Source organism: Hyaena hyaena, unplaced genomic scaffold (genome assembly GCF_003009895.1).
Source record: "Hyaena hyaena isolate Hyena2069 unplaced genomic scaffold, ASM300989v1 scaffold_510, whole genome shotgun sequence".
Taxonomy (NCBI): Eukaryota; Metazoa; Chordata; class Mammalia; order Carnivora; family Hyaenidae; genus Hyaena; species Hyaena hyaena.
Genome location: NW_024081141.1, coordinates 811,624 through 879,380, shown reverse-complemented (window position 1 = coordinate 879,380; position 67,757 = coordinate 811,624). Strand labels below are relative to the sequence as shown.

The 67,757-nt window shown below is 52.6% G+C and overlaps 4 protein-coding genes across 12 annotated transcripts in view; 1 reads left to right on the top strand and 3 right to left on the bottom strand.

Moving 5' to 3' along the window:
* CSAD (cysteine sulfinic acid decarboxylase) overlaps positions 1–8,119 on the bottom strand; it is a 20,549-nt gene extending 12,430 nt beyond the window's left edge. The window contains exons 1-4 of one of the 2 annotated variants that reach the window (XM_039255026.1): positions 7,987–8,119; positions 571–707; positions 182–308; positions 8–98 (exon numbers count right to left, since the gene is read on the bottom strand). In XM_039255026.1, the coding sequence (XP_039110957.1) occupies positions 8–98; positions 182–308; positions 571–707; positions 7,987–8,038 (407 nt within the window). In that variant the 5' untranslated portion in view covers positions 8,039–8,119. Of the gene's footprint in view, positions 1–7; positions 99–181; positions 309–570; positions 708–956; positions 1,012–7,986 lie in introns of those variants that run through there. The other variant, XM_039255029.1, reaches the window with a different exon arrangement.
* Positions 8,120–16,715: 8,596 nt separating this feature from the next.
* On the top strand, positions 16,716–26,865 carry ZNF740 (zinc finger protein 740). Of its 3 annotated transcripts, XM_039255045.1 has the most exons (7): positions 16,716–16,997; positions 17,867–18,180; positions 20,986–21,135; positions 21,480–21,569; positions 22,014–22,137; positions 22,443–22,561; positions 23,532–26,865. In XM_039255045.1, the coding sequence occupies exons 2-7, from the start codon at positions 18,172–18,174 to the stop codon at positions 23,619–23,621; spliced, it is 582 nt and encodes a 193-aa protein (XP_039110976.1). In that variant the 5' UTR covers positions 16,716–16,997; positions 17,867–18,171; the 3' UTR covers positions 23,622–26,865. The 3 variants fall into 3 exon arrangements, with proteins under 3 accessions (XP_039110976.1, XP_039110974.1, XP_039110975.1); XM_039255043.1 differs by lacking the exon at positions 23,532–26,865 and having other exon boundaries at positions 22,443–23,255; XM_039255044.1 differs by lacking the exon at positions 23,532–26,865 and having other exon boundaries at positions 17,867–18,380; positions 22,443–23,255.
* Positions 26,866–27,307: 442 nt separating this feature from the next.
* On the bottom strand, positions 27,308–42,717 carry ITGB7 (integrin subunit beta 7). 3 transcript variants are annotated; one of them, XM_039255041.1, is made up of 16 exons: positions 42,657–42,694; positions 36,535–36,611; positions 35,637–35,840; positions 33,748–33,949; positions 33,480–33,650; positions 32,494–32,735; positions 31,957–32,115; positions 31,550–31,645; positions 31,339–31,428; positions 30,171–30,317; positions 29,670–29,863; positions 29,077–29,300; positions 28,623–28,842; positions 28,285–28,493; positions 27,797–27,957; positions 27,308–27,591 (listed from the first exon to the last, which is right to left on the bottom strand). In XM_039255041.1, exons 3-16 carry the CDS (start codon positions 35,835–35,837, stop codon positions 27,511–27,513), a joined length of 2,397 nt encoding a protein of 798 aa, XP_039110972.1. In that variant the 5' UTR covers positions 35,838–35,840; positions 36,535–36,611; positions 42,657–42,694; the 3' UTR covers positions 27,308–27,510. The 3 variants fall into 3 exon arrangements, with proteins under 3 accessions (XP_039110972.1, XP_039110973.1, XP_039110971.1); XM_039255042.1 differs by having other exon boundaries at positions 36,564–36,611; XM_039255040.1 differs by lacking the exon at positions 36,535–36,611 and having other exon boundaries at positions 42,657–42,717.
* Positions 42,718–44,886: 2,169 nt separating this feature from the next.
* RARG (retinoic acid receptor gamma) lies at positions 44,887–65,346 on the bottom strand. Of its 4 annotated transcripts, none has more exons than XM_039255120.1 (9): positions 65,184–65,346; positions 60,532–60,866; positions 49,715–49,863; positions 49,354–49,495; positions 48,519–48,679; positions 48,160–48,336; positions 47,581–47,785; positions 46,978–47,136; positions 45,997–46,196 (listed from the first exon to the last, which is right to left on the bottom strand). In XM_039255120.1, the coding sequence occupies exons 2-9, from the start codon at positions 60,716–60,718 to the stop codon at positions 45,997–45,999; spliced, it is 1,380 nt and encodes a 459-aa protein (XP_039111051.1). In that variant the 5' UTR covers positions 60,719–60,866; positions 65,184–65,346. The 4 variants fall into 4 exon arrangements, with proteins under 4 accessions (XP_039111054.1, XP_039111051.1, XP_039111053.1 ...); XM_039255122.1 differs by lacking the exon at positions 65,184–65,346 and adding an exon at positions 64,351–64,403; XM_039255123.1 differs by lacking the exon at positions 65,184–65,346 and having other exon boundaries at positions 44,887–46,196; positions 60,532–60,718.
* Positions 65,347–67,757: the final 2,411 nt, after the last annotated feature.

The window sequence follows — 67,757 nt, the reverse complement described above, 5'->3', positions numbered from 1 at the left end:
GACTCACTGGCTGGTGTTGAGGCTCTCAGTAACAATGCGCCCGGCCAGAGCATGGGGATCCAACCCTGAGAAGAGCTGGTTGAAGAAGCGCGGGTGACCTGGAGAAGGGGGTGGGGAGCTCAGAGTGGAGCTGAGGAGCAAACAACTCCGGCCACTCCTCCCACCACAGCCCAGGACCCACAGGTCTTCACGCTATAGCGGATCACCGCCCGGCACCGCTCCAGGATCTGCCCCGACGCCTCGCCCTGGCTGCGCAACTCCAGATCCAGAAGCCGTTTCAGCTCCTCCGGCTCCTTCCACTCGCAGACCTAGCAAGAGAAGCAGGGGATTCTGGGGGGCTTGTGGACACTCCACCAATGGGCTGCCCGAGCCACATCTCAACTTGCACTGAAAACGAGTTGGGAATATTTCCAAAGCAACTCATGAACAAGGGTAAAGACGGTGTGACCCAGTATAGAATCCCTGAGGCACACAGTGAGACAGTGATGAACTCTGGGGAGAAGCCTGGTGGGAGGAGGACAGCTCTGAGCCAGGTGGGATGCACGGGAGAAGGAGGGGAAAAGGACCCACCTTCTCTGAAGCGCTGGTCCCTTTCCGAATGACCTCATCCACAACAATCCCAAACACATCCCGGAGCAAGGCTTCTGCAGCCACAGGGTCCCCATCAGGGGAGCAGAGTGGTTTAGAGTCAGCCATCAGGATGAAATCTGTGAGCAAAGCAGGAGTTATTATTCCCTACTCAGCCTGGGTACCCCACCTGGACCTAACCAGCAAGAATCCCAACCCCCATAACAGACCTACGGCCCCAGTCCTACGGCCCAGTCCCAGCCTTCACTGTACAGACAAGGGCAAGCGAGGGCTCAGGGAGAAAGTCAGTAGCAACAGGAGGAAAGTTAGTAGTGAGCAGGTAGAAACTCACGGCCGCTGCCCATCTAAAACAAAGACGGGAGGCTTACCTTTCCACTCAGGTCTCTCTGTTCAAGTGAGCCAGAGGCAAGGCACACAACTGACTTTTGAGAGTGTTAGGACCAGGACAGCAGAGGGGGTGAGGTATTGGCAGTAGTCATATGATCATGAGATCACTCCGTGACCTTTGCCCTAAAGAGAACTTACAGATTTCGGATAAGGACAGCTGGTTAATTCCCTGAATAATCATTAGCCGACATGAAGAGGGGGAGATGCGATGAAAGGCAAAAATATTAACATCAGGGTTAAGAGAACAGCCAGCAGGACTAGAGAATCAGAGGGCTGAAGAGGGACCTGGCAGCAACCACAATGACCACAGCCAGGACATGAGGAATGTTTGGCAGGGAGGTGGGGGCAGAGGGGGCAGGAAACTGCTGCAGGGGACCCTGGAGGCTGAGGGGGAGGGAGCCTGAGAGAGACAGGTGGAGGTGAAACAGGCTTATCTCTTTGCATCCCAACCCCCAGAGGCTTTTCAGAACCATCCCAATTTCCAGAGTCCTCTCCTAGAGCAGGAAGAAAAAGGGATTATGTTGAGGACGCATTTTGTTCAACAAGTGTCATCCTGTGCCTTGCAGGCTGAGAGCGCTCAACACAGAAAGCAGCTGTTCGAAGTGAGCACCAACTGTGTTCGCAACAGGGTGCTGGGGACTGAGAAAGCCTCTCTGTCCTCTAGGAGGACATAGATGCACATGCAACAGCCACAGCCCCGGACAGGCTGGATGTGGATCCAGGACAGGCTGGATGTGGAGATTGAGGAAACGGAGCCGGATGGCGGCTGAAGGCTGGGAAAGATCTGCAGCTGGACTGGGGCTGGATCTTGAAAGTGAGCAGGAAAAACGGGATTGGCGAAAGCAGGGAAGAGAGGCATTCGGGGGTCGGGGGCTGCCATGGGCTAACATGGGAAAGAGTATGGAAGGTCAGTGAAGGCGCCAGGCTGGCTGGAGGGAGGTCTGCAAAGATGATATGGGAGCAAAGGCAGGGTGGGCAGGGTTGCATGAGATTACGGAGAGGCCTGAGTGCCAGCCAGACCCAAGGGTCTGGGTTTTACCCTGCAGAAAACAGGAGGTCATTGAAAGACTCTGTGGCAAGGGATAATGTTATGAAAATGACTCTCAGAAGACCAGTGTCTGGCACAGGGTGCAGAATTAACAGGGCTTTGCTGTACACCAGGCAAGAAGCGATCCACCTTTGAATAAGGGTGGTGTGGGTAGGAAAGGATAGAGGAATGAGGAGGTCAGCCCAAAGCTCTGATGAACTGCTAGAACAGAAAGCAGATTCAAGAGTCAGGGTACAGCTAAAGCCTTGGGATGGGCCCCCTTCCCCATGGGAGAGAACGTTCAGAGAGATGGCCAGGGAGAGACGGGAAAACCAAGGCTTAGGAACCCCCGCCCCAAATGGAGGGACGAGAGGATTAAGGAAACATGAAGAGGAACCTTCCTCAAAGTGGGCTGCTCTGATATAATCCACTGTCAATAGCCACTGGACCCCTGCCCTAGTTGAAAACACAGGTTCAAAGGACCACAGTGGTCCCACCCTTAAACTTTCCCTCAGCAGATTGGGTTTGGGAGAAATAGGAGAGCTGACCCAGGCCTTGTGAATGAAAGAGTTAATCCTTCATCAGTGTCACTTTAGCTCCCCTAAGGGTGGGGTGGCAGCGGTGGGATGTTAGGGTGGAGAAGCTTGAGGGAGAGAAGCAGAGAAAGACAGCACTTCCCATATGCCACACTCGGTACTTAATATGTATCATCATCATCTTTACAACTGTTTAGTGTAAGTTTATTACCCAGAGAGAGAGAAGGAGACACAGAATTCGAAGTAGGCTTCAGGCTCTGAGCTGTCAGTACAGAGCCTGACGCAGGGCTCGAACTCACGAGATCATGACCTGAGCCAAAGTCAGGCGCTTAACCGAATGAGACACCCAGGTGCCCCTATTGTCCACATTTAAAGGTGAGGAAGAGGGACCTCTAAGATTCCAGAGGTACTACGTATATCACTGGTTGAGATCATGAAGCCAGCATGTGGCCAAGTTGGTCTGAACCTACGTGTGTCAGACTCTGAAGCCCCAGCTCCTAACCATTGCCTCTCACGTGATTCTCTCAGGCACTGAGTTTGCTGTGGCGCAAAGACCACTGGGCCTGGAGTGAGGGCGCTTCAAGGCCTCAGTTTCTGTAAAACAAGGGGTTTTCAAGAGAGAACCCGCAAGGCATCTGCTGGTATTCACAGGTGTTCAGGCCGGTAGATAGAGCAAGCAGGCCAGGGAAGACTTTTCTGGCGCTCTGGATTGCAAGGGGTTTGTATGGAGGGAACAGCTGGTGAGCAACCAGAGACCCCTGGAAGGGCGGAGGCTTTTCCCAAAGCTCGGAAGAGAGGGTCTGCAGGGAAGGCTGTCTGCCTTCCCAGCACCCACTTCACCCATTCTACCTCATTCATCGCTCAGAAGGGAAATCTGGAGGTGAGGGCTCTTAACACTCCCAGTTTCCTCCAGGGATAAACGGGGAGGTGAGACATGACGACCCTTGTTCCCCATACACAATCCTGCCCCGGGTACCTGAGAGAGGGAAGGAACCCTGCCTGCAAAGAATTTTTCTTTTTAAAAGGAAGAAGGACAAAAGCAAAGAAACATGAATGGAGTTAGGGATAGGGCCTTAGCCCCTGGCTGAGGAGATGCTGGTAGGACCAAGTAGGATTTGTTAAAGAATTTACAAGTTTCTTCCAATTTCATGGGATCTCTAGTCCATCGACTCCTCCAAGCATCAACTCCCACATACCTTTATTCCTTTCACTTACGCAACCTAGATTGTATGTTCTGTCGTTTCAACCACTCTTTGTGCAAAATCCTCAACTCCCCGGCCCTTTGGTGTTTCCACCAAATCCACCCAGTGAAACCCCAATCCAACTGGCCAGTCCTTGTGTTACCAAATCTACCAGGACTACTGGATTCTGCTAGTAAAAGCCACCCAACCATTCAGGTTAATATCGCTATAAATTCATGGTCTCTGTGCTCATTCCAGTTACACACAGCAGATTAAACACCTACGTTTACCACTCTTCCTTCCTGAAACCCCAGTAAAATATCAGTGGAACTTTAAAGCCAGGAGAATAAAGCAAATGAGAAGAAAGACAAGAGGTGAGAGAGGTCAGTAATCATAGAAGATAGAAAGCAGATGAGAAGTGGTACCTGGTTTAGCAAATGCCAGAAAATCAAAAGCAATGTGTCCGCAGAAGGCCATGCCAATGGGAAACGAGCTGGTTCTCCAGGCAGAAGCCCAGTAGAGCTCAGGAACTGAAAACACCCACCAACTTAGAAGGCAGGAAGGAGTTGTGTATGTTTGTATAATGAACAGTTAGACCCTCACTCTTCTCCCCCAACCTATTCAGCCAGGCAACTCCCCTTCTTTCCCCCTGCTTCCAAAGAAAACAAGAGATTTGTTTTCAGGAGAAAATGAAACAGGTAGGTTGGGACCTAGGGAGACCAAGACTTAGAGCCTTGACGCACAGCAGGTAAGCATGAGGCACTGCACTGAATGCAGGAGGATTAGGAGGAAATTACTATCAAATCAACTCCTTTCTCCTAACCAGCATTCAGAACTAGTGGCCAGGGGTGAACCTTCCAGGGCCAGGAGACCAAAGGATTCCTCTCTGGAGAAACTGACCTCAATAGCCCCAGAGAAAAGACCTCCTGATGCTCTTATTTCAGTCTTCACCTGATCACCTGGTCAGTGGTGCCCACAAGTCAATATGGCCTATCCATGCACTTGGCCTTCTAATATGCCTGAGTGCCTCCCTCTTCTATGGGAGCAGCCAGCCAGCCAGAGTTACCAGACCCTCGAGAAATGCCCCTAACCTGAACCACAGAGGTGAAAAGACAAACTGGAAAAAGGCATTTGGTGGAAGAAGAGAAATGCAGGGGCAGAAGAAAGCCTCAAAATTTCAAGAAGATATTGCATTCATTAAAAAAAAAAATAGGTCGCCCTCAAAAAGGAGTACTCAGAGAATATGAAGAAGCTCTAGGATTTTAAACATATGACAGGGCGCCTGGGCAGCTCAGTCGGTTGGGCATCCGACTTCGGCTTGGGTCATGATCTCACGGTTCGTGGGTTCTGGCCCCACGTCGGGCTCTATGCTGACAGCTAGCTCAGAGCCTGGAGCCTGCTTCAGATTCTGTGTCTCCCTCTCTCTCTGACCCTCCCCTGCTTACGCTGTCTCTCTCTCTCTCAGAAATAAATTTAAAAAACATTAAAAAAATTTATGACAACCAAAATGAAAAATTAGAAATAAAAGGAAGCCAATAAAATCACACAGAAAAATAAAAATATAAAAAGATGGATAAAGAAAAGAACTTTAGGGGCGCCTGGGTGGCCCAGTTGGTTGAGTGTCCGACTTCGGCTCAGGTCATGATCTCACGGTTCGTGGGTTCGAGCCCCACGTTGGGCTCTGTGCTGACAGCTCAGAGCCTGGAGCCTGTTTCAGTTTCTGTTCCTCCCTCTCTCTCTGCCCCTCCCCTGCTCATGCTGTCTCTCTCTCTCTCTCTCTCTCTCTCAGAAATAAATAAAACATTAAAAAAGAAGAGAAAAGAAAAGAACTTCAGATCAATACAGAAAGCCCAATAGTCGAGTAATAGAAGTTTCAGAAATAGAAGGGGGAAAAGGAGGAAGGAAATCAAAGACAGCTGTAAAGAAAAGAAAGCTAGATTAAAAGGATTCACTGAATGACCAAAACAAAGACAGATTATATTATTTTAGAACAATGGAGGATCTAAAGACTTCCAGAGATACAATAAAACAAATAAACCGAAATCAGGTCATAGATAAAAGACAGAGAGTCAGACTAAATCAAATACCTCCAACACAGGAGAGAGGGGAAGGGAATCCCAGGGGCTGTAATGAAGGTACTAACCATATTCAGAGGTAAAAGCACTCAGTTTTGTGTTATCTGCCCTCTGGATTCCGCCCCCTCCCCCACTTCCTCCTTCTCTTCCTCCCTTCCTTCTTTCAGTATTTGTTCAGTATCTAGTATGTGCCAAGTACTTTGATGGCTGCTAGAGGTACAAGAGAGAGAAAGACCATAGCTCTAGGGACACCTGGCTGGCTCAGTCAGTGAGCTCAAGCCCCATGTTGAGCATAGCGCTTACTCAATTAAAAGAGAGAGAGGGGAAGAAAATGCCATAGCCCTGTCCTCATGAATCTCACAGTCTAAGCGAGGTCACAGGTGAGCCAACTCTCATGCACAGAGGTGGTTTTGTTTGGCTTGTATCGTATATTTTGTTTGTTTGTTTACATAATCTCTAGTTCCAGTGTGGGGCTCAAATTCAAAACCCCAAGATCAAGAGCCACATGCTCTGCCAACTGAGCCAGCCAGGTGCCCATGTTTTAAAACTTTTAAAAATGGGGGCGCCTGGGTGGCTTAGTCGGTTAAGCGTCCCACTTTCGCTTAGGTCATGATCTCGCGGTTCATGGGTTCGAGCCCCGTGTCGGGCTCTGTGCTGACTGCCAGCTCAGAGCCTGGAGCCTGTTTCAGTCTGTGACTCCCTCTCTCTCTGACCCTCCCCTGCTCACGCTGTCTCTCTCTCTCTCTCTCTCTCCTAGAAATAAATAAAAAACATTTTAAAAAAACTTTTAAAAATGATTGTCACTACTGAAAACTTCCAGCTTCTCGTGAAAAAACTCAGAAGGCCTGGCAACACTGGGCCTGAATTAATAGCAACAATCACCTGTAATGGGAGTTGCCCCTTTATTATTATTGCAGTTTTACATTCATTATGCTTTCTTTCCGATTTTTGGTTTGTTTGTTTGTTTGTTTTTTTGAGTAAGCACTACATTCAGGTAGTTCAAAAGTCAAAATATATAAAAATATTAATAGTGAAAAGTCTAATTCCCAACCCATTCCAAGTGCCCCATTCTCCCCTCCACTCCCACAGGTACCCCATTTTTAATAGTTTCCTGGGTAATCTTTGAGTTTTTACAGCAAATAGTAACAAATGTGAATATGTATTCTTACTTTTCTTTCACACAAAGGATAGCATATAATCATGGTTTGTACCTTGCTTTCTCTCAGTTAACAATATACAGAGGATCTTTTAACAGTATATATAGAACTTCTATATTCTTTTTTGAGGGGGTTATTTATTTATTCTGAGAGAGAGAGAAAGAGAGAGCGCAAGTGGGGTAGGGATAGAGAGAGGAGAAGAGAGGGAGAGAGGGATGATCCCAAGCAGGCTCTGCACTGTCCACACAGAGCCCAATGCAGGGATCGAACTCCCACATCGCAGGATCATGACCTGAGCCAAAATCAGATACTTAACCGACTGAGCCACCCAGGTGCCCCTATTCTTTTTTAAATAGAACAGCATTGTTGAGATATAATTTACATATCACAAAACAAACCCCTTTATTTTTTTTTAATTTTTTTAATGTTTTATTTATTTCTAGGAGAGAGAGAGAGACAGAGATAGCGTGAGCAGGGGAGGGTCAGAGAGAGAGGGAGTCACAGACTGAAACAGGCTCCAGGCTCTGAGCTGGCAGTCAGCACAGAGCCCGACGCGGGGCCTGAACCCATGAACCGCGAGATCATGACCTAAGCGAAAGTGGGACGCTTAACCGTCTAAGCCACCCAGGTGCCCCAAAACAAACCCCTTTAAATGGTACATTTCAGTGGGCTTTTTATATGGTAACAAAATGGTGCAACCATCATCGCTAATTCTACAACGTTTTCATCATCGCAAAAAGAAACTAATCAGTGGTCATGCCTCATTCTTCACTTCCCACCCCCTTATACCTCCAGCCACCACTACATATTTTCTGCCTCTCCATTTTTGCTTATTCTGGACCTTTCATATAAATAGAAACATACAATATCTGATCTTCTGTGACTGGCTTCTTTTACTGAACATAATGTTTTCAAGCTTCATTCATTTTTGTAGTATATATCAGCACTTCATTCCCTTTTACAGCCAAATAATATTCCATCCATCTAAAATGTAGATATACCACATTTTATTTATCTGTTCACCAACTTACGGACCTTTGGGTTGTGTCTCCTTCTTGACTGTTGTGAACAGTGCTGCTCTGAACATTAATGTACAAGTTTTTGTGTGGGCACGTTTTCAGTTCTCCTGGGTACGTGCCTGGTAGTGGAATTGCTGGGTCATATGGTAACTCTGTGCTTCACTTTTTTTTTTTAATGTTTTTGTTTATTTCTAGGAGAGAGAGAGACACAGCATGAGCAGGGGAGGGTCAGAGAGAGAGGGAGTCACAGACTGAAACAGGCTCCAGGCTCTGAGCTGGCAGTCAGCACAGAGCCCNAACTTGAGATAATTTGCATTTGCTAAACTTGGTATTGTCATATAACAGTTTATTGTACACAGTGGTATTAATTATTTAAAACTATACATACTGCAATGTCTGCCTCGTTCTTTTTCTAACTAATATTCGTGTTCCCATGACCTGAATCCCTAATAAATAGAAAATACTCAATGCATAATTTAAAAAAAAAATTTTAATGTTTTATTTATTAGAAGAGAGAGAGAGCGTGAGCAGGGGAGGGTCAGAGAGAGAGGGAGTCACAGACTGAAACAGGCTCCAGGCTCTGAGCTGGCAGTCAGCACAGAGCCCGACGCGGGGCCCGAACCCACAAACCGCGAGATCATGACCTAAGCGAAAGTCAGACGCTTAACCGACTAAGCCACCCCAGGAGCCCCTGTGCTTCACTTTTTGAGGAACTACCAAACTGTTTTCCAAAGCACCAGTACGATCTTACATTCCCATCGGTAATGTACAAAGGTTCCAATTTCTCCAAATCCTTGCCAGACTTATTATTACCTTTTTTATTACTGCCATCTGCATTTGTAATTTTGATAAGGATTGCCAACTTCTGCAGAGCACCAGTATATGAAAGTGCCTGTGTTCTCAGCCTTAGTGGCAAAGCACGCTGTTAAACTTCTGAATCTTTCTAATTTGAGGAGTAAAAAATGATAGCTTAGAATGGTTTTATTTTAGTTGAATATCTGCATTCGTCAGTTTTGCTGTGGTAACTAATGGCTTCAAAATCCCACTGGCTTGCAACAACAGAGTTTATTTCTCTTTCATGGTTTCCATTGGTGGTGGCGTTGGCTCTAGTTCTGATTCATGTGCCTTTATTCCATGACCCAAGCTGAAGGAACAGCCCCTATCTGGGACACAATGTTCTCATGGCAGAAGGAAAGGAACAAAAGGCAGAGAAAACCACACAACGACTCTTAAAAATTCTGCTGATACCTGACATGTGGCACATCTGCTCATATCCCATTGACCAAGGCAAACCCCAGGGCAGTGGGGTGAGGATATATATTCTTCTCACAGGAGGGTGAAGCTCACAGCAATGGGTGAAGATGTAAGCTCTCTCATCACAAGCTCATTGGACATAGGCCCTTAAAATGTTGCAGTCTGTGTCACCTTAGTTCACACTGGCCCACCTCACTCGTCTACATTACCTGCCTGGCCCTGTAGATATCCAAGTTGAAACCACTGGTCTAAAGGCTTCCTCTCCTTTTCCCTCAGGGATACCCTCTGGGGTATCCCCTCACTTCTTCAACTCTCCTTCCTATTACTTCTTTCTCACAGCATTTAAGTTGTTTAAACCAAGGGGAGCCTGGGTGGCTCAGTCGGTTACATGTCTGACTTTGGCTCAGGTCAACATCTCATGGTTCATGAGTTTGAATTTTTTTTTAATGTTTTATTTATTTCTGAGAGAGAGAGACAGAGAGAGACGGCATGAGTAGGGGAGAGTCAGAGAGAGAGGGAGACACAGAATCCGAAACAGTCTCCAGGTTCTGAGCTGGCAGTCACCACAGAGCCTGACGCGGGGCTAGAACCCACAAACTGTGAGATCATGACCTGAGTAGTAGTAGGACGCTTAACCGACTGAGCCACCCAGGCGCCTCTGCCTCCTCATCCTTGACTGGATTGTTTTTTTTCATTTAATCTTCAGATACTGTCACATCTTTCTCTCATTCAAAAACATCAGCATAACAATAAAACCTGGATAAAGTTTCACTTATAAAATTCCTTTCCTTAAAAAAACACTTTAGGGGCACCTGGGTGGTTCAGTCCGTTGAGCCTCGGACTTCGGCTCAGGTCATGATCTGGCGGTTCATGGGTTCGTGTCCCGCATTGGGCTCTGTGCTGACAGCTCAGAGCCCGGAGCCTGCTTCGGATTCTGTGTCTCCCTCTCTCTCTGCCTCTCCCATGCTCACGCTCTGTCTCTCTTTCTCTGTCAAAAATTAATAAAACATCAAAGATTTTAAAAAAACACTTTAAAGGGAAAATGGTGACTTTATAGTGGACACCGCCTTACCCAAGTGATCACCAATAATGGACAGACTGTCATAATGGCCCTCCTGATGTGAGGCATTGAGCAGCACTCAACATTTCTGCCAAAATGCATTACCTGAACTTAATGGTGAAGAAACAGGTATATCTAAATTGAGTGTAATTCTACGAAACCACTAACTTATTTTCTCTCTTTTTTAAATGTTTTTATTTTTGAGAGATACGGAACATGAGTGGGCAGACATGAGGAGGGTCAGAGAGAGAGAGGGAGACACAGAATCTGAAGCAGGCTCCAGGCTTTGAGCTGTTAGTACAGAGACCAATGTTGGGCTCACACCCACAGACTATGAGATCTGAGCCAAAGTTAGACACTTAGCCGACTGAGCCACCCAGGAACTCCAGTAACTTGTTACTTTCAAAAATGCCAACGTCGTGAAAATCAAAGAAAGACTGAGGAACTGTTCCAGAAATACAAACATTACAATCAAAAGGAATGTGCAAGGGGCAACTGGGTGGCTCAGTGGGTTAAGCGGTTAACCATCCAACTCTTGATTTCAGCTCAGGTCATGATCTCTTGGTTGTGAGATTGAGCCCCACTTTGGGCTTAGCGTAGAACTCAGAGCCTGCCTGGGATTCTCTCTCTCTCCCTCTCTCTCTGCTCCTCCCCCAATCCTACTCTCTCTCTTTCTCTCTCCCTCTCTTTCAAAAAAAAAAATTTTTTTTTAAGGAATGTGTGGACCTAAATTGGCTCCTGGATAAGAAGAAAAAACCTGCCATCAGGTTCCGACATCATTGGAACAACTGATGGAATCTAACTATGCATGGCATCATAAATATTAGTATTCGATCAGTGTTAAATTTCCTGAATTTGATCATTGGCTTGTGGTTATGTAAGAGAACATTCTCACATATGTGGAAACATTTAGCAGAAGAGAAGTATGAAATCCATAACCTTCTCTCAGGTCAGAAAAAGACAACACTGTATGTATCTACAAGCATTTTAAAAGAATAGCAGCTTTATTGAGATATGATTCACATACCAGAAAGTTCACCCTTTTAAAGCGTACAATTCAGTGTTGTTGTTGTTGTTTTAGGATATTCACAAAGTCGTACGTCATTCACACTTTTTAATTCCAGAACATTTTCATCATCCCAAAAAGAAACCCCTACCTATTAGCAGTCATTCCCCATGCATTTTTTAAAAGACCTTAAAAAGATGAGAAAAGCCTTCAAAATATTCATTAGTTATTCCTAGATATTGGAATTATAGATTATTTTCATTTTCTTAAATTTTTTCATGTTTATTTATTTTGAGAGAGAGAGAGAGAGACAATGCACGCACAATGGGGAAGGGGCAGAGAGAGAGAAACCCAAGCAGGCTCCACAATGTCAGCACAGAGCCTGACATGGAGCTCGATCTCACAAACTGTGTGATCATGACCTGAGCCAAAATCAAGAGTCAGACGCTTCAGACTGAGCCACCCACGTACCCCTATTTTGATTTTCTTATTTACATACCTATACTTTTAAAACTTTATATAACTTCAGTATTTTACTCATGTAATTAATAAAAAAGGTTATTTTAAATCAACAAGAAAGAATAAGGAATTTAAGGAGCAGTAAGAACTCCAAAATATAAAAAATCACCAGGTTCAAGAACGGCCCTAGTACATCACATGGTTTCCCAATTCCTTGATCCACTATCATTATAAAGGCTAGCTGGTGACAAAGGTAGCCAGCCATATAGTGCTCATTTCTATGACACAGCCCGAAAGGCTCTCAGAGAGAGGAACGGGTCCAGCTAGTTCAGCAAACATTGACTCAGCACCTGCCTGGGGGGCTGTGTCTGCCCTGTGAGCTCCAGCTGACAGACCAGTAGGGAGGTGGACAGGTAAAACAAAGGCTCACTTGCCACAATAGAGTGGAATGCTCACAAGGAAAGGCAGGGCTGGTTAATTCTGCTCAATTGGCCCAGGGCAGCCTTCAAAGGGAAACCGTTCAAGTCTTAAAGAAGTCGATAAAGAGCTGGTGCAGGAAAAGACTAGTCACTAATCTGTTATGATACTATTTGAATTACTGATAGGGGGGGCCCCAGGGAAGAGCAGTGTGAAAGATGTTAGGGAAGTCACACAGGAGGAGGCCTGCCTGGGGGCAAAAGAAGATCAGGGCAGTTTCTTAACACACTTTCAGCCAGGCTGATTGTTAGAAAGTGACAACATCAACCTCTGTACTGTCCACCTGCTAACAAATCCCATGGACTCAATACTCATATCCATAAAGGCACCAATTCTCCTTATACGTACAGTGATTTCTCTCCTTCTAGATTGTAAATTCCTGAGGGTTTAAGGTCTTATCTTTAAGGACAGCTCTCAATACAAAACAGGCGCTCAAAAAAAAAAAAAGGTAGTTTTCATCTTCTCAACTCTCCACTCCCTTCCCCCAAGGTCTTGCACAAAGGCACTCGATAAACATTTGGGTGAATCAACTATTTCCAGGTACTAAAAAATAATGCTGCATTCCACTTATACTTGATTTGCATAGACCAAAAATCTGTATTAATGGTAACTTAGAAAATTTGCAAAGGGTTTTCTTTTTTCTCAAAGCCTTCTCATCTGTGACCTCATTTGATCCTGGCAGTAGTGCCAGAAATTAGCCTGAAAAGTATTTATTTATTCACCCCAGTTTTCAAGATGAGGACTCTCAATCCAGAGTTAATTTGTCCAAGATTACAAAGGCGACACGACAGCAAACCTAGATCTCTGATTTTCTGAATTCTAGGCTAATACCTCTCCCACTACAGTATTGGTTACTTTTAAGTCGGACATTTCTAACTACCTCTTGCCATACACAAAAATAACTGCAGCAGAGAGAAAGACAACAGCTGAAAATATACAACTATAAGAATGTCAGAAGGAACTACAGGGAGAGATTCTTTTATTTTTTTAATTTATTTAATGTTTATTTTTGAGAGAGAGACAGAGTACAAGTAGAGAAGGGGCAGAGAGAGAGGGAGACGCAGAATCCAAAGCAGGCTGCAAGCTGTCAGCACAGAGCCTGATGCGGGGCTCACACCTACAGACCAAGAGATCATGACATGAGCCAAATCGGATGCTTAACCAACTGAGCCACCCAGGCACCCCATAGAGGCTCTTAATAGAGAACAAACTGAGGGCTGACAGAGTGAAGTGTATGGGGGATGGACTAGATGGATGTTGGGTATTAAGGAGGCCACTTCTTATGATGGGCACTAGGTGTTGTATGTAAGTGATGAATCACTGAGTTCTATTCCCGAAACCAATATTGCACTGTATGTTAACTGACCAAATTTTTAAAAAAAGAAAAAGAAGGGCGCCTGGGTGGCTCAGTTGGTTAAGCATCCGACTTTGGCTCAGGTCATGATCTCACGGTTTGTGGGTTCGAGCCCCGCGTTGGGCTCAGTGCTGACAGCTAGCTCAGAGCCTGAAGCCTGTTCAGATTCTGTATCTCCCTCTCTCTCTGACCCTCCCCTGCTCACCCTGTCTCTCTCTTCCTCAGAAAAAAAAATTTTTTTTTAATTTTTAAAGAAAAAGAAGGAGCTACAGGGAAATATTTTTATAATCTTGAGATAGCTTCAGAGAAATCCAAAAGCCACAGGCAGATCTGACTACATATAACTTCTAAAATTCTGTATACAGGGGCGCTTGGGTGGCTCAGTCAGTTAAGCGTCCGACTTCAGCTCAGGTCATGATCTCACAGTTTGTGGGTTCGAGCCCCACGTTGGGCTCTGTGCTGACTGACAGCCAGCTCAGAGGCTAGAGCCTGTTTCAGATTCCGTGTCTCCCTCTCTCTCTTACCCTCCCCTGTTCATGCTGTCTCTCTCAGAAATAAATAAAAATCATTTAAAAATTTTTTAATAAAATAAAATTCTGTATAGAGAAAGACACCATTAAAGTGGTTAAAGATAACTCACGGCTTTATCCCCTACCCTCATCATTTTACCCACTCTATGTTTTCCAAAATGAGTTTTGCACTCCTTGCAATTATTCTTTATCATGAAAATTTTAAAATCAGATTAAGTTCCACACAAAGTCCCGTTTTAATTAGAATTTAACTTAGTCTATAGCAAAAACTTATGCCGCTACACAAGTCTTTCTATTTACAGGCATGGTAAAGCTCTTCATTTAACTAAGATCTTTTTGTCTTTCACTAAGATAGTCTGATTTTCTTAATATATGATTCGTGGTTTCCTGTTAAATTTATTTCTAAAAATGTACTATTCTTGGGAGCACCAGGGTGGCTCAGTCAGTTAAGTATCTGACTTCGGCTCAGGTCATGATCTCACAGTTTGTGGGTTCAAGCCCTGTGTTGGGCCCTGTGCTGACAGCTCAGAGCCTGGAGCCTGCTTAGGATTCGGTGTCTCTCTGCCCCTCCCCCACTCATGCTCTATCTCCCTCTCTAATATAAACGCTTAAAAAATTAGAAATATAATATTCTTACTGTGAGATTATTTCATGACATGTTTATGATTAGTTATTGTTCTTATATTTAATATATACAATTTTTGTCTGTTAATCTCACATCTGGCCATGCTGCTAAATTCACTAGTTTTAGTTTTTTTTTGTCAACCAATTCGCTTTCTAGATGAATGTATCATATGAAAAAGAGACTTCTCAATAGCCAGGAGCTCCAGTAGAATATTAGCTTTGATGGTAAACATTCCTGTCTTATTCCTATTTTTGATTGGAAATTTCAAATAATTTCACATAAAGCATAACTTGCTCTAAAAAGGGGGGGGGGCTGAAAGATCATTGAAAAACTAAGAGAAAGTATTTTAAATGTATATAACAAGTAAAAAGTGAATATAACTTATAGAAGCAACAGAAGTTGTCACCTCCATTATTAGTGACCTACAAGTTTAAACAAAGAAATTACTATTTTTCACCTTTCAAATTGGCAACTGCACTAAAAATTCATAGCACCCAGGATTTCTATGTTGTAGGAGACGGGGACATTCACACATGGTTCTGAGTGAGCATGTAAACTGTTACAAACTTAAATTCAATTTTATAGGATTAAAAATTTAAATGCACATATCCTATATCCAAATCTGTTAAGTGCAAAAGTAGAACTATACAAGGATGTCCCTTATGGCACTGTTTATAAAAAAAAATAATGGGACTAACCTAAATGTTCATCAGGATGAGTCCAGACAAATCAAAGTACTAATATTAGTTGGTATATTATGCAACAACTGTTAAGATGTTAAAGAACTTAGACTTCTACAATGTAGCACTTGTGTCCTGCACCGTAGGCGCTCGATATACTCCGGATGAAAAAAAAATGTTTTTGTATGAACACAGAAAAAAGCCTGGAGGTGTATTTGCCGAACTGATAAAAAAGTGACTGTCTCCAGGAGCATAAGATAGTGGAAGAGAAACTTAACATTTGCCTTTTATTCTTTTGTGTGTGTGGACTTGTCAGAATAAGTATGAGCTAATTTTTTTAAATTAAAGACTGATTTCTGATGACGTTTCTCTATTTTATCTCAATGTTATTATATATCTAAGAGCACAAAGATTTGCTGCCAATGGCTCAAAACATGAAGCGCTCAGGGAAATGAAACCTGTCTACAAAGAGTAGTTGGGGATTCCTGTCTTCTTTCATAATTATTTTTTTCTTTTGATATCTCAATTAGTTCTTCTAAACTCACAATTTAGTAGAGCCTAGAGCAGAAGCTAGGACCTAAATGGAAATTGACATTTCCTTCCATTAAGTACACCTGACACAGTCTATCTTTAGCAGGACCTCTATCTTTAGCTAAAAGTTGGGAGATTTTGAAGAAAGGCTCAAGTTTCCATATTCCTAACGCTGGGCCCAGGCGCCACCCTGCATCGCTAAGTCTCTAATGTAACTACAGTCTTCTACTGAGGGGAGTCCTACGGCTTCTTCCTCCAGACAAGGAGACCAATGTCAGAAGTTGGAAAGTCTGGAATGAAGGAATAATTGGTATAACGTAACCAGAATGGCCTCGGGGTGCGCGGTGTGAGTACAAGGCAGAAACGTACAAAGTTAAGTCTTCTCCCAGCTGACTGGGCGGCCCCAAAATCTGCAGAGCTGGGCCTGATAGAAAACTCAGATAAGATCTCGGAGGTGGGCCTGATAGAAAACTCAAAGAGGATCTCGGCCAAGTTACGTGGAAAGGAGGAGTACAAACGACTCAGGCTCTATTTGGGGCTGCAGGCTGAGAATCAACACGGAAAACGTCCGCGAAGAAGGGAGACTGATGGCGTTTTTTCACGGAGCCTTAACCAGCCAACCCATCAAACGGCTCCCGGAGAACGTCACTTCACGGTGCTCGTTCCTGCCCTCAGCCAAGATGGCCGCCGAGGCGCGCCCGTACCATGGCGCACGCGCCGTTCCGCCGGTCTTCCCTCTTCCCGTCCTTCCGCGCGCCGGCAACGCCCACTCAACAGCTGCATTTCCCCCGCCTCCCAGCGTCCTCAGCCTCACCCCCTTTCTGGCTGCTCCCGCCGGTCCAGGCTCCGAGCCCGGAAGTGGATATTGCGGCTCGGCTGAGAGGACGAGGGGGAGGGGGAAGTACTTCCGGGGGAACGGGCCCCGGGTTGGTGTTTGTAAACTTGCCTCGGTCCCGGCAGGGCAGCGGCGGCCAAGGGGTTGGCACGGTGCGCTGGGACCTGGAGGAGGCGCCGCGCGGTGGGGGAGACTGCGGGAGGCCGCGCCTGGCAGGTAGAAGCACGCCTCAGGGAGCGCAGCGTCGTCCGGGCAGGCGGCAGCGCCTCAGCAGCTCGCAGGCCGTGGGGCGCCGCGCGGGAAGGGGGAGGGGAAGGGAGGAGGGGCGCGTGGCGAAGGGAGGGGGCTCGCCGGAGAGAGGAAGGGGCCCCGCGCGCGCGCGCGCACCGTTCTCCACCCGCCAGTCCGGCTGCGTCGCCGGCCCGGCGGAGGGGTTTGCTTGGCGGGGACGCGGGCGCGAGCACGCACCTCGCGCGCTCCTCGGCGCTCTCCTCCGGCTTCGTGCGGTGGGGCGCTGCGGCTGGGTGGCTGACTGGCAGGCTGGAGGAGGCGGAGGGAGGGGACGCGCAGCGCCGGCCTCCGTCTGCCTGCCCTCCACCTCCGCAGCGAGTTTCCGTACCTTCGGGCGGACTCGGAGAACGCGCACGTGTGGGCCGGCCCGGCGCACACTGCCAGTCCGGTTGCCGCCTGCCGCTGGAGCGTCCGGCGATAGCCGCCGTGCTTTCCTCCACCCTGGTTCTGGCCTCCTTAATAGAGTGCGAGGTTCGCGGGCCGGCCCACTGGGCACAAAAGCCCCGAGGGGCCTCCGCCCCCTTCTGTTCCTAAGATGGCAAATCCGAGCAGTTGGCCTGTTGCGGTTCCTCATGAGAGGCCCCAAATACTTTTACTCCTGTTGGCAGCTCCTCTTTGCCCAGGAGACCAGGTTCTACTCCTGACCTAGAAAGAAAACTCTGCTTGACTAATGGCCTCTTTCTGAGGTTCACAGAGAGCGCCCAACAAAAAAAAACGATAAAAGTTCACCCTACCCCAGGAGATACGGTCTGAGAATGTTGCACCTAACAGCCCCATTTCCTTTCTGGTTTCAGGTTTCTGAAACAGATTGTGGACGTCAGCGAGAGGATTCCGTTGGAAAACCAAGACTGGCAAGCTTTTTCTTCAGACCATAGGCAGGAGCCAGGCAGAGTCCAGGGATTCTCCGAACATCCATCTTCCCCTTGGAGGACACTAAATTCTGTTTGAAGACAAAGGCAGTTCAACATGGCAGCAGGACTGAAGGGACATGAAGGAGTTGTTACAGTGATTTGGTGACAGTTTCTTCAAACAACAGTGTCTTAGGCAAGGTGGATCGAGAAACTCCTGAACTTTTGGGTTGCATAAGTGAGAAATCAGCATGGCTCAGGTAAAAAGCTATAGAGTCCTCCTCCTTCAAGATCACTGGGAAGCGTGTTTGCAGTTTCACTCTTGAATGCTGCCTTAGTCAACATATTGACCAACCCAGTGAGCCAAGCTCTGTATTAAGCACCAGGGGGAGATCTAGAGGAAGGAAAGGAGACAGGCCACAGCCCCTGCCTTCAGGGAGCTTCCAGTCAAATGAAGGAGGTAGGCTATTCTGCATCACAGGCACCAATGGGACACTTGCAAAACAACTGAGCTTACACTTGGTACATTAAGCACTGAGGGGCATGAGGGAGTGAACAGTCTGGTGAATGCTTCATTTGTTTTTTCTTCCCAACAGGAATTAATTGAACTCCTGTTACATGCAAGGCATTGTGCGGGGGATACAAAGATGAATAAGATTGTCCCTGTCCCCAGCAAGCTTCCAGGCTAGTTGGGGCGGGGGGGAGGGGGGAAATGAAGAAACAGTTTATTATGTATCTTTATGTTCACAATACCTGGCGTCGTGGTTGGTTAGCTGTAGAGACTCAATGAATCTGTTGATTGAAGGAACGTGCAATAATAGAAGTATGTACACTGTAGAGAAGGGTACCTTTGGCTGGGTGGAAAAAAGCAGATGGAACTTGAAGGACACAGAGGATTTTGCTAGAAAAACAAGCAGAACAGGGCAGTCAGACAAGAACTGCGTGGTCAGAGACTTAGAAGCATGGGAGAATGAGACGTTAGGAGCACTACAGGTAGGTTAACCTGCCAGTTAAGCAGGAAAGGATTCAAATGGGCAAGGGGGGTGGGATAGGTAACGCTAGACGGAAAAGTTAGGGTGAGGGAGTTGTTTCCTGGAGAAGTAAGAGTATAATCCAAGGGCTTTTTATTCTCTGCTAAGGAATTAGACTGTATTCTGTAAGGAATGGGAAATCTCTGAAGAATGTTAAGCAGCAGAGTGATGTCAGGTCAGTGTATTTAGAAAGTACTTGTCGCTGTGAGGGTACAGGTTGGATTGGAGAGACAAGATGATGTGATAGGTTATCGTAAGCCTGGATGGCAAAGCCATGTACAGGCATCCCCAGAGTTTCTCCCAGCTTTCTTCCAAGGACCCTTCCCTCCCAGTCTCACCAGGATGGCAGCCTGATTACAGTATAATTGGCTTTCTTTCAGCTGCATGCATAGCTTCCTCCTTTCCATGCAGATTAGGAGCCCTTCAGTTTCTTCTTCCTTTGTTTGCAACCCACTTCACGGCATCATGTTCACTCTTGTTCTGAGAACATTGCCTTTCACTAATCACTAACTGGGCACCGCTAGACATTTATGCCTTAGTTTCATTCCCATCAACCCCATGAGAGTAGCTACTCTCATCAACATTTTGCATGTAAGGAAACAGGCCTAAAGAGGTAGAGTAATTTGCCCAAGATTATACAGTACAGATGTCAGAGCTAAGCTTTTCACCTGTAAACTTTTCTGTCCAAAGCCCTAGAAGAAAAGAGAAGGGGTCCTAGGATATACTAAAAGGAATTTTTTTTTTTTTAAGTTTGTTTATTTTTGAGAGACAGAGCACAAGCGGGGGAGGGGCAGAAAGAGAGAGATGGAGACACAGGATCCGAAACAGGCTGTCAGCACAGAGCCCAATGTCCAACGTGAGGCTTGAACTTGGGACTGGTGAGATCATGACCTGAGCTGAAGTCAGATGTTCAGTGGACTGAATGACCCAGGCACCCCTGAAAGGAATTTTTTTAAAAAACTTTTTTTTAATTTTTAAAAATTTATTTCGGAGAGAGAGAGACACAGCGTAAGCAGAGGAGGGGCAGAGAGAGAGGGAGACACAGAATTGGAAGCAGGCTCCAGGCTCTGAGCTAGCTGCCAGCAGAGCCCGACGCGGGGCTCAAACCCACGAACCATGAGATCATGACCTGAGCCGAAGTCGGACGTTCAACTGACTGAGCCACCCAGGCGCTCCTGAAAGGAATTTTTTAAATAAATCACTTGTGGAAGTTTGCTGACCAACTGTTTTTTTAAAGTGTTTCTTCCAGAAAAAAAAGCATTTCTTCAGTAAGAAAAGTAGATTCTCTAGTGCTGGCTAGACCAGGTCAGTTAGAAGAATGTAGCCATAAAAAGAGGAAATTTTCTTAACCATTCCTTGTTTAAGTATTGTTTAAACTGTATATAGAGCAGAGAATGAAAATCTATGGAGATGCACACAGATAAATGATTTTGGGAGTCAAGAGAAAGTGATATTCAACCCTAAAATTCTTCCAAATGATTTAATTTTTATATCTCTTAAAACTGACAACACTTAGTTTAAAATCTAAAGGGAGGAATGACCTAATTTTACTGATAAACATGTTTGTGGAACCTGATAGAATATGTATTTGGCCCCAGTGAGGTCTGCTGATCATAATTGGGCTCTGAAACGGCTGTTGAGAGAGGAAGGAGGAAAGTCTGCTAGAAATCTCCCATTTCAATAAGTCAGCTGGGCAGACCTTCATGCCCATTCACAAGGCCTAGAAATAACCCAGTAACGAGTAGACACGCCACACACCATACCTAGCACACTGCTGATGCTAAAAGTATCAATATTTGGTTATTCGCTTGATGTAGATCTAAATGCTGATGAATGACAAAATAAGTAATTTGTTCCTGGTGAGGTGAGTTAGGGAGGACTTTTGAAGGAAGCAGAGTTTCGCAGTAAGAGGGACACTCCCTAGAGAAGCAGTTTGTTTGTGGCTGGGTGTAAAAGGTAGTTCTGTCGAGGATGGCAACCTGTTTTTGCCCTGCCCTGCTAGGTGACCTGACACCTCATCTCCTTTCAACTTAGGCAAGTCTCCTGGCTTGTGAAGGCCTAGCAGGTGTGAGTTTGGTTCCCACTGCAGCCAGCAAGAAGATGATGCTGAGCCAGATTGCCAGCAAGCAGGCCGAGAACGGAGAGCGGGCAGGTAGCCCTGATGTGCTGAGGTGCTCAAGTCAGGTACCGCCTTTGAGTCCGTCGTGGCACCTGGGGATTGGGTGGCCCAAGCTCTGCCAGGAGGTGCTAAGCTCTGATTCTTCGGTGCTTCTGTGTAGGAAACTGGGGAAAAAGGACCCAGCTGGGGAGTGAATGAATGTGGGTATTTTACAGAGAGAAGGAAGGTCTTTTCTATACCTACAACCCTTAACACCATAGTACTTGGAGAGGAAATGGATGAGTACCTTCTCTAAACCTTTGGGGCAGGTGGTTATTCTGATTTATAACTTGCCTGAAAGCAGCATTTGGTTTCCAGTCTTTGTGTTCTGAGGTAGACTGTTGAGTTTAGATTTGATTTGTTTTCAAAGGGCCACCGAAAAGACAGCGATAAGTCCCGGAGTCGCAAAGATGATGACAGCTTGGCTGAAGCCTCTCATTCAAAGAAGACTGTTAAAAAGGCAGGTAATGGGGTAATCCCCAAATTGGTACCATTTTGTAATGGGGTAATCCTCCTCCTCTTCCCTCTGTGGTTCAACCTGGAGCTTTACCTAGATGTTTGGTCACTCATAGCCAGTGAGTGTGTCACTCAGAGTTCATCCATAGACCACTTTGGTATTTGATCTCTGCCCTCTCTGGAACATCCTTTGTAAGGGTAGGAGGGTCAAGGAAGCATGGGCTCCTGGGGCAAAAGGGCAGGCAGATCCCCTCTCAGGTCGAGTTTGATGGGGCCAGACAGCTTACCCATGCCCACCCCCTTCTTCAGAGGGTCTCTTCAAGCAATCTGGGAGATGGCAACACCAGAGAGATTACTTTGTCCAGCAACTGGAAATTGATCCAGATTAGAATGAGGGCAAAAAGGAGGCAGGGGATAGCCTTATGACATGCCCGATTATTGCCCCCAGGTGGTGGTAGTGGAACAAAATGGTTCTTTTCAAGTAAAGATTCCCAAAAATTTTATTTGTGAACACTGCTTTGGAGCCTTTAGGAGCAGTTACCACCTCAAGAGGCACATCCTTATTCATACTGGTAAGTCTTTTGCTCATATTTTCAGAGGCGAATAGTTTATGGTTTGTATTGTGCATGTGTATGTAGCTCTTGTTGGGTTTGTTTTAAAGGCTGAGTATTAGAAATAGAGGAAGAAGGTGAGTGAATGGGCTAGAGAAATTGCGTGATTCTGTTACAGTCTAGTGCCACTGAGACCAGCAGTTTTGAGGATCTTCCCCATTAGGTGTTAGTACATGGCTAAAAATTAAAATTTCTGGGAAAATACCTGGAATGAAGTCCCTGCCATGTGTACCTCCTGATACTAATTTTCTCTCCACCTCGGCCAGGTGAGAAGCCATTTGAGTGTGATATATGTGATATGCGCTTCATCCAGAAATACCACCTGGAGCGTCACAAGCGTGTGCACAGTGGTGAAAAGCCCTACCAGTGTGAACGGTGTCATCAGGTAAGCTCACATGTCATCCATCCACCCCACACATTGACTTTTCCTTCACCAGGAACCAGGGCCAGTTCCCATCCCCTACCCAACAAGGGACCACCTAGTATTCCTGGCCATGATAGAGTAAGTACCTCAGGGGAGGTATGTCCCTCTGGCCTTAGGCAGCTGATCATGGGGAGGGGCCATAAGAATAACTGTAGTAACAGTAGCATTTCTTGAGGATTTACTTTGTGCCGGGCACTGTGAGAGCATATTTGACGTAGACTATTTTATTTAATCTTCATGTTAACTCCATAAACTAGCTGTGTTGCTGTCATTTCACATATGGGGAATTTGAGATTTAAAGAGGTTTAGTTTCCTAAGGATACAGCAGATCAAGGGCAGAGCCAAGCTTCAGTCAAACTTTGGGGGTGGTGCTCCTGGAAGAAGAAATATAATCGCTGCCTTGGGGGTCAGTATCTGATCTGATGAGAATGTAAGAACTAGGACCAAAACAAGACAAGAACAAAAGATGAGAAATGATAACAACTAACATTTCCTGTTTGCTTTGTTCCGTCCTCTTAAACCGGATCTCAAAATACTAGAATAAAAGCTCCAGGAGGCAGAGATTTTGCCCCTCTGGTTCTCCACTCTATCCTCAGCCCCAAGAACTGTACCTGCCTTGAGACAGACATTCAATAAATATTGGATGAATAAAGCAGCCGTTCTGTGAGGAGGTACTTTTAGCCCCATTACAGAGGAGTGTACAGATTGAGCATTGCTGGCTACCTTGTCCAAGATTGCACCGCTCCTAAGTGGTAGAGCCAGGAATCAGACTTGAGAGCTTGCATGCTTAACCACCGTGTGCCCCTGCCATCTGTATCGTTGCTGAGGGCATGTGGAATGGGGCGTGTGCCTCCCGTGTGGGGAGGACAGAGCTAGCCAACAGGTAGCTGAGTTTCTCCTCTCCAGCACTTAATCCTTCCTTTCTTCTCAGTGTTTTTCTCGGACAGATCGATTACTCAGACACAAACGGATGTGCCAAGGGTGCCAGTCCAAGACTTCCGACGGGCAGTTTTCTCTATAGGCGCAAGGGGCCCTGGGTGGTGGGAGTGATCAGAAGAATTTACCGAAGAGCGCACCCCCTCTGGTCTGATGGTCCCACCACCACCCCGTCTGTACCTGTCCCCCCTCCTGGAGGAGTGGACCCAGGAGACCAGAAGAGTGCATCAGGGGACAGCAGCCTCAGAGCCTCAGCTCTGTAAATAATCTGAGACTATGAGTATCTCGGGGAAGTTCCTACAGCATTCCTGGGTAGGGAAGCTAGTCCCTGGACCCTTGGCTGAGGTTATAGGTGGGGACTCAAGGTACTGGACCAAGACTGGTGTGGCTCCCACAACCTTGGACTCCAGCTGGCAGCTGAAATGGAAAGGATTGGGGAGAGGGATTTGTTTGTTTGTCCTATTCTTGTTTTTGTTTATTCAAAAGCAATTTTAGCAGGTACACTGTGGATAAAGGTAAATTAGAGCCCTGGTCAAAGCAGGGACTATGGCTGGTCCAGTCCTCCCCAAAATTGAGTTTTTAGTTGCAGTTGATCCTCAGTGTTCCGCAGCCCTGCACCTCACTTCCTGTTTGAAGGAGAGTAGGATCAGGGATGGCAGCTGAGCTTACTTTGGCCTCCTTATACACTGTAGGGACAGAAGGAAGAATGGTGGGAGGAGCAGACGAGGGCTGGGTCCAACTGGCGTGGACGGGTACCTCTTATTTCCTTCAGGAAAGAGCAAGAATTGTGCCCAGGGCTGATGTAATGGCCCAGGCCACACTGGTACCTAATGGGGTCAGCTCAAGTGCCTTTTGGAGGAAACTTGGGTGAGAGTGGCCCATGAAGCCCTTTCGTGCCCTTTTTGGGCACTTGATCTTGGATATAGTTTGTGGCTACCTCGCTGCCATTGACTCCTGAGCCAGACAAAGGTGTTGAGCAGGTAGTCATGGATATCAAAGTGGGCTCTCTCTCCTTGTGCCCTCTTAGGAACCACCCGAGACTAGTCCCAAGTTGGGCAACAGCAGTTCAAGAAACAAAGGAGTTTGGTGTCCCCTGACATGAGTGTTGAGCAGTGTGAGCTGCTTTCCCTGCCCAAGTCCTATCACTGTATTCAGGTAAAGGAGATAGGGGTGTGGCTTTTGGTCCCAAAGAACAAGATCTTGGCTTCCTTCTTAATGGCCATCCCTACCCGACAAAGAATGCGGGGGAGGGAGGTGCTGCGGAGAAAGGACTCAGGAGGAAACCTTATGTGGGTTTTATTCTTAACTGTATTCTTTGCTCCTCTCTGCGCCAACACCACCACCTTATCTGCCCCCCAAAAAGTGATCAGGGGTGTATGTGTGCGCATGCGCACACTTGCGCATGAGTGTGTCCATTCACGTGTGTGCTTGTGTTTGTGTGCTTGGAGATGGCATATTATTGAGCCAAACCCTTTTCTGGCCCTCAGAGGAGGATGAGCATAAAGTAGCCTCCCACCCACCCCCAAATCTGAAGGGTGCTTGAGGTCCCAGCAGGAGCTGAGGAGCTCAGTTTAAGGGACTGAAGGGCTTTGTTTTGGAGGGGTTTTTTTAGATTGATTTAACAGGCTGGTTAGGGTGTTTAACCCAAGCCAGAGCTTGTGAACATGAATTTTCTAAAGTGAAATAAAAACCCTCTTCCTGCTATGGAGGGTTCAGGGGGTTGATTGACGCCCACTGGCCTGCCCTGACCTGTGGGGGGAGTAATCATGGATGCTTGGTGAACCTGACCAAGGTGTCAGTGGGGAACTGAGATAGCAACTCCAGGAAGTGTGATTTCATTTCCTACAAAATGTAGGGAACAGCAGCAGAAAACTCCTAGCTGTTACCTAATCAGGAGGAGATGGCTTGCGGGGGGGGGGGGGGGGGGGGGGGGGGGGGGGGGGGGGGGGGGGGGGGGGGGGGGGGCATCCATACCTCTGAAATGTGAGGATTTCAGGGAAAAAGAAAGGTGTGGCACCTTTCAGATTTTCCCTGACTGCACCTGAGATCCTTTGGGAGAGACTCTGGGGAGTGTATTTGCCACCTGAGCTCTTCTAGCTTTATGCTGGCACTTCCATTCGATAGGGTCCAGAACCTAGACCTCAGTCCTTGGAGCTGCCCTGTTGTCCCTGCAAGCAGGGTATCATCCTTTGTGTGAGTGAGCCCCTTTCCTGTTAGAGGGCTCTGCTGGGGCTGGAGTTGATCATTCACATCTGAGAATATATTCTCAGAAGGAGGCTACGTTCAGAAACTGTTCTCCCATGAGCACTTTTGAAAGTAGGAGGCTTTGTTCACTGTCACTTAGAGCTAATCTGTATAGGGTTGGAGTGTGGGTGGACAGAATCCCATGAGTGATCTATGCCCCTACGTGTGTGGACGTGTGCTTAGGTCAGAATGTGCTCTGGCCCCCCGCAGCCTCAGCCTTTTGCCTGGGCCGGTGGGAGAGAGGGAACGTGTGAACAGACGTGTGAAGAGTGTAATGGAAGCACCCCTGCCAAGGATTGGGTGTGGGGGAAACTCAGGAGCAGGTGGTTCGTTCTGTTGTCCAGGTGCTGAGGTTCTGGGGCCAGTGATGTGCAAGTAAAGAGGTGAAAAGGAGTGATTCGGCCCCTCCCCCCCCCACCCCCGAGGGTCCAGGAGCCCCACTCACACCCCAGGGAAACCACAGACTAAGAGCGCTGCAGAGGCTCCTGGGCCCAACACCCTAGCCCTCCTTAGCTGGTGGGGCCTAGCACTGGACAGATGCCTCAGGTGCATGTGGAGTGAAGGGAAAGGGAGAGGGCAGGCTCTCAGAGACCAGGATGTGGAATCTGGGGACCTGGGAAAGAGTAGCGCCCATTCCAGGTGGGCCATTGTACCAGGCCCTACTAGCCCTGCCCTTCCCTGCACCCATCTCTTCTCCGTCCACCCCCCTACAGCCTTTCATCACTTAGCTACTGATTGTGCCCCATGGCTTGACGTTGGAGGGTTAAATGAGACGTGGGGTCCCGCCACAACTTCTAACCCTCTCCCCCAGATGCTCTTTGCCTCTGCTACAGTCCTGGGGCTTTTATCTTAACCATCCCTCCTACTCTTCCTTTCTCTCTCCCACCTTCCCTCCTCCCCCCCTTTTTTTTTAATATACTTATTTTGCTATTGGGGGAGGGGAATATCAAATGAACAAGATCACTTTTAAATGGTAGTTTTTATAAGATGTTATAAACTTGTATCTTTTTACCATTAAAGTGCAGTGTATGTTCCTTCGTGATATATTTAGGATATTTAAATAAAAAGAAAATGGGGCTTTTCTACATACTATCTCTTTTTTGGGAAACCTTTTCTTTGGGGCCAAAGTGGTTATCCTTTTTTCCCCCACATATAAGCACCCCAGATGTCCTGCATCCTGGAAACCACCATGTAAAACTCTTCCTCCACAGGAGCAACAAGTAGAAGTAAAAACAGGATATCGCTTCTGAATGAGAGAAAAAAACACGTACAGCAGAACCGAATAAGGTCGGGTACCAGCTGTGGTTCTCCAAGTGTGGTTCTGTGGTCCTCCTACAAATGCATGACCTGAGGGTTCACTAGCCCACCCTGACCAGCTGCTTCCCTGGGCAGCCACTTCCTAAATCTGTACACCAGGCTAAGAGCCCCTCCCTACCCTCAGGTGGAGGGGGAGCAACGAATGAGTTTTCCTGAGGCCCAGGCTCCACAGCCTGCTTTGGCCTTGGTGAAGCAGGAGGACAGCTGTGGTCTGAGGTAAGACCCTTTATTATCTACAGGGAGCAGGGGGCTAGCCCCACACTCCTCGTGAGGTAGGGAAGCACGGTTGCAGCAAGAGGCCGCCCTCGACTGTCGTTGAGCAGGAAGTAGGTGGTGGCCCTTCCTCAGCAGTGCCCTACCGGGCAGCTGAGAGAAAATAGAAGAGTCCTGGGATGAGTGTTCCTCTTCCCCATTCAGAGCAAGGGACTTGGGGCCCCCTGAAAGCGGGGATTGACTGTGGTCGTGATGGCACTTCTGTAGAGAGGATTGCTGTCCTGAGGAAGGAGATGGGAAATGATGAGGAAAAGCCCCAGCACTACTCCTTTACCTAGTCCTAAGTGGCCAGCCTAGAATTTGAGCGGCACCCCCAGAGCTGATGGAAGTTGGCAGAGGGGTGGAGCAAGGAGGTGGAGACCAGAGGTCTTAACCAGGGAAATCAAGCAAAACCCAGCCCAGCGGGGTAGGAGGCAGTCTCCCCACCTGCTTCCAGTTGAGCTGCTGCCGCTCCTTCTCAAAGCGGTTATATTCTTGGCGATCATAGATTTCCACAGAAAGCCGGTAAGCCAGGACCAGCCCCAGTCCCACTGCCACGATGCCCCCCACACAGCCCAGCACGATGGCCAGGGTGTGATTTGCTCCTTCTGTAGGGAAGAAACAACACAGGCTTCTGGGGGCTGGGGCATGGGGTTGATCAACGGTTGCCCACGAGGTGTCTGGCCTCCCTGGCCCTGCCTGTCATTGAAAACAAAGGGAACCCGGCAGGGCCCGAGGTTATCTTTGCAGTGCCCAGGGCTTTAGCCTTGCCCACTTGGTCCATCACCTGTGCTTTTGCCTGGACTCCCTGCTCTACTTCAGCCCGCACCCAGTTTCCCACTGTCTTCACCTGCCCAAGCCCAGAGTTCTGAGGCCGTACCTATCAGACTTCCAGGGCTCCCTTTGGCATGTCCACAGCATCCCTGCCCACTTACTCTCTTGGGGTCTCACTCGCAGTATGACCCTGCCTCTGGCTTCCTCCTCCACCAGGAAGAAGAAGAGCTGGTTGTCCAGGGTCCTCTCTCTGCACCAGCCATCATCCGGGATAGGGGCCAAATCCAGAGTCACGTTGGCGTTGGCACAAGCAACGCTGCAGTTGGCGGCCAGGGGACCAGTCCCAAAGGCCCCACACTCTGCACAGTCCCTGTCCAGTAGACACCAAGAGGCCAGCTGTGCCCCCCACACCACACGGCAGAGGGAGGCGAGCTGATGGGAGTGGCTCAGCCGGCCCTGCTGTGCCCCTGTTCCCAAGCTGTAAGACCCGTGGCCTCACCTGTGTCTCTCGCATGACGTCTTGCAGCCTGGGCACTGCTCACATAGGGCGCCGTAGTAGCCGTTCTGGCACTGGCAGCGGTTGCACGTGCAGTGTCCGTGCCCGCTGCAGATCCCTCCCTCAGCACTGACACAGCTGTCCGTATCCTTGCTGCACTCACATGCTCTGCCCGTGCGATTGGCATAACAATGACAGGCTCCACAACGGCAGCGGCCAAAGCCTGGGACAGAATCATGCACAGGGTGACAACCATGCCCCTCACAATGGACATCAAATGCCACCACAGGCTGCCTAGAGCTGAAGTGTTCCTGTGCGCCCCGTTCTCAAGTGTGCTGGACACCGCCAGCTCCTACCCCAGAGTCCGATGCTTGCCCTTGGTGCCGTGAAGTTCCCAGAGCCTAAATACCCTTGGGAGCCACTCTGACCCCACCCTTCTCCCAAAGTCTGCAGGTACCTCCACAGAGGATGCCCTCATGTCGCTCACAGCTGGCATCATCACACTCGCACAGAGGCCCGGAGCTCTGTCCACTGCAGCTGCAGCGTCCACACTGACACCGTCCCTTCCCGCTGCACAAGGGCCCTGTCCCATTGGGGGCCCGGCACCCAGATTCCAGATCTGGGGAGGACAGTTCAGCCTCAGAGCATTCACAGAGTCGACCCAGACGGCCGGAGTTACAGCTGGGAGAGAAAGGCAGAGCCAGAGTCAGGCAGAGCCAGAGGAGGGAAAGGTGGGTCGGAGAATTCAACCATCCCTTGATCTATCTTTCCCAGGATCCTCTACACCTCAGATCCCAAAAGAGGTGGAGAGAGATGAGTGGCTGAAGGGATGCCAGTGTATAGTTGAGCACCAAGGAGTAAAAGCAGAGTGAGTTGGGGGGGGGGGGCGGGGGGCGCGTGTCTTGGCATATCTGGGAAGCTGCAGATGAAAACGAAGGTGGCATTTGGGGATGTCTGGAGATGCCCATGGGAGGGCAGAAGGTAGAGGGGGATACCCGGGCTGGTCACGTGTGGACAGCCCTACGGGTGAAAGGAGGCAGGAATCCTCACCTGCACACCCCGCATTGCAGCAGCCCCTGGCCATCACTGCAGTAGGGAGCCCGGGGCTGGGTGTCACTGCAGTTACAGTCGCACAGTGTGTGCAGCTCCACAGTCAGCTCCTCTGAGAAGCCGAGGGCTCGGAGCCTCAGGAGATAGGGCTCTGAGAGGCAGTGAGTAGCTCGGAGAGTAACCAAAAAATTCACCTGAGGACAGCATGGGCAGAAATCAGACTTGAGATCCTGCATCCTCACATGTGCCCACCAAACCCACTGATGTTCCAGAAACCTATTCCTTAGGAAAGTAAGGAACAGGCTCATGCTAACACCCATCTCTTAGAAACCTGCTGGAGGAAGCTGCTCATTAAACCCTTTTAGGAAGGATGGATGGAGAACTACCACAAGCTTTTGCATTGTTCTCTGTGCCTGCCCCCCATCTTTTCCTGCCTGCTTCAATTTCCCACCCCCCCCCACCCCCACTTCCTTCCTTCTGCCTATCTTGGCTGGCTCTCACCGTCTGGTTGATTCGGACCTGGTTGCACTGGCCCCGGTCCCCAGCCTTACGCTCCCTCTTCTCAGGATCCCCACACTGAGATTCATAAGAGACGTGGACCCCAGGAGGGAGTGGAGAGTGTTCAAGGGTCACAGTGGATGACAGGCTCTGTGGAAGAGTGGGGGGGGGGGTTAACCACGTGAAGGCAGAACTCCAAACCCCACCTCGTGTCCTCTCCAGCCTTTCCAACTTCTGCCATGACCTGCCCTCTGCCTGCTGTGGAGGGGAGCCCTTGCATTCTGCCCGGTCAAGAGGGAAGTCTGCAAGAAGGGCACCGTGAAGACTTCGGGTGCACCACACAGGAGCCAGAGGCCTCTGGGGCAGCATTTCAGTGCGGCTGCAGCAAGGGCCACACTGGGAGGAAGCGAGGGGGGTGGGGGGGGTCCCAGCCCTCTCAAGGTGCAGTGGCTGCTTCTCAAACCCCAAATGAGGACCTATAACCTGGGTGCATAAAGGGCAGAGTCTTTAAATTGAGTTTGCCCTGGGAAATTTTCTCAACGTTGGTTCAGGACATGGTGGTTCCTGTCCTACAAAGCCTCTAGTGTGGTTACAGAGATAGGACTGAAACCCAAGAAGCAACTTAAGGATCTTCATGGTTCCTTCTATCTGTAAAACTCTGTGATTCCTATGAAAAATATCTCTGAGTTATTTGTAAGTTTAGTGAAAGTAGGCTCTAGATGTCACATTCTTTATGTACAGACTGATTGGGGCAAGAAGGCCAGCCCTTCCATCTATGTGACCTTGGGCAAGTCATTTAGGCCCCTGTCTGTATCCCCACCTACAAAATAGGGATGATACTAGTTAGCAAACGGGTTTAGCGGAGTTAACTGAGACGGTGAACAATGGTTGGTATGAAATACCAGCTCAGTGAATGTTCCTTCCCTTCCTTGCCCAGAGCAGGGCTCCATGCTTGGTCCAAACCAGACGTTTCAGATTTAAGAATGTAAGACTGAGCGAGTGAACTACGAATGACAGCCACAGGCAAACTGTAGGTGGTTGCTGTGGAGTGGCACACCAAAAAGTGACTGGTCTCTCTTAGTTCTGCTGCTCTCCCTGAGCCCCCTTTCCAGTGCCTGCCCTCTCCATGCTCCCCCCCCCCACCCGCCCCTCCCCAGTCCCAGCCCCTCACATTATAGGCATCCATGATGAGCTGCACCACGTTGCTGGAGTCCTCACTCAACTCCCCCACTGCAGACTTAGGAATCAGTTTACTCAGCTCCTGAGTTCAGGGAAATAGTGGATCACAGCTCAAGGGAAATGGGCTTCTAGGGGTCTGGAAGGAGGGTGTATTGGGGGGGAAGGCTCGAAGCAGGAAGGTCTGGCATTCAGCCAGCTCTCACCTGGTAGACAGGCAATGTGGCACTGGTGACGGCAAAGATGGGCTGGATGTTTGCTGCAGAGAGGGCCTGGGCTACCTGACCCACAGAGGGGTAGTCCTGGCCAGGGAGCAGGGACAGCGTGAGCACAAGTCTCCCCCACGACATCCGAGGTGCCCTCAGCCCAGGAAATCCAGGAACCAGGGTTCCACCAGCTAGAGGAACCCTGGAGGCTCAGGAAGGCAGAGGGAGGGGCTAGGGAATGGGGTGACACGGGGTTCTGTCTGAGCAGGGGGGGCACATGGAGAGAGGAGCTGCTGGAGGAGCAGGCAGGGTGCTCACTGGTAAGGACAACGAGGTTGGGGAGGGGGTCAGGAAGTAGAGGAGGCGTGGCTCAGATGGGGAGGGTTGGAGCAAGGGTGGGGACTCACAAACTCTGGGCTCCGACTATAGACGCCATTACTGTCCAAGTGGCAGTGCCCATCGCTGGGCATGAAAATGCCACCCAACTTCCCATCCCCAGCTGTGTGGAATGTGTCATCGGAAGTGAACACCAGCAGTCTGGACACATTTCTCCAGCCAATCTGCTCCTGGGATTGGGGGGTGGAGGTAGGCTATGCACCTGGGCTCTATGAGCCAAGGATTTGCCAGCCTCAATCTGAGTCAGTGTCTGTCTCCCTCCCCCCACCACCCGACCCCTCCAGCCCCCCCTCCAGCTCCGGCTCCCTGCTTCTCCCCAATCCCCCAGACAGGGCTGCTTCTAGTGGAGGCCTCTTATGAATTAGAAAAACATGCCTCTTCCTTAAGATATTTTACTCCAATCCACCAGGAAATTATTAAAATAAATATGCAAACTTCAGTGACTATGGTACAAACGGCACCCCTAGAACCAGGCACTGCATGACCCTAGGTGGTGGTCTTGGCCCCAAAGGGCTCTTCATACTCAGCTCCCTTCCCCTCCTCCTCACCTGGCAGAGTGCAGCCTGCAGAATGGCATCAAAGCCACCTTCAGGGGAGTCCAGGTTTCCAGACACGCTCTGGCGTCCCACCTCCCGCTCGAAGGCCTTAGCATCCGAGGTCAGGGACAGCACGTGGTGAAAACTGAACGGCGGCTGGCAGCGCTCCAGCCGGGTGGGACAGGGGTGGCGAAGTTTGGAGGGCACTGTGCTCACGAAGGGCAGCACCGTTTTGTCCACGAAGGAACCAAAGCCTGGGAGAGGGGGGATTCATGAAGGCTGTGCCCGAAGTCACTGGCCAGCAGCAGGGTAGAAGGGCTGCTGCCCAGGACTCAGAAGGCAGAGGTCCATGGGAAGTGGGAGGTGAGAGAGAGACAGTCACAGAGGAGTAGAGGAGACCATGAGAGCCGGTGCTCCTAGAGCACAGGGACTGAGTACCTGGCAGGTGCAAAGGGGTTAGACCGCTGACTCGGAGCAGGGCGGGGGGGTGGGGGTGGGGTATGGGGGGTGGAGGAGATTAAGAGGAGGACACAGTAGGGGTCAGGCAGGACCTCCCCAGGAAGAAGGAGAGGGTAGTAGCAGCATGAGGCACAGGAGGGGATCTTGAACAGGGCAGATGTGAGTGTGGAAGGCACAGCCAGGGACAGGGACATTTAGACCTTTTCCGAGAGACACAGGGCTGAGACAGTGGCATCAGGGCATATCTGGGCTATTAGGTCCAGAGTGTGCTGTGTGACCCCTGGGAGCTGTCTGATAACAGTCTGGCCAGACTCTGGGCCTCAGTTACCCCACCTATAGTCTCTTAAGTGCCCTCCCGTTCTGTCCTAGACGATGGATGTTCTGGGAGAGAGACGCCAGAAACCTGCCCTGGCCAGGTCTGTTAAGAACTGGGAGAGGGCAGGCGGGGCCCCTGTGTGCCCAGGCCATTGGCAGAGGCAGAAGCGGCTTTTGCAGGTGGAGGCTGAGGGCCGGCAGGGTGGGGGTGCGGTCGTGCTCACCGATGCGCACGGAATGGGTGACCTTCTGCAGCCCCACCAGCAGGTCTTGCCCAAGCTGGCGCACGCGCTCCAGGTCGTCCTTCATGGAGTAGCTCAGATCCATAAGGTAGTACAGGTCGACGGGGTAGCCCTCAGCCCGGAGGAAGCGCACGCGGAGCTGCTGGGGCTCCCCTGGGGGAGGGGGAGGAGGGCGGGTCCGCGAGCCTGACCGAATCCCAACCCCCAACCCGGACCTCCTCAGGCCCCGCCCCGCCGCCCCCTGACTTACCCGGCCGCAGCGTGACCCGGACCTGCTGCGGCGCCAGCTGGGTGGCCCCCTCGCCGCGGTCACCCTGGCTGAGTGGCTGGTCCTGAAGCACCTCCAGCCAGCCACGGGGCTCCTCCAGCTCCCCCGGGGGGCAGCCCTGGGCCAGCAGCTCCTGTCGCTGGCCACAGCGCTGCTCCTCTGCCTTCCCCGACGCGGTGAAGTTCTGCGCCCGAGGGGAGGAGCGTTGGGGACCCCATTCCCCCACGCACCACCACCCCCAGCCCTGCTCCCAGACCTTCCCGCCCCTGGATCCCGGCTGCTCCTAACCCTCCCCTCGCGGCCAGTTCCCTGAGCCCCTCCGATGCCCTCCCTTCCCTGTCCCCCCAACAGCCACCTTGTCCTGTCTTCCTTGTCAGAGCCCGCTTCCTCTAGCACCCCCCTCCCCCCCTTATCTAGATAACCCCCTTTCCTTAGCCACCTACCCTTCTCCTCCCCCTGGGGCCACAGACTTCCTGTTGCGATCTCAGGGACCTCACTACCACAAGAAAAAGAGGAGCCTGGCCTCCTAGTCCAACCTCCCCTGCATGCTTAGGCCGAAGAGGGAAGGGTGTCAGGCTGAGACCCAGGATAAGTTCCTGGGAAGGGGAAGGACAGGGACAGAAGAGGAGACAGCCCTTCCCCCCAGTGTGGCTAGCACCCCAGGGACTGGCTGGGGAGTGACTGAGGAAGGAAATGGTTACAGTGGCTTCTCAACTGGCCCTGGTACCAGACTCGGGTCCAGAGATGGAAGGAGGCAGACACATTATCTGACTGTCCCCAAAGCCGCTGCCTGGCACCTCTGCTCTCGGCCTCATGCTGACTCTGAGTCTCTTCTGTACTGGCCCTCCCAGATTCACTATGGGCCTTCCTCTTGGGCTGGATCAGCCTCAGCTCCCCCTGTGTGGCTGTGCCCTCTCCTTCTGGTGAGTTTGCCCTCATCTCTCATCTAACCCTCCCTCTTCCCTTAAGACAGTTCGGTTCCCACCAGCGCCCCCAACTCAGGCACCTGCCATGCTCTGTCACTCCATGAGCCCTGGCTCTTTAAGGCATAAACAAAGAACAGCCTTGTCTGACCTTCCAGGGAGACACCCACCCGCCAGCATCCTTCTTGGCTACTTAGGTAGATCAAGCCTTTCCCCCCAAGTGTACACACTTCTAACTCCTTCCCTCCTACTCTCCCAGCCACAGGCTGCTACATACCTTAGGAACATTATTAGGCACACACACCCCCAACACAGACTCAGAAACCCAGTCACACACTTTCTGCTAAGGACAAACCCCCAGTGTGATGGCATTTGGAGATGGAGCCTTTGAGAAGAAATTAGGGTTGGATGAGATCACGAGGGTAGAACCCTCATGATGGGATGGATGCCCTTCTAAGAGGCACCAGAGAGCTTGTCTACAGCCTGCCTGCAAGCCAGGAAGAGGGTTCTCACCAGAAACCAAATTGGCTGACATGTTGGTCTTGGACTCCCAGCCTCCAGAACGATGAGAAATAAATTCCTGATGCTTAAGCCACCCAGTTTTGTTATGGGAGCCCAGGCTGACACACACACTTCCTCACATGTGTACACGTACCACAGGTCCCCCTCCCTGTACACAAGCAAGGACACACTTCCTCCAAATTTGTGGTTACAAGTCTTGTCCGTATATACACGAATGCACAGGTACATAAACATACACACACAGGAAACTTGCATGCTTGTGTATGCACGCATGCACACACACACAATCACATGCGGGAGTCCTACATGCACAAAATCAGTCACACACGGGACTGCAGCGTGTACCCAGAAAACCACACAATCACACACGTTTCCATTCTGCACATACACGTACACAGGGCTCAGAGGCCACAGGCCCATCTTTACCAGTTGCTTGCACCAGGCACAGCTTGGGTGTGAGAGGATGCATTTCTGGCAGGTGGGCGCTGGCTGGCAGGACTCCGGCAGGGACAGGTCAGGACCCCCCCATTCTGTGCCCTTCTCTGAGGATGAGATCTTGGCATCCAACTCACTCTCCCCTCTGTTCAGAGCCAGCAGGAAAACAAGGACCATTGATAAAGCTACCATGGCCTGTAATAGGATATAAAGGGGGACATATGGGTCCTTAGGGAGGCCCTCCAGGTTCTCAGTCCTCTAAAATTAGTCTGTGGTTGGGGCACCTGTATGACTCAGTGGGTTGAACGTCTGACTTCGGTTCAGGTCATGATCTCCCGGTTTGTGAGTCAGCTTGGAGCCTGCTTAGGATCCGCTGTCCCCCTTTCTCTGCCCTTCCCCCACTTGCTCTCTCTCTCTCTGTCTCTCTGTCTCTCTCAAAAATAAGTAAACATTTTTTTAATAAAATAAGTCTGTGGTTGTTACTCTCAAAACTCTACCCCAGGGGTGCCTCGCTGGCTTACTTGATAGAGCATGACTCTTGATCTTGGAGTCATGAATTCAAACCCAAGCCTGGGCGTAGAGCTCACTTTAGGGAGAAAAAAAAAAAAACCCTCTACTCCAAATCTTCATCTCCCCTCATAGTTTCCCTTGCCCCTGTGAATTCAGCAGTTTCTTCAAAATGTCGGGAAAGGGCAGGTACCAGGCCTGGATAGGAGCCTCGGAGAAGCCCTGTCCCTCCTGTGTGCAGGCTTCACTAGGGCCAAGGTGGGCAAGATGGCTTAACAAGAGTCTGGGGACTAGGCCTGGAAGCACTAAGGCCTACATCCAGCCAGGTCTGTTCACCAAGATTTCAGGCCACTGTGGAAACAGAACTGAACAGCAAACAGACCAGGCTCTGGTCCTGCTTCAGTCTCTCACTGGCTGTACAGCAAGTCAGACTTTTTCTCTGGACCTTAGTTTCCACATCTGTAAAGAGAGAGAGTTGAATAAATAATCTGACAGTCCTGACAGCTTTAATAATCTTGGATTCTAAATAAAGGAGGAGGGGACACCTGGGCGGCTCAGTTGGTTGAGCATCCAACTTTGGCTCAGGTCACGATCTCACAGTTCGTGGGTTCGAGCCCCGCGTCGGGCTCTGTGCTGACAGCTCAGAGCCTGGAGCCTGTGTTCAGATTCTGTGTCTCCCTCTGTCTCTGACCCTCCCCTGCTCACACTCTCTCTCAGAAATAAATAAAACATTAAAAAATTAGAAAGAAAGGAAGGAAGGAAGGAAGGAAGGAAGGAAGGAAGGAAGGAAGGAAGGAAGGAAGGAAGAAAGAGAAAGAAAGAAAGAAAGAAAGAAAGAAAGAAAGAAAGAAAGAAAGAAAGAAAGAAAGAAAGAAAGGAAGAAAGGAAGGAAAGAGGAGGGTCAAGGGCTATAAACAAAGGAGGAAAAATCTGGGAATAGGAATGAGAGGAAGGAAGGCTGGAGCTGATGAAGTGCATGAAAGAGGCAGGGAAGGGTAGCCGACATGGTAGCAAGAGGAATACAGATTAAACCATAAGAAAACTTTCTAAAGGTCTGGGATAACGGAGGAAGGCAGGCCACGGTTGGCAAGACTTTCTCTTTCCTATACTTTGCACAAAGCAAATACAGACTGGAGAAAGAGGAGCACCTGGGTGGCTCAGTTGGTAGCATCCAACTTCCGCTCAGGTCGCAATCTCGTGGTTTGTGGTTCTGTCAGCACAGAGCCTGGAGCCTGTTTCAGATTCTGTCTCTCTCTCTCTCTCTGCCCTCCCTCTCTTGCTCACACTCTTTCTCTCAAAAATAAACATTTAAAAATGTTTTTTAAAAAGAGAGAGAAGAGAAAGAACCTGAAGGCATGGTAATTCCTGGAATGACCTCTAGGGAAGAGTAGGCAAATTTCTGATTTTTAAAAATGTATTAATTAAATAAATCCATAACCATGCTTCAAAATTCAAAAAGTTAAATCACAATGGCCTTTTTTTAGAGGTGGGAAAACTGATCCTATACGGATTAATTATATGATTCATTCAATTATATGGAATTGTGGGGTGTCTGGATGGCTCAGTTCAGGGCATGATCTCGGAGTTTGTGAGTTCGAGCCCTGCGTCGGGCTCTGTGCTGACAGCTTAGACCCTGGAGCCTGTTTCAGATTCTTTGTGTCTCTCTCTCTGTCTGTCTCTCTCAAAAATAAATAAACATTAAAAAGTTTATTTTAATTTATTTCTTTAATCTTTATTTTTGAGAGAGAGAGAGAGAGAGAGCCAGAGTGTGAGCAGGGGAGGAACAGAGAGAGAGGGAAAGACAGAATCCAAAGCAGGCTCCAGGCTCTGAGCTATCAGCACAAGAACTCAACGCGGGGCTCGAACTCATGAGTCGCAAGCTCATGATCTGAACTGAAGTCGGACGTTCAACCGACTGGGCCACCCAGGTGCCCCTCAAAAAAATTTTTTTAATTATGTGTAATTGCATGGGACCATCAACAGCCAAAACAATCTTCATCTCTTTTTTTTCTAAAACAATCTTGAGAGGCACCTGGGTGGCTCAGTCGATTAAGCTTCCAACTTTGGCTCAGGTTATGATCTCACAGCTCATGAGCTCAAGCCCCTTGTCGGGCTCTGTGCTGACAGCTCAGAGCCTGAAGCCTACTTCAGATTCTGTGTCTCCCTCTCTCTCTGCCCCTCCCCCACTCTCTCTTTCTCTCTCTCAAAATAAATAAACATTAAAAATATTAAAACAATCTTTTTTTTTAATTTTTTTAATGTCTTATTTATTTCTAGGAGAGAGAGACAGCGTGAGCAGGGGAGGGTCAGAGAGAGAGGGAGTCACAGACTCTGAAACAGGCTCCAGGCTCTGAGCTGGCAGTCAGCACAGAGCCCGAGGCGGGGCTCGAACCCACGAACCGCGAGATCACGACCTAAGCGAAAGTCGGACGCTTAACCGACTAAGGCACCCAGGCGCCCCAAAACAATCTTGAATGAAATGGGAGGACTCACACTTCTCACTGTCAAAACTCACTAGAAAGTTATAGTGACCAAGACAATGTGATACTGGCATAAGGAGAGCCATATAGATCAATGAAATAGAATTGAGAGTCCAGAAATAAATCCATGCATTTACAGCCAATTGATTTTCAACAAGGATGCCAAGTTATTTTATGGGGAATGAACAGTCTCTAGCAAATGGTGCTAGGAGAATTAGATATCCACATGTAAAAGAATGAAGTTCTATCCCTGCCTCACAACATATACAAAAATTAACTGAAAATGGATCAAAGACCTAAATGTAAGCCCTTGAACCATAAACTCTTAGAAGAAAATGTGAAGGTAAATCTTTGTGATCTTGGAATTCACAATGGATTCTTAGCTATGACATCAAAAGCACAAGCAACAAAAGAAAAAATAGATAAACTGGACTTCATAAAAATATAAAAGTCTTGCGAATCAAAGAGCACTACGAAAAGACAGGCTACAGAAAGGGAGGAACTATTTACAAATCATATATCTGGTAAGTATCCAGAGATGTCGAGAACTTTTACAGCATGACAACAAAAAGGGAAACCACCCAGTTTTTAAATAGCTAAGGACTTAAATAGACATTTCTTTGAAGCAGATAGACAAATAAGCAACAAGCACATAAAAAGATGTTCAACGCCATTAGTCATCAAGGAAATGCAAATCACATACCACAGTGAGATACCACTTTACCCCCAGCAGAATGGCTATAATAAATTAAAAAAAAAAAAAGTGATGGAGAGGATGTGGACAAAACAGAACTATTATACACTGCTGGTGGCACGGCATTGTGGGAAACAGCTTGATAATTCCTCAGTAAGTTAAAACAAAAGCTTGTACATGAATGTTCAGAGCAGTATTATTCACAGTAGCCTAAAGGTAGAAACAGCGCAAACGTCCATCAACTGACGAATGGATAAACAAAATGTGATCTATCTGTGCGGTGAAATGTGGCCCTAAAAAGGAGTGATTTAGTGCTGATTCCGGCTAAAACATCGATGAACCTTGAAAACACTAGGAACACAAGTGAGCGAAACTGGTCACAAAAGACCACTTATTGTCGGAATCCATTTGTGTGAAGTATTCTTTTATTTTTTTAATTTTTTTTAATGTTTTATTTATTTCTAGGAGAGACAGAGAGAGAGAGACAGCGTGAGCGGGGGAGGGTCAGAGAGAGAGGGAGTCACAGACTCTGAAACAGGCTCCAGGCTCTGAGCTGGCAGTCAGCACAGAGCCCGACGCGGGGCTCGAACCCACGACCCGCGAGATCATGACCCAAGCGAAAGTCGGACGCTTAACCGACTAAGCCACCCAGGCGCCCCTGTGTCAAGTATTCTGACTCCACCAATCCACAGAGACAGAAAGTGGGTGCCGGGGATTGGGGAGGATAAGGAATCACGTCTTGATAGGCAGTTTCCTTTGGAATGAAAAAGTTCTGGAACTAGATGGTGGTGATGGTCGCACAACATCGTAAATGTGCTTAATGCCACTGAACTGTACACTTAAAAACGGTTTAAATGATCAATTTTATGTGCATGTTATCACATCAAAAATCAAAACATTGGGATAGTGAGAAATCTCCCGTTCCTATCCTCCTCCTCCTCCTCCTATTTCCATACCTCACGCTAAATAAATAACAATCATTTTTAATTATCTTTTGTGGCTGATAATCCTTTGAGAGATTGCATACACAAACTAATGTGAAAATATATACTCTTCAAATGGTAGAATCAAATGACAGAATTCTACAATCACAATTCCAGAATACATACCCCTTTTTTTCTTTAAAAAAATTTTTTAATGTTTTTAAAATTTATTTTGAGAGAGAGTATGGGCAGGGAAGGGGCAGAGAGAGAGGGAGAGAGAGAGAATCCCAAGCAAGCTCTGTGCTGTCATCACAGAGCCTAATGCAGGGCTCGAATCTATGAACCATGAGATCATGACCTCTGCCAAAATCAAGAGTCAGACACTTAACCGACTGAGTCACCAGGTGCCCCCTTTTTTTCTTTTAATTACTTTTCTTGGCAATCCTGCTACTCAAGAAAATAAAGAACTTCCTTGTTCATTTTCACAGCGGTATACATTTCCATTGCATGAATGTATCAAAGCAGGGGGTTAGTCTCTCCTGGGGATTGAAATTGTTTCTAATTGCTCACAGTTAAAACTAATGCTGGGGGCGCCTGGGTGGCTCAGCTGGTTAAGCATCTGACTTTTGGTTTCCGCTCAGCTTGTGATCTCACAGTTCATGGATTCCAGCCTCGCACTGGGTTCTGGGCTGTCAGCACTGAGCCCGCTTCGGATGCTCTTTCTCTCTCTGCCTACAACCCCCTCTCAAAAGAAATAAAGTTAGAAAGATAAAGAGATAAAACTACTGCAATGAAAATCCATGGATTTATCGTTTCACACGTGTGCAAGTAGATCTGTAGGATAAATCCTGGGAAGAGGATTTGTGTAAATAGGTATCATTTGTAACATTGGCGAGTAATTGCTGACGTAACCGCCTTAGCAACTGTGCCAGTTTATATTCCCATCAGTGGTGGGTGTATGAGAAAGGCCAGCTAACTCCGTGTCTCAAATCATCTGCATCCTCCCCAGCCTGGAGTTAGATTCCGACTGGGGAAGGGGTGGGGTGACGTCAGCTGTCCTGCTCTTGGGACCTCAGGGGTAGTTTATGTATGTCTTGGGGCCTCCACCCCCATGCGAGGCGGGTTCAGGCTTAGCTTCAGTGTAACCTCAGCCTGCTTGCTCTGCACGCCTGTGGTCGAGGAGGCCTGAGATGCTGCAGCAGAAAGCCCAGTTTTGACTCATCTCAGGTGGGGCCCCCAGGATAGGACAAACCAGAGACCTCAACCCCACTCATGTCCGCTGGACAGCGCTCCCCAACCCCCTTCTCCCAATTGTCCCCTCGTTTTTTACTTGGGGATACATGACCTGCCACTTGTTTCTGTTAAGTTCTCTCTCTGTCTCCCTCACTTTCTCCTACCCACCCCCCCCATTAAAAATGTGATGACCTCTCTCTGCTGCATTTCTCTTCTCCATGTCTTTCCAGTTCTTTGTTTTACTTCCTTTCCCCCGCCTATCCTAACCATAGAGAGGCAGAGCTGTCTGGCTCGATCCCCTCTTTTTACAAATGGAAACCTGAATCCCAGAGCCAGAAGTGACTTGCCCACAGCCACACTATGAACAGGGATGAAGAAAGGCCGGGACTCGGTTTGTCTGCCACTTTCCTCGCCTCCAGCCCAAGCACCATCATCATCAAAAGTTGTGCCTTCTCCCTACCAGTTCCAATGGGTCCACCTACTCCCCTTTCTCTTGCCTTGATGGGTCCTCGGCAGTCAGTTCAGTCTTCTTTCCCTCCATGGTCGTCCCATTTTCCTGGACTCTGTCCTGACTCCAACACCCTAACACCCCCTTCAGCACCTGAGAGACAGAGCCTTGTCCCAACCTATCCAGATCTCCCAAATCCAGTGGAATCCTCTGCTGCCCACTCAGTGTCCCAAGGAGGGACGGGAACTGAGCCATGGCGCCACAGTCTCCCAGGAATCTGGGCTCCATAGCCAAGGCGCCCCTGGCAGATCTGAGCTGAGCACCAGGCACTAGGCAGGGATAGCAGCGGGCGAGTCCTATTGCGAGAGCCCTACCTACGTGACATAATCCGTGGCACATGGCAGGCACTCAGATGATGGCAGTCATACATCCCCTTCCTTCTCTGCTTCCCTCCAGCCCCGCTTTTGGGAAACCCATGCAGAAGAGATAGGTGGGGGGCAGGGGTGGGGTGAGGGGGCAGGGAGAGCTTGACAAGCTGAAGGAGGGAACAGGGATGAGGATATCTCAGGAATGCAGAAAGGACTTCAGAGCCTTTCCCAAGTCTCACTTGAACCCTGGGTGTCTTGGGGTCAGAGCCCAGAGCCCTCTTCCCGGTAGGCTGGGAGCAGGGGTTGGGGCTGGGTTAGTAAGGAGAGGAGGCAGGAGGGCTGGTGCCCTGGTACTCACAGGTGCGTGCAGAGCAGCCCTTCCTCCAGCCTCGCGGCAGCCTTTGTGTACTGATCTGGGAGGCTGCAGAGGAGGAAGTGACACACCCTGGGGTGGGGTGGGGGGAGATTTCAGGGTGGTGGGGTAACTGATCTAGAAGGTGGGGCCCAGAGGGGTGGAACTGGGCCAAGGGGGCTGACAATACAGGGATCTGAAAGGAAGCAAGGAAGCCCATCTGTCTACTGGGCACCTATTACATGCCGTGCATATCACAATATTGTAACTAATCCTCGCAGCCACCTCATGACATATCCATATGCTAATATCCCCCCCGCCCACCCCCAGCCCAAATTTCACAGATGTAGAGGCTAAGAGGAAAGGGAGATGTTGAGGTTCAGAGGTAAGCAATAAAAATCTTTGCCCAAGGTCACATCGTAATAACTAGCTGGTCTGAGGTTTCAACCCAGGGTCGATGGGACCCTTCCACTTCCTCATACAGGAACACGATAGCAAGGAAGAAATATGGAGGTACTAAGTACTGGAATGAGGGGGAAATTCGTGGCTATGGGCTCTAATTTTGAAAACCAAGTGCCCACTGTACCATGGTGGACGCTTAACTCCATGGGCTCTGGAGCCAAACTGCCTGAGCTCCAATCCTGGATCTGTCACTTACCGCAGTGGGTACTTAGGTAGTTACTTAACCTTCCTGTGGCTTCTTCTCATCTGTCAAGTGGAATGCAGGACTGTTATGGGAATCAAATGAGGGGACTCCTACCATTGCTTACAAGAGAGCCTGGCACAACCTAAGGGCTTGATAATAGACTCAGTGGCTGAGAAGTAACACGGTGAGAAGCGGAGAGGCTGAGAACTTCAAGGTCAAGGCAGCTGGGAAGTTTGCAGAGAGACACAGGGCCAGGTTCAGAGAATGGGACTGGGAGGCCACTGTGCCAAGACAGCGGTAGAAGCTGGGAAAGGCGTAGAGGAGTCCGAGAGTGCGATAATGGCAAGGATGAAGCCTGTATGGAGAAGGGGGATGTGGAAAATACCCGGCCGGCCCACACTTGACCACAGGGAACTCTGAGAAGGAACTGGATGTGAGATCTGTCACAGGTCCGCCTCCTCTGCCTGAAGGGGCACTCTGCGCAGCAGGGACTGAAAGGCAGGCACCTAGCCAAGTGCCTATGTCTTAGTGGGTGCGCAGGCAGCATCAGGTGGATCTCAGCAGTGTAGCCGCTGGGGGGAGCAACTGGGGATGGGGTTGGGGGGAGGTGACGGGGGAGGGGGGGTGGGCTTCTTCTGGGCCTCAGGCTACCAGACCTTGTACCCTTCCCCCACAACCAGGGGTTACCATGGTGATGACCCCTTCTTCCCCACAGGCCCTGTGGTTTCCTCTAGAGCTTCTTTCACTTTCTTCTTCTGCTTTTCCCCAATCTTCTCTCTCCTCTACTCCCACATCCTCAACCTCTCTCTCCCATACGCACAGGTCATCCTGGAAGAAAGTCAGGTACAAGGTAGGCAGGGTGCTGTCCCAGGGAAGAAGGTGGGCCACGGGAGGGGGGGCGGAGGGGGAGTCACAGACAGTGAGGGGGAGAGTACAGGGGTACAGTGGTAAGTCCTGAGTGGGCTGAGGATGGAGCTGTTGCAGAGGTGAGGCATGTAGGGGCAAGGATGTTAGTGCAGAAGGTAACAGTGGGGTCATGGGGGGTGAGGTCCCGGGGTAAGGTGGGGTCACAAGGGGCAGAGGGAGTGATCTGTAAGGTGATAGTGGGGTCACAGAGCAGGGGAGCTCATGAAGTAAAGGGAGCGTTGGCGTAAAACTGAAACACTGTAACTTAGATGCAGGCTGTGGTTCCCCTCTTCTGGGGCCCGAGACCCTCACGAGAACCAGTGCAACTTCCACAAACCCCTTCCGCAGAGAAGGGCAGATATGCACCGACACTTAACTGGGGGTGGGGACAACTTAAAAGACCTCTGGGCCCACTCACACCTCCCCAGAGGCCCACTGTGTCCAATCTAAGAACACACGCCTGGTGGCTGTGGGAGGCCCAGACACCCAGCCTAGGCTCCTGGGAGCTCCCTTTACCCCACCTTCCAACACCCCCATCCAGGCACATTCCATCCGATTTCCTTGGTTTCCCTAAGAAAGCTACAGAATCCGGTAGATTAGGCGCTCACCTTCCTCACCCAGACCCTCTCCAGGTCAGCTGGTCACTTCCCCTGCCACTTGCCAGAAGGAGCCACACGCCATCCATGAGTTTCCATCACTTTATTTTGCAAAAATAGAAAACTCAGCAATATGCGATACAGCGGGGGAAGGGGAGATGTAAACAGAGGGGAGGGAACAGCACCCTGACCCCCCAGAGAAAAAGGGGAGCCAGCGGGAATCTTATTTGGCAGCTAAATACAAACTGGGGATTGGAGGATGAAGGGAGGGGTCACAGGGGCCCTGGGCTCCCCCTCCCAAGACCCCTGGAGGAAGGGGTCAAGTCCAGGGTGTAAACAAAAGCTAATAAATAAATAGAGGTTTCCTCTGGGTCAGGGAAGGATCAGCTAAGCAGCGCCCACCCCCCCACTCCCTGGGCCAAGCTGCTCTGGAGATCAAGGGGGGGAAGGCACTCGGGGTGGGGGGGGAGGGATCCCCTGGTCCCTCTGTAGTGTAGGAGACTCCCTGCCCCGGTGGCTGAGATGGGAGGCAGGGGAAGCCCAAGGCACATGACAGGGCCGGGGGAGGGGCTTGTAACGGAGGGCACAAGGTCAACTCTGGGCCCAGGCAAAGAGGTGCCGAATGGACTTGTAGCTGTCCCTTTCACCCTCTGGCCCTCCACAGAAATGCAGGGCCCAGCCTGCCCCAGCCTGACCTGGCACGAGGAGGGGGCACAGAGGGCAGCGTGCACCTGGCAGGTGCATTACGTAGCATGAGGCACCAAGGGCAGGGGCAAGAGGGTGGGCTCAGCCCCCCCCCTGCACCCCCTTTTTGGTCTCTAGTGTTCCTGTTTGCTCCCAGAGGCCTGAGCACCTGGCAAAGGAAGGGGCTGCGGCACTGGCAGGGTCTTCCTCCTGCCCTGGGGAGCCTGGGACCCTGGTGTCTGAGGGGCAGTGCTGAGAGTTTACAGTCCCAACCCAGGCTCACCCCTCTGCCCTCTCTCCTGGTGGGGGCAGGGCAGGCCCCTGAGACAGGGGAGGGAGCCCGTCAGAACAGGAAGGGGATGAACACAGAGGCACCCCTGGAAACTTTGGCAAAAACAAGGAGCTCACTGGGAGGGGTGGAGAGAGGGCAGAGCTCGTCCTCCCCCAGTCACTGGAGGTGTCTGGGAGATGGTCAGTCTGCTGCCTGGAGCCCCAACCCCCACGGCAGGAGAAGTCAGGGGCCCTGGTCAGGCTGGGGGCTGCACCCCCCTTTGCCCTGGCCCCGGGGAACCTCATCCTCGCTAGAGGCCTTGGGGTGGGGACCAGGCTGCGAGGAATCGTCCTCAAACATTTCGGGGTTCTCCAGCATCTCTCGGATTAGGGGAGGCATCGGGCCCGGAATCTCCATCTTCAGGGTAATGGCCCTTTCCGCTCCTGCAACAGAGGAACAAAGAGGTTCAGGGGGACAGAGGCCCACGGCCCTTGAGGCCACCTCCCTAACCTTTCTTGGCTGTCCCGGGACTGCCCTCTGGGGGCTCCCAGCACAAGCCTGCTACTTACTTGTCCCTGCCTCCTGCAGGGTTCCTGGGGGCCACTCCTCCGCCTGCAACTTCTACCTGCCTTCTCTGCCAAGCCTGCTGCCATTTTTTCAGGCCATCTCCTCAAAGATCGCACCAGGTCCAAGTGGCAGCCACACTCCTCAGACACCCCACCCTCCCACGTCCACAGCTGGCCAATTGTTCCCAGGCATATTCTTCCTCACGTTTACAAGTATAGCTGATATTTATGGAACACCTACTATCTGCCAGCCGTCCTTCTGACCCATCAATGTCCAACAGAACTTTCTGTGATGATGGCATTATCTGCTTCATCCAGGACAGTCATCGCCAGCCAGCGAGCACTTGAAACACGGCTACTGCGACTGGGGAGTCGCATTGTTAAGTCAGGGCAGTTCTAAGCCCGCTCGTGTTAATTCGTTTAGTCCTCTCCGATAGCTTATGAGGAAATACAGCCCGGTTTACAAACACGAAAATAAGGCACCAAAAGTAAAGGGAGTTGCCCAGAGTCTCGCCACGAGCCCGCGGCAGAGCTAGGATTCCAGAGTGTAGGCCGCCCGGTTCGCGCCCACGCGGTTCTTGTCTCTGCTTGTCTGCCTGCCTGCACTGGGAGACCAACAGCTCCAGGAAGAGAGAGGGGAGGATCCCTCATGACTCACCCTTGGTGCTGATGCCCCGGAGGTCAGTGATCTTCATGAGCATCCTCGGGAACATATAGGGCTGGCTGGGCCGCCGCCGGCGGGCATAGAGCCTCAGGGCCTCCAGCAGTGGCTCCTGTAGCTTGTCTACTTTTTCAGGTTCCTCCAGGTCCATGCGGTCTACAGGAACAAGCACAGTGCAGTGAGAGAGGAAGAGATGGGGGACACAGCGACAAGTGGCTGCTCCCCAGCTACCCCAGACCCATGGCACTCCAGGCCCCAAACTCTGTCCCATCAACCCTTTGCCTATTGTTCCTGAGCCGATCCAGGCCACCTCCCCTGCTCCAAGCCCTGTGCCTTCTCCCCTCTGGTCAGTCACTCCTGCCCGGACCCCTATGTCAGCACCAGTATCTGGGACCCTCTCAGCTCTCTCTGACTCTGCTCTCCTTTTTGTTCTATCCTCCGGGGCTGCTCGGGAGCCTGTCCGGGGTCTGAGAAGTCTGTGGATGGGGCAGGTGCGACAATCTCAGGGGGGAGGGACCAAGGTCTCCTGCCTGGTCAGAGATCAGGTGTGGGCTGTGGTGGGAAAGGAGCCTGAGCAACCACCAGGGGGCGCCCCAGCACCTCCGCAGATGAGGCAGATGGCGCTGAGCAGTCCTGTCTCCGTGTCATCCATCTCCAGTGGCAGGAGCTGCCCCGCAAAGGCAAAGACGAGGTCTGTGAGGGGCCCAAAGCCGGCGTTGTGCATCTGGGTCCGGTTCAGGGTGAGCCCATCAGAGAAGGTCATGGTGTCCTGCTCTGGGGTGTACCTTGTGCAGATCCGCAGCATCTGGGGGGGGGGGAGGGTTAGTGCTGTTTCTGGGGAGGAGCACCCGTCCTGGTGGGGAGAAGGGGCAATGGGGTACACACGGAAGACGAGGAGAAAGAGGGCAACCTGAAGCGGGCATGAGGAGGAAGGCAGAGGGGGAGAATCCGAAGCCTGGGGAGGATTGGGGAGGCAGAAGGAGGCAGAGGTCCAGACGTGTAGGACCAGGTCTTGGGGCAGGGGGTAAGATACAGAGAAAGCTTGGGTTTAGAGGCGATCTGGGGAGTCCCAGAGTGGAGGGGGAAGGAGAGATCATGAAATCTTTGTGGTAGACCAACTCCCTGGCCTCCCACGAGGGTCCGGCCGTGGCGGGAGACATGCCACAGGGCTTCACTTACCAGGATGTCTAGGCAGGCAGCCTTGAGCAGAGTGATCTGGTCAGCAATGCTGAGCCCTGTAAAGCCAGGCAGCCGCTTGGCAAACTCCACGATCTTGATGATGCACTTGGTGGCCAGCTCGCTGAACTTGTCCCACAGCCCCAGATCCAGCTGCACCCGGTGATCTGCGCTGGAGTTCTGCAGGGAGGGCAGGTTGAATGCAAGCTGAGGCCCGCCCTGCGGGTCGTCTTCCTTCTGCCCAAACCCCAAGCTCTCCCCTCTGCATTCTGTCGCCCTTCCCTGTCCTCAGCAGAGCATGGCCATATTGAGCCCCTACCAAGTCCCCAAAGCGAACAATCCGCTGCCCTCACTGGACTCACCGTGGTGTATTTGCCCAGCTGGCAGAGTGAGGGGAAGGTCTCCTGATGAGCTTTGCTGACCTTGGTGATGAGCTCTTCCAACTGAGGGCTCAGCTCATAGCTGTCAAGTGACCCTTCCTCCTTCACCTCTTTCTTCTTCTTATTCCGGTCATTCCGCACAGCTTGGGGGCAAAGGCACAAACAAAGAGGGTCAGGACCTTCAGAACGTCCCTCTGGGTACCCCTCTCACCCTGATATCAGGCACTCAGTCCTTATCATGAATATCTATTCCCTGGGAAGCCCCTAATCACTGCCTCAGTTTCCCTAGCTCCTACAGTAGCTCCCATTCCCAGGCTGGCTCTCTCCAGCCCCACCCAGGGCCTGCAGCCCCTGCTCCCTCCCAGAGCCACTCGGCTCCATCCTGCCCTTCCTGTCACCCTGCAGGAGCTGGGGAGGGGGGGGCAGGATATGCGGGCGGCAGGATATCCACTTATAGCCTTGGCAGCACAATGGCGCAGGGGAGGGGGGGCACCCCAGATCCACCTCAGGCTCAGTCTTGGGAGCAGTGGAGAGGACTGGAGAGCCCCCCCAACTTCCCCATAAAATGGCAAAGTGAGCCAGTAACCCCCATTCACTCATTCAGAGGAAGGATTAAGCTCTGACAGGGGAGAATGGCAAGGGGTGGAGCCTCCTAGGTGAATGGCACTAATCAAACAGGACTGGCCAGGGAGGAGGCAGCATCCCAGGGCAGGCCAGGTCTCAGAGGTCAGGGAAGTGGGGGTGGCCAGTGGGAGAGGACAGCAATGACCGGGTAGGGCAGGAGGGGCCCCTGTTCAGGCCAGCGCTAGGGGCCTACCTTCTTTGGACATGCCCACTTCAAAGCACTTCTGTAGCCGACAGTACTGGCAGCGATTCCGCGTCACCTTGTTGATGATACAGTTTTTGTCGCGGTGACACGTGTACACCATGTTCTTCTGGATGCTGCGGCGGAAGAAGCCCTGGAGTTGGGGGTGGGGGGTGGGCAGTGAAGCAGGATGCTGGGAGTACCAGCCTCTCACAGGCCTTGTGGGTCGCCCCAGGCCGGACCCAGTCTGCGAGCCACCACGTGGGTGCAAAGCAGCTCCTCCCACTCCACAGGGACGGCCACTCGCACACAGCGTCCTGCCCCTCTGGTCCGGACGGGAGGCCCAGAGCGCCCACCCCCACTACGCACACACCTTGCAGCCTTCACAGGAGCTGACCCCATAGTGGTAGCCAGAGGACTTGTCATTGCACACGAAGCACGGCTTGTAGACCCGAGGAGGTGGAGGGGGTGAGGGCGAGCTGGGCACCATCTCCTCTGAGCTAGTGCTCTGCGTCTCCACCGCTGAGGGGAAAGCAATGACATGACGGTCGGGGGAGAAGGACCCCTCAGATCTCCCAGCATCCTCGCTATACAGACACACCCCATTCCCACTTCTCCCTCTTGCTCGGAGGTGACGACACCATCACTGCCGCACTGACTTAAAGTCCCAACAACCACGTACAGCCCCATAGTAAACACTTCCAGAAAGCCCCAAACGACGGCCCTCAGTGCACCTCCCGCAGTCTGGCCATCTCCCTGCACCACGGTGCCAGCCCGAGCCCTCCGATCCTGCCAGCCCGAGCCCTCCGATCCTGCCAGCCCGAGCCCTCCGATCCTGCCAGCCCTCACGACCCTGCTGGGTTCCAGGCCAAGGCCCTCTTGAAAGTTAACTTCTGGGCCTCAGTTTCCCCAGCTATAAAGTGGGTAGGGGAAGGGATTGTGGGCTGCGGCTCTGCACTCTTCAGTCAGTCACTCTGTCACAGTGGTCCACCTTGTTGGGTCATCTACCTCCCACCATCCTCCTCCTCCCCCCAGGCAGTAGATCTGGAGTTGGGTAGGCAAGCACCAGCCACCTGGAGCTCACACCTGGCTCAACGACCTGCAGGGGTACTCAGTACCCCGGGTACCCTGAGGTCGAAGAGGACCTTATTTTCTCTCAAGTAGTACAGTAGTACAAATAATCCTCCAGCTTCTCCCCCTCATATCACCCCCCAGAGAACCGTCAACGTCCTTTTCCCCGGAAACCACCAAGGCACCGAGGCAGTGGAGCAAACAGGACAAGGTATCAAGAAAGTAGGTTAGCAGATATGCAACAGCCCTCTTTTACACCTGAAGGAACTGAGGCCAAGGGAGGGGAGTGACCGGCCCGGTGACACACTGCCAGCTAATGGTGGAGCCAAGACTCTCAGGTCCTCTGGCTAGATGTAAGTGGCCAGGCAGGGAGCCTGAGAAGTCAAGAAGTCGGGGAAGGACAGACTGAGGTATTTGCTCAGATTCTCAGGTTGAGAAGCGGTTGGGGGCGTAGCAAAGCGGGAAAAGTCAGGTGACAGTGGGTAAACAGGGCTCATGGGGGAGGGGAGCTATCTCTGGACCCTCTCCCAGCCCATGTCTTCACTCCTCAACTTTCCCCACAAACACCCAATCGCAGCTCAAAGGGGGCCTCAGCCCACGCCACACAGGGGGACGGGGTTGGGCACCCTTTGTTCAGGAGGCTGCTCGGTTGTGTGGGGGTTTTTGGGTCTGTGGCTCATCTTCAGAGGCAGAGAAATCTATAAATTATTCAACCTGTAGGACCCGTTGCCCAAACCAAGAGGGCCCAAGTTAACGCAAGAAAATGCTAGGACCCTCCCTAAGGAGTGTCCCACGCACCCACCTCAAAAGCACCTTCTTCCTTCTAACCTGCTGCAGCCCACCTGGTCAAAAGTCCGCCCCATACCGCCAGAAGGGCAGAAGGAATGCCCAGGAAGCTGGGGTTCCGGGCTAGCTCCACCCTCCCTCCAGGAGGGAAGCCCTCCCCACCCCCCAACACACACAGACACTATTAGCATAAGAATCCCGCTGGAGTGAGATTCCCCAATGGCAAAGGACAGAGGAGAGGGGAGGAAAAAAGGTGCCTGGAGTCTATTCAGGTCCGGGGCGGGAGACTCCAGGAGGGGCACTGAGAGACGTGGGGCCGGCTGAAATGCCTTTCAGGACCCCTTCTGGTGTCCTGGGAGGGCACACGTGCTGCCCACAGGCCAGTGCGTGGGGTGGTGCTCACTCGGGCGCTGACGCCCTCCCTGCCCGCAGAGCGCTGCCTCATTTCCTCTCTTGCGAAAGGGCCTGGGTGCGGTCAGACTGGCATAGGGCAGTGCCAGGCAATTATAAAGACTGGGGGCCGCAGGGAGACAGGCCTGGGGACAGCTTTTCCTGTCTGAGTGGTACTGTCACCCCTCCTGGGCACCCTTCTGGCACAACTCTGCCCTCTGAGCCCTAGAGTGCGCCTCAGTGGCCCTGGTCAGTCTGGGGGTGAAGGGCACAAGAAGGCTAAGTGGGTCAAGCCTGCTCACATTCCCTTCTCAGCCCGAGCCCAAGACCCCACCATTGGGATGCTGCTCCCAGGCTAGGCAGGGGCCCCTGCTGGGGAGGAGGGGGGGGCGGGCTCTGGGTTTTTCTCCTTTTAAAGCCCAAATTGCTGAAATTGAGGAAATTCCTGGCCAGGCTGAGCGGAGCTTCAAACAAACTCTTTATAACCGGCTGTAAACGCTCCCAGCTGCGAGGCGCGGGACTGAGAAGCCCAGACTCACAATCTGATACACACCTCCTGGGAGACACTCTCACACATCAACAGGCAGGGCACAAAAGTAGACATACTACCAATGGCCTCCTGTACCCCACCAGGCCCCTGGCACCGAGGAGCACACAGTGAGGCATAAAGGCACACTCACTCCAGCCACATGGTGGAGGAGGGGGATACACAAGTCAGAAAGCTGCCCCACAGCACCCAGCTTCGCATTTGCAAGAGAGCAGCTCAGCTACCAGACAAACAGCAGGGCCTGCCAGCACAGCACCAGGACACCGCCAAACACCCACAAACACACCATGTGGCCCTCCCCTCAAGGGCCCTCTTTCCTTCCCTCGTTTAGACACAGCTCTAAACTACTTTCTCTCTAAAAGTGTGTGGAGCAGGCCCGAAGCCCCCCAAGACCCTAGAGAACAAAATTATTGGTCCAAATTGAAATGCAAGACCATAGTGCCAGCCAAGTGGGGCGGGGGAGCTGCCATGCTCCTGAAAAGGGCTGGGTCCCTACCCAGCCCCCACAAAAGCCCTCCTGGGAGTCTCTCCACCTCAGCACCCCTCCCAACAGACCCCAACTCCCCTTTCTATTGGGCAGTGAAAGGAAGGTTAAGAATTCACCAGGGTTGGGTGCACAGCAGTAACAGTTCCGTGCCCTCTCCGTCTTATAAATGCCACACTTTTAATTCTCGCCGCACCCCACCCCAAAGTATGGTCTCCTGTTCGCCACCTCCCTCCTTCAGTCTGCAAGTTGTTAAATCTGAGCAGCTCTGCCCTGGAACCAAAGAAAAAAAAAAGGAGGAAAAGAAAAGAAAAAGAAGAAAGAAAGAAAAAAAGCCGAACTCGTAAACAGCGCTGCCGAGTGCCAAGCAGCGAGGCGCGTTGGCGGGGGCTCGGTGACCCCGCGGGCGCACTCCCCCAGCGCCCGCCGCCCCGCCCGCCGCCCGCCCCTTCCCAGCTGCCCCCAAGCCCCTCGCGCCCGCGTCCGCACCGGGCTACCAGCGCGGTCCCAGCCCCGGGAAAATTTGGGGGGTGTTCCAGGCTCCCCTCCCGGCTCCTCCCCACGCCCACCCCCGCCAGGCACTTCGGCCCAGGCTTCAAAGCCGCCTCTCATCTGGACTTCATTTTTACTGCCTCTCAGTCCCCAGCTTTTTATTACCGCTCTGGAAAGGGGTTCCAGGGCCCCAGGCCTGGCATCTCCCATTTCACAGAGAGGGGAAGATGGATATTTGGGGACCCAGTAGTCCTCCTCTCCCTGCTGCTGCCTCCGCCAGCCCACCCCCCACCCCTGCCGTAAACAGGCTTTGCTTTAAACTTTGCGCTTCCTACTGAAGTTGTGTGTCTTGGAGCCCTAGGAACAAGTCATCTCTTTGCATACAATCCTATACACATTACCAAACAGTGCTTTTTAGGATGGGGGAGGGGGCGTCAGAGCCCAGCCTTCTCCTGGTTGTGCGCACAACCCGGTCCACCCCGCACGAGGAACACACAGGATGCACCCTCGAACGCAGCACTTTCCAAAACCGCCCCCGCAGCCACGCAAGGGCACACGCCTTCCCGGCCTCACGCCACAAACATCCCTACATAGGGCCGTGCGGACCTGCCAACGCCGTCGGAGGGCGACACTGCGTGGGGAGACCCCCTACACTCAAACCGCCTACGCAAGGCGCTGCACACTCCAGGGATTCACACGCTCTGCAAGTATTTTTTTTAAGCTCCCAACTTCCCACAAGGACTCTACTAACGCCACCCACGGCCCTGGGTGCCATATCCCTCCGGGGCCACGGACCTGCGGGCACAAGCTACCAATAACCCCTCGGTCTCTCCCTATCCCCTAGAATTCTGGAGTGGCATCAACCGCAGCTCCTACCTAAATACCCACCATAAAAACCACACACACTCCAAACACTAATGCACACACCCAAAGGAGTCGCTGAAGTCCCCACGTTTAAAGGGCCAGTACCTCTCTTTCCTACACACCCGCCCCTGACACACAGAGGGTGAGAATCTCCGCTGGCACCCCAGTTCCACCTTTTACACACGGAAAGGGTGAGCCGCTGCCTTTCCTGCACCCCACCCCCCAGCCCTGGGCTCTGGTACCTACATTGCAGACTGGCGGGTTGCGGCCAGGCAAAAGACTCAAATCCGGCGAAACAGGAGCTGCCCGTGGCTCTGCGCAGCAAACCGGCCCCGGGCCCCGACGCCCCGTACAGCCGTCGCGGACCCGGGGCAAACGTTTCCATGCAGTCGTACATCGCGACCCGGCTTGGAGGGAAGCTGGGTGCTAGGAACACCAAGGACCCGCAGCCGATTCCCCCTCCTCCCCCGGCGGCGCCCCGCTCCTGGAGGGGGGGAGGGGGAAGGCTAGCATAGGGCGCCAGGCTGCATGGGGGGTAAGGGGTGGGCGGGGAAGAGGGGGATCCCCAGCAGGGGAAAGGGACTGGGCGGGGCGCAAAGCCAGGGCCGCCGCTACGGCCGCGAGCCGGCTCACTCTGGGCGCCTCCGCGGCTAACACTGGGGAGACCTTTTGTAAAAGCGAAGCCCGGAGGGGTGGGGGGTGGGGCTTGGAGAGCAAAGGGGGCCGGGCACTAAGACGAGCCGAGCTGGGAGTGGAGCGCACACTTACACACACTCGCACCCGGCGCGCGCGCTTGCTTAGACACATATCCGTGCATGCGTTTATCTAGGCAGTCACCGCGTATTTGCAAATATGCAATAGTGCGCCATGTATTTTTTCTGCGTGTACATAAACTCATAGAGGCACACAGACATCTATGCAAGCACATATTTGTGCAAGCACATCTGGTTCGGGAAAATGCTTGCAAGCATTCTCTCTCCACAGCCCTGAGGCTTTGCACGGATTTGCACTTCGTCGCGTGCCCCGGTCCGGGATGGGGGGAAGGAATGGAGGAACCAAACACACGCATTTCCTTTTGAGTTTTCCCCTTACTCCTCCCAACACTCTGCACACCAGTCATTACAAGCTGGGGTGTCAAGGAAGACTGGGGAGAGGGGAACACGGAGATTCCCAGAGCGCTGCAGTTCTCCGGGGCCCGGGGACCTGCACTACCTCCACCCCCTCATTCCCAGGCCTGGCTCCTCCCTCTCCCTCCGCGCGCGCGCTTCGAGGCCGAACCGTACATTCCTGCGGCTCGGCGCGCGCGGCCTCCTCCTTCCTTCCCGTTCTCCCCACCCCCGGTCGAAGGGCCGGAGCGCGTTCCCGCCGTGAACTCTCCGGGAACCCCCCTCGGGGCGGGTGGCCGGGCGCGCTCACCTCCTCCTGACCCGGCCCCGCCCCACCCCGCCCAGGCCGTCGCCAGCGCCGCCGCGGAGTCCCCCGCCCCCTCCTGCGCTGCCTGGAGTCTACTCCTCTTAGCCCGAGCCGTCCTCCCTCCGCCGCGGCCCGGGCTGCCTCCCTCCAAGTCCCCGTAGCTCCGTCCCGCGACCGACGCTCCCCAGGCGCTCCACCGCCTCTCTCAATGCCCCTTTCTCGAACCTGACCGCACTTTCAGAGCACAAAACTCCCACCCCAAACTGTCCCCACGGTGCCAACCGCGCCTCCGACGAAGCTGCCCTGCTGAGTGCCAACTCCCCTCCCCCAGGCAACGGTGCCAGTTGCCCCAAACTGCCAAGGGCCCCTTTCGGCTGTAACTGCGGGTCCGGTCGTCAACTGTTCTCAGAGCCATTACATATACACCCTCCTCCCCGCCATTGGCAATAACTGCCCCTTCTCCCCTTCAGTGCCACACTGAGTGCCCATCAGATCTGAGGGCCGCCTCGCTGTCCCCTCGGTAGCCCCTTCCAGAGCGCCCTCGCCCGGCAGAGCAGGGGGTGAGGGGGGCGGGGGGTTGGCCACGTCAAGAGTTTGCCCTAGCCGCCGGGCCGAATCGGGGACCCTGGGCCCGGGACAGCGCCAGCGGCGGCGACTCCCGGAAACCGCCCCCTCCCCCGCGCCCCGCCCGCCCGGCCGCCCGGCCGCCCGGCGGGCCGGCCCAGCCGGCTCTGTCAGCGCCGCTCACACGGGGAGCGCCGGGGGAGCGGGAGAGGCGCCCGGCCGGCCCCTTCCCCCGCCTGGCGGCTGTGGCTGGGCCAGGGCGGGGCGCGCTTTTCTAAGAATCTGTTGTACCGGGTGGGGGGCGCACTGGGGTGCTGCAGGAGTGGGGCGCCAGTTTGGAAGAATAAAAAAGCAGGAAGGGGTGCCAGAGTAGGCAGGGAAGGGAAGGCGGGCGCGGAGGAGGGGCCGGAGTGGCGGCGGGGACGGAGGGGGGGCAGGGCTGGGAAGGAGAGCCAGGCTTGTGGATGCGGGGGGCGGCGCGGGGTGCCAGGGCTGATCGCGGGGGCTTGAAGTAGGGATGAAGCGGGAATGCAGTGTTCTTTCCAACCCAGCGTGAGCTCCTTGCTCTTGCCCCCGACCTGAAATACCCCGCTTCTGAAGCCAGTCCCCCACTGCCCCCCCAAAAAGGGGGGGAATGATTCTGATTTCTGAATCAGAATCTGGTCACTGGTAAAAAAAATTTTTTTTAAGTACAGAATAGGAAATACCCCCCAAACCAGGGGGAAAGAGCCCTGATTAGTCAACTCCAGGCTGTCAGTACCCCCCCCCCTCCCAAATCTGAAAGGTCCCAATTAAGTCAGGCCTGCCTGGTTGGTAATTAGAACCAGAAGTGGCCAGGCCACAGGGAGGGGGGTTGGGAGTGGGGCACAGGAGGGGGGTGGAGGGCTCCAGGAAGTCATGAGCCCTCAATAGCCCCCCTTTCTCTTCACCAGATGCACCCCACTCCTCATCACCCCATCTGTGTGTGCTCCCCAGGCATTGCAGGGAGAGGGGGGCCTTTAAGGGACAAGGCATTAGAGTGCCAGGCCCACCCTTCCCGTCAACCCCAACCCCCCATTCTAGGCAGTCTTAGTACAGCCTTGAGGAGAAGGTAAGAGGATGGGGGGGGGAATCTAGTGCCCCCTCTTATCCCCAAAGTTCCCCCAGCCCTTACTGCAGCAATTAGACCCATTAGCCTTCTAGCATTTCATGGGAACCAGATGTTCTCCACCAGCCTGGTGGGAGTATGAGGGGGGGCTGCTGCCTGACTCACCCCCCTTCCCATCTATGATCCCCACCATCACAGTGCACCCCTTCCAGCTAGAGCCCCGCAAAGTCAAGACCCCAGAGGCAAAGAGAAGCGCACCCCTCCCCCACTAACAAGGCCATTAGCACTGGGAGTCTTGAATGGTCACCCCTCAGAGCCTCTACAACCCTGGCAAGGATGAGTTTGGCCAACGAGGGACTGTGCAGAGAGGAACAGCTAACTCCTTATGCACCCCTCCTTCCCCCCCTCCTCCTGCCACCTTCTGGATAGGGCTGGAGGATAACTGGCTCGGAATTCCTCCCGCTAATTCTCCTTTTCTTCCAAAACCTTCCCTCAAAAAGGTGAAGAGGGGGCATTTCAAAGCCAGAAGCCCCGCCCCAAGGGTAGGTCCTAATTTAGGAGTCCCACCTGAAGGGCAGTGGGGAGGGGGGTCTCTGGAGGAGGGGGCAGCAGAAGGGAGAAGGGAGGCGTGAATGGGGGACGGGGCCCAAAGCAGGGGTGTAAGGAGCGCTGGGCAGGATGGGGGCTGGGACCGGGTAGGGGGCCAGGAGAGGGGGGGTGCAGCCTGGGCCCCAGCGGCGGCGGCTTGCCCAGCTCCCCCCGCCGGAGAGGTTTCCTGTTGCAATCAAAGCCCCGTTTGTGTAGGCCTGGAGCTGGAGCCCGAGCCTGAGCGGCAGAGACCGGGGAGGGGAGGGGAAGGGAAGGAGGCAGTCGGCTGGGGTTTTTTCCTGGAGGAGGCCTCACTGCCGCCTGCTTGCCACCCATACCCGCCTGCTTGTTCTGCTGGCCTCTCCCAGCGTCTGGGTTCTCTCTGTGTCTGCGCCTTTTGGCCTGTGTAGTTCTCTGTCACCTTGCTTAGAGTCCTCTGAGTCCCTCTTTTTCAGTTTCTTTTAAGTAGAACTCTTTTCTTCCTGTGCCAGCCTGCCCTCAGTTTCTCCATGTGACTTAGTGTGGTGCCGCCTGGGCTCCTTGCCCCAGGGACGCCGTCACCAACCAAGTTCAGAGGATAAACAGGGCTCAGTCCTCACCACCACAGACATCTCCTCAAGGGGGGCAAGAGGGCAAGGCTTCCCTTCCCTCCCAGCCCACTCTGTTCCCCATAGTCCTGACAAAGCACGGAGATACAGAGGGACACAGACCCCAGGGTTTCGTGCACACACGCACACACACACACACACCTCTGCTTCCCATGCACACAGGCCTGTGCTTGCTTCTGCAGCACATGCCCCCCTCCCGCCGCCCCTCCCTTCCTCCACCACCCGGTTCTGAGATGCCTGCCTTACCCACTCAGGCCCCTGGAGAACCCCAAGAGGTGGAGCAAGATTTCCCTTCTCAACGTGGATGCCTCCAAGGTGCTGTGGACCCAGCAGTAGGATCCTGGAGGCAGCCTCAGGGAGAAGTTCCAGACTCCTTCAAGGACCACCCTCCCTCTCAGAGACTAAGAGAGAGGGGGTGAAGAGAGAGACACAGACTCAAGGTGAGTGTGGCTTTGGCACCCGACTTAGGCCTCCAATCCCTCTCCATTGGATGGCCTCAGGCAAAAAAGGGACAGCAGGGTCAGAGAAATGAGACTATATACCCTTTCACCCCCCACCTGCCCACTGTGGGAGGCCTCCCAGACTCCAGGATCCCTTCCTCTCCCCTCTGCCTCCCTCTCATTTACCACTGGGGGCTGCATGCCCCACTCCCATGCAGGCTGTCTGGACCCAAGCCCTCCCCTCCTCCCCACCCCACCAACACCTCTCTGCCCAGGCCTGTCTCCTGCTGCCAGCCGCACCCTCCCCAGCTACCTGCCCTGGTTCTGGCTCCTCCCTTGGATTTCTCCTTTCAGCCCCCACCCTCTCCCTCAAGGCAGCCTTGGGGGATAGAGCCCAGTGTGACCCCCTTCCCCTGTCTTGACCTTACTTTGATCCCTGACCTTGATTCATGGGGTGTAAATGAGGTAGGAGAAGCCCAGCCTAGGTTTCCAAAAAAGGGGGGCTTTGTGCTCTCTTGTTCACCTGCATGCCACCCAAATAACCCCGGCTGGGCTACAGGCATGCCACTGGCAGCTCTCACCAAACACCAGGCACACCATCAGCAGCCCTACTAAAACCGCCTCACTCCTCACACTCACTCTTTGTTGCACACACTGGAATTCTGTATATGAGCGGAGTCTCGGGGATGTGCTGTGCACACACAACTGCATGTGGTCGGTCTGCACATGCACGCACGCCTTCTTCAGATGAGCACACTCTTTCCACAAGAACTGCCAGCCTTAACTAGTCACCCCTTTACACATCCACACGACCCTCCGAGTGCCCCTGCGGAAGGCAAGGGCCCCTTTTCTCCCACCTCCCTCTCCCTGAGCTTATGGAGCCTATAAAGGATGTCTTTATCTTTTCGTCTTCTTTGCCTCCATCTCTGTTTCTAGACCTCTGGAACTGTCCTTCTCTGTGTCTTTCCTTCCATCCCCTCCCTTTCTTTCCAGGTGGGGGCGTCTCTCTACCGGCTCACACGCTAACCTTTTACCCCCACTGAACCCAGCAGCCCAGCCCTCCAGCTCATGGGCACCCACGCCTATAATGGCTTGGTCCAGAAGACCAACTACCAAGTGGGAGGAAAGGAGATCCAGAGGGAAGAGGAGAGGCCTAAGGCTTGTCTGCTGTCAGCACTCAAAGGCTTAACCCAAAGAAGGCAGGCCTGAGGGACAAGTAGGGATCTGCACAGGATATGGGCACCATGCCAGACCTAGAGGGAGAGGAGGCACCCAGAACCCACGTGGCTGGAGGATAGGATGCTTCTGGAAACACCCCCTCCACCTCCCCGGATTACTTATGGTACAAGAGCCCCCTTCTTTGCAGCCGTTTCCACCCTCCCTAGCACCCACAAGAGACTTTCCTGATCCCACACATCTTTGGGCACCTGGCACCATTCCATTTCCTTTTTGTGCTGTCTGCCCCTAGTTCAGAACGAAGTCACAGTCTCGATCACAGTCAGCTGATTGACCTTCCAGACTCCTCCATTCCCGGGGGTGCTTCCTGGTACCCACCACTGCATGCAGACAGAAGCCTCAGGCTTCACCAGACCCACGCAAAGTGCTCCCCCCCACTGCCGGTTTACTCAGGAAGCAGTCATAGACCCCAACATTCAAGGCATCTTGGGCAAGAGAACTCTCGTTTGCAAACAATGCCATTTGCTCCTCGTCCAACCCCCCCTCCTGGCCACCCCTGCCATCTACTCCATTAGATCCAACCCCCATCCCTGCCAGCCTTGCTAACTAAGGTGCCAATTTTCTATAGCACCCACCCCTATTGCCACCTGCCCTCATCCCCCAAGGTCCCTGAGACTCACACAGAGAGGCCATCTCCTTGGGGAGGTCAGGCTGGCCCAGGCCCCGGAAGCTAGGACTCAGCATCTCGAAAGGTGGAGACCCTCTGAGAGCCCCTGGGAAGGCAAAGGGGAAGCCAGCTCCTGGGTAGCCAGATCCAGGCCCCAGGACACCAGCCGCTGCAAAGAGTCGTTCCTTATTGGTGGCCATGGCAGCTGCGGTGAGGGAGGCTGAATCCCCTGGGGTCTGCAGTGGGCGGGGGAGGTCTTCAGCCACAGCCCCCGCCCATGCCCACTGCCCCAGCCTGGGAGGCTCCGTGCCCGCCCTTCCTGGCCTGCCCACTGGGTCTCCAAGAGTCCTAGGGAGAAAGAGAGGAAAGGGAGGGATGAGAGAATGATCACCCTAAGGTTCAAAGCCCCATGGCCCCCTCTCCCTTGGAGGCTTTTCCCTGTGTGCTTCGAGGATCTGTACTGCCCTGGCTCAGGGCCCTCTACCACATGGTAGGAGGCAGGGCAGGAGGTAAACTCCCCAGGGAAAGGTAAACTCGTTTTCAAGGTGAATAATGGTCTTAGGACTCCTGGAAGAGAGGACTCCCAAGCTGAGATGGGACCATTAAGCACAACTGGGCTAGACAGTTGATTTAACCTTCACATCAACCCTGTGAAGTAGGAATTATGATTCCCATTTCACAGAGGAGGAAACTGACGTTAAGTGACTGGCTTAAGGTCCCATGGCTGTAAGTGGTGGAGCCAGGATCCAAACTCTCAGGGTGCCTGGCTGGCTTAGTTGGTAGAGCATGCAACTCTGGATCCTGGGGTTGTGAGTTCAAGCCCCATGTTGGGCATAGAACTTACTTTATATATACATATATATATAAAGTACAAAGAGGTACAAAGGTAGAGAGGTACAAAGACTGAGATATACATATGTATATATACATATATATTTTCCCATATATATATATATACATATATATACACACACATATGTATTTTTTCCCCCACCCTGGGGAAAGCAAACATCTCTGTAATAACTTTGGGGCCCTACACCTCTCTGGACAGGAGTTGCAGTCCGGTGATTAGGAACACGGGACTCAAGCCAGCGCCCTGAATTGGTCCCCACCACTTGCTAGCTGGACCTTGGGCGTGTTACTTAATCTCTCTTTGCTGAATTTAGTTTCCTCATTTGTCAATTGGGAATAATAATAGGGCCCACTTCATAAGGCTGTTGCGAGGATTAAATGATTTAACATATGTAAAGTGTTTAGGATGATATGGGGCACATATTACATGCTATATATGTCTCATGTTATTTCTCTTTGTGCCTTCTCTTCTTTAATACCTCTCTTGTAATTAGCATTTCCTTCTGTCTCTATCTTCCTCAAGATTCCCTCTTCCAGTTTCCCCTCCCAGTTCTATCTCTGTCTCCAGTTACCCCTCCCTCCCTAACCGGTCTTGCATACTCTCCTTCAAACCCGCAGATGCTGATGGAAGCCCCACTGTGTGCCAGGTATGATGCCAGGGAGCTCCTCTCCTTGTCCTCTTACTTTGCTTCTCCATCTCCTTTTCTCTGAGCCCTCTGCTTCCAGGAAGCCTTCCTTCCATCCTCTCCTCCCTCCAGGGTAGCCTGCCCCTTGAGATTTTTAACCTGAGCCCAGGGAAGGGAGAGAGGAAGGAAGAGAGGAAATGGGAATCCTGGGGCTAGGCGGGTGTTTTCTCTCCTGCTGTTCTGACAAGGGAAACATTGGCTTTCCCAGGAGCCCCAGAACCACCCACTCTAGGGAGTTAGGGACTGGGAAAAGAAAGTCACCCCAGCCTAGGTACCTCCTCTATCAGCCAGAACCATAAATGGATTGAGATGCAGGGCAGAGAAGGACTGAGTGAACCACACAGAGACCATGGCACGGGCAGGCCCAGAGGTAGGTGATAGGCATTTCTGCATCTCCTTTTATTAGAATTTGCTTCTAGAATCAATCTATCTCAGTCTTTGTACCTCTGGTTTCCTTTCTCTCCCTTCCTTCTTTTTTCTTCTCTTTTCTATCTTTTCCTTCCTTCCTTCCCTCCCTTTCTTTTCTATCTCTCATCTACCTTGGCCTTCAAACTCCTGAGGGTAAACCAACATGGAGGTTACAGAACTCAGACTCCAACCCCACCAAGCTTCACTCAGTCCCCATGTATGAAGCCTCACCAGGCTTCACCCATATCCCCAGCACCCTCAGACTCCTTACCCCAGTCTCTCCCCAGGCCCTGAAAGTCTGAGCCCCAACCCCCAGGGTCCTTCTCCTTTTCCTTCCCCTATTCCCTCAAGTCCTCATCCCTGGTTAAGCCCCGGTGGAGCCAGGAGTCCCGGCCCCAGAGGCCCCTGGGCCATAGCTCAACAGGCTGGGCCACATTCCAGGTGGATTAACCCCTCCAATGCCAAGGGTGAGAAGCTACTAGAGCCCCCCCCCACACACACCTTCTTCTGACTGCCTTAGACAGGACCTGGGATATGACCCCAGCACTCACTGTCTTTGCTTCTCACTTACAGCTCAGAAACAGAGACCTGAGGGAGGAGCCGGAGGACTTCGGGGTCCCAGAGAGGGATGCTCAGACTCCTGGTCCTTTACCAAGGAATGAGGCTGTAATGAGTGAAGGGCAGCCCAGCGCTCCCCGGACTTCCTCCTAATTTCCCTCAGAGAAGGGACTTGAAAGTTCAGTGGAGAGGGAAGGAGACAGAGGCATCCCATTTCTGAGCCCTGGTTCCTCTCTGCTCTGGGAAGGGAAGGGGAGGGTCTTAAGTCCGGGTGGAGGAAGGGACTAAGGGATTGAAGACTGTGGTACAGAGAGTAAAAGGCAGTCCTACACTAGGGACCCAGATGCCTTAGTTCTTTGGGGAACCTGTGGAAGGAAGAGAACCCTTCTCTCCTCCCAAAATGCCACCTCAGATGGAGGTGGGGCTGACTAGGGGAAAGGGGCCCTTACAAAGCTGCTTCTCTTAGGGCTGAGGTGGAGTTGAGGGAGGGCATGGATGAAGGGGGCTGCCGGATGGAGGGGGGGGGGCACGTCTCCCTGCTGCCCTGCCTGCTCTAGAGCCCGGAACAAAGCTGCTCTTGTCGGCTGCTCTCCACCCGCTGCCCCCCTCCCCTCTGTATAAACACGACCACCTTTTTCCATGACCCCATCTCCAGTCTGGGCGGAGAACCCAGGCATCCTCTGCTCTAGCCTGGGCCCCCAGCCTGCTCCCCAGGAGGCAGCGGTGGCCTGGGTTTCCCTGGCCTTGTGCCACCCTTGGGGGAGTCCAGACCCTTGAGTCTCCACCTCTCATCCCCAGGTGCCCTCCCTCCACCCCACTGGCCCCAGGGAGGGGCAGTGCCCAGGAGGCAGGCAGGCTGGCAGGCAATGCCAGTGGAATGTGTGTGGGCAATGGAGGGCACGGGCAGGGTGGGGCAGGGGGGGAACTGGAGGTGCCAGTTAGGTGGCTTTCTGAGCCAGGGGTGGGGGTGTGCCGGGGTGGGGGTGTGTGCCCTGTGCTGCCTACCAGGCTTTAAGCTACAGCGTGCGCGCGTGTGCATGTGCATGTGTATGTCTATTTGGGATACCCAAGCTCCAGGAGCCCTGCACACACTGCCCCCTGCCCCCTCCTCCTTCCTTCCCTTGCCTCAAGGATATGGGACACTGCCTGTGGTCCTCAACCCCACTCAGCATCTGAGGAGTGACAGTAAGGGCAGGAGCCTCAGACCTGAGCTCTGGGGTTGCAGCTGCCCTGGACATGAGCCCTAAAGTGGCACCATCATCTCAGCTTCTTGCCTTACAGACCCCTCCTCAGGCTCCCCTGCCCCCCACAATCATGCACACTCTTACCCTCTGGCCACCTGCAGAGATCCCCTCCTACATACTGGGTCAGGCTGAGGGGACTGGGCTGTAACTGCTGAAGACAGAGAGGCATGTCAATGGGGCTCCCAGACTACTCCTAGGTCTTCCTGTTCTTCCTTTGTTCCCTTTGGGGTCCCCTCCCGAATACTCCTGAGGAGCCCCCATCCTTGGCTGGAAGGAATCAAGACTCACCCCCCACTTGGGGACAGGTGACAGGGAATATAGAACTGAGGTTTAAGGGACCTTCACAGACCCCTGCCCTATCCACTTGTCTAGGCAAACTCCCCGGGACCCAGAGACCTAGGAGCGCTTTTGCCTCTGGATGCTTTCCTTGTTCTTCCGATGTCCAAACCGAGCCATTCCGCTGGGGAAGGAGGAACTTGGACCAGTTTGCACCAGAAGGCCACCCCCCCAGACTCCCCTGGGGAAGCCTGACTAGGGCTGGCCGAGGTCTTTCCACACGGGAGAGAACCCTGGCTTCCCTCACACTCCAAAACACAAAAGTAGGCTAGAACGCCCCCCCCGCCCCCCCCCGCCGCCCGGCTGAAGACTCGTCCCCAAGCGCTTTCCCCACTCTTCACCGAAATGAAGCTTTGCTGAAGCCCAGCCCAATCTCAGCCTGTCTAAATCTTCCCCATTCCCTCCGGTATCGGGGCTGACTCCCAGGTCGGGCAGGAAGCCCCTCTAGCCTTAGGGACCGCCGGAGCAGCCCCGGCAGGGACTGAGCGGCGTCGCCCCCCAGCGCCCCCGCCCCCAGCCCACCTCGGCGGGGACCCAGGCGTCCGCGGGCGGCGGCGAGCCTGCTTCCCCGCCTGACTCACCTGGAGGGGAGGGAGGGGGAAGGGAGGCCGCTGAGCCCCAGGTCCCGGCGTCGGGCGGTCGCGGGGATGCGGCGTCGCGGTGTCAGGGGCTCGCGGCAATGGGGGGCTCTGGGGGGGGCACGGGCTCTAGGCTGGGACTGTCCCGGGGCCTCTCGGAGCCCGCCTGCCCACGTGACCGCCCCAAAATATCCGACACATTTTCTCCCAAACCGCACACTGACTCTGCAGGCGGGGACACGGAAAATATTTTCTTTCTTTTTCTCCCTCCCTACCCCCCCACCTCCCTCCCAGCCCGGCTCCCTCCTCCCCCTCCCGCCCTCGCTCCTCCCTCCCCTGCCGCCTGCCCCTGCCCGGCTCCCTCCTCGGTGCCCTGGGGCTGGGGGGCGGGGGTGGGTGGGAGGGGGACTGGGCGGGGCAGCCCAGGACGCCTGGGTCTCTGCCCCTCCCATTTGCTGGGCTTCCGTGGCTTCATCCCCAGGAGGCCGGGCAAGGCTGGCAGAAGAGGTCAGTGTCCTGGGCCCATGATGCCACCCTTTCTCTCTGGCACTTTTCCTCTTCCTGCCATTTAGGGGGACTGGTTGAGTTCTCTGGCCAGGCTGTGTGGTTCAGTGTGGCCAGTCTCTGCTACCTTCCCAAGGGAGGCGATGGGAGCTGTATCCTCACCATCCCAGGGGTGGAGTGATGGGGCAGGGGTAGACAGAGCAAACGCCACTGTCTTTACCCTTGGCTCAGCCTCCACCTGCAGGTCAAAGTAGTCTGTACTTCCCCTAGCCTATGGGGTTGGAGGGTGGGGGTGCTGAGGCCCCCAGGCTGGAAGACCTCGTCATCTCGCCCTGCCTTGAGTAAGCTCAGGACTTAGGGTGCCTGGGTCCCTAGCTGCCAAAGTTGTCCCCACCTTTGGGCTTGGATCTGGAGGGGAGAGACCAGCGAGCAAGGCAGGAGGAACCCTAGCTGGGAGTGGGAGGAGCCTTGGGCTGGGTGTGAGAGAGAAAGCCCAAGCAGAGGGTGTGTGTGTCTGCCTTAACCAGCGCCTGCTTGCCTGGTCGATGCGCCACGAATGTTGTTGACTCTGGGTGTGTGTGTGTGTGTGTGTGTGTGTGTGTGTGTGTGTGCATGCGTGCGCATGCCCAGAGTCAGTGTCAGTGTCTGATGGGGACACTCTCTGACTTCAACATGATCCCCAAAGACAGTTAGTCCTAGAGTGGGAAACCAGGGGTTTGTCTCCATTCCACTGAAGACAGAGTGAGAGAAAAGAAGGGGTCTGAAGTCCACGCTCTGTGCATGGGCCCCAGACACTCCCACTGGGATGAGGGTGGGAGTGAGAAAGGAGAGAAGAGGAACTGGACCGGGCTGGAGAGATGCACCCAAAGGACCTTTCCCCAGCAACAATCCCAGGGTGGCCAGCACTGGGGACATGGACTCCTGATCACGTCATCACTTTTTCCTTACAGAAACTACTCTGCTCTGTCCTCACCGCCACCCTGGGGGCCAGGTGTCCTCCCTCCAGGAAAGGCCACTTTTGGTTAGCCAGAGTCAGGTGATAGAGAGGGGGAAAGAAGGGGCATGCTGTGGCTATCTCTGGAGAACAGGAGGCGTCAATGGATGTGCAGACAAGGCCCTCTCTTTCACACCAGGGGTGGAAAGAGCTGGGAATAGGTACTCCAGGGTCCCGTCCCCAGGTGGCCTGGCTGCTGTTGACTTTGCTTGGTTACCCTGGGAGCAGCTCCCAGCAGTGTGGGAGGGGCAAGTGTCAGGGAGTTGGACCCAGGCATCCAGGCTGGGGTGGGATAGCACCCGCCTGTGTGGCAGGGTTCCTGCCAGGAGGCTGCAGAGTTAACCCCTCTGGCCCTGCTGCTGGTGGCTGGCGGAAGGAGGGCGGGCCCAACTGCGGTCTGTGAATGTGGCCCTAATTCCCCCTCCCCGTCCCAGCACATCTGTACTTGGTTTACAGTGAATGAGTCTCCTGTCCTCATGACCGGGCGAGGGCACCACTCCCTCCCTGGCCCTTGGCTGGGCATCCTGACACAGAACCAGACACCCCCACCCCCACCCCGTGATGCTCTCCTGCTGGGTATCTCCTCTCTCAACTTCTCCCCCTCTCCTTAAGGGGGCTCAGGGGTTGGTCCCCAGGCCAAGAGCTAGAGCTCTGAGACTGTGCAGCTGGGGTGGCAGATGGGGACCAAACACTTGTGGTGGGCTGGAAAGAGTCAGCAGATCTAGAATTCCCTCCGTCTCTGCCCTTCTCTTTGTTTTGGTTTGTCTGTCTGTCCGCCTCTGTCTTTGTCTCTGGTGGGTGTTTGTCCATCCATCCGCCTTTGGTAACTGTGGCTCCTCCCTTCTGGTGGCCTGCTCAGTCCCCAGCCAAGGACTGCAGCCAGGGGGCGATGCCCAGGAAGACCCGCCCAGCGCTGGCCCCTCCCCTCGGGATTGCCGCGCCTCTGCCCCCGCCCCTCCCGGGGACCCAATAACTGGGGTCTGTTTGGAAGACAAACCAAACACCCGGGCCGACTGGGGATCAGGGAGGTGGAACATTGTGAGGGGGTCAGGTTCTTCTCTCCGTCTTGCAGTGGAACC

Bases quoted from the DNA above. Each gene is read 5' to 3' on its own strand.
- ZNF740 (XM_039255043.1), top strand. The intron at 21,570-22,013 runs GCAGGTAATGGG...TATTGCCCCCAG, and splicing joins CAAAGAAGACTGTTAAAAAG to GTGGTGGTAGTGGAACAAAA. The intron at 22,138-22,442 runs GTAAGTCTTTTG...CACCTCGGCCAG, and splicing joins GCACATCCTTATTCATACTG to GTGAGAAGCCATTTGAGTGT.
- ITGB7 (XM_039255040.1), bottom strand. From the start codon at position 35,837: ATGGTAGCTTTATCAATGGTCCTTGTTTTCCTGCTGGCTCTGAACAGA. The intron at 30,318-31,338 runs GTGAGGGGCTGG...ACTCTTCCACAG, and splicing joins TCATCATGGATGCCTATAAT to AGCCTGTCATCCACTGTGAC. The intron at 29,864-30,170 runs GTGAGAGCCAGC...TGCTGTCCTCAG, and splicing joins AGGTCCGAATCAACCAGACG to GTGAATTTTTTGGTTACTCT.
- RARG (XM_039255120.1), bottom strand. From the start codon at position 60,718: ATGGCCACCAATAAGGAACGACTCTTTGCAGCGGCTGGTGTCCTGGGG. The intron at 49,864-60,531 runs GTGAGTCTCAGG...CTTTCCCCTCAG, and splicing joins CAAGGAGATGGCCTCTCTGT to CGGTGGAGACGCAGAGCACT. The intron at 47,786-48,159 runs GTAAGTGAAGCC...CCCCCCCCCCAG, and splicing joins CTGCCTGCCTAGACATCCTG to ATGCTGCGGATCTGCACAAG.